General features: G+C 39.5%; 1 protein-coding gene across 1 annotated transcript; it reads left to right on the forward strand.

The window, feature by feature from the left end:
• The first annotated feature begins 14,632 nt into the window (after positions 1 to 14,632).
• Positions 14,633 to 56,215, forward strand: LOC141471283 (myosin-IIIa-like). Its single transcript, XM_074157739.1, has 6 exons — positions 14,633 to 14,800; positions 18,404 to 18,538; positions 38,964 to 39,068; positions 41,329 to 41,428; positions 54,750 to 54,826; positions 56,066 to 56,215. The coding sequence occupies exons 1-6, from the start codon at positions 14,633 to 14,635 to the stop codon at positions 56,213 to 56,215; spliced, it is 735 nt and encodes a 244-aa protein (XP_074013840.1).
• Positions 56,216 to 60,948: the final 4,733 nt, after the last annotated feature.

The following is a 60,948-nucleotide window of genomic DNA, read 5'->3' on the forward strand; positions in this document are numbered from 1 at the left end:
GAATCTTTTGCACTAGCCAAGGCTGATTGAAAAAATCATGTCAGGTAGAGAAAAGTAAAAAAAGCAAACAAGTGATTTAGAGACTGGTGGATCAGGTGGATCCCAGGGGCCACTTTCAGTACAGAAATGTGTGTGCTCTGGCTACTGATCAAGACTGATTCCCTCTCCTTTTCACTCATAGCAAATGCTCTTTATCGCTCCTGGCTGACACTTCTGTTTGCGTACTGTTTTGCCCTTTAGAGGCAAAAAAAGAAGTCACAATTGTTCAACACTGAGCGTTCTTTTATCACTTTATCTAAAAAGTCCTCTATTTGCCCCATTAATAAACATGGTTAAATAGCAGCACCTGGTATGCAATGAACTCAGAGACTGGATGTTAGATCCCGTGCAGGTATATATTACATAGGAGCCTCCAGCCTCTACATTGAAGAGCTTCTGGGTTTTTAGTTCTTAAGTATAAATAATCTTATAGAAAGATTCTGCTGGATGGGGGAGAGTGTTTAAGGGTTTTTTTTTTAGCTCAAGGTCTTTTCAACTCTCCTGTAAGTATGTAACAGAATAGCACAGACAATAACTAAATGTATGTACCAAACATCTATTTAACTTCTTGAATTATCAATACACCAATGCTGACTTAATACTTCATTAGTTCACGGTCTTATTTATATAACAAAATGTGTTCATGTTTAGTAATATTAATGCTGATTTTTGTTTAATGGATATTTTTCTTAATGCCAGGCTGCTGATTACCTTCAGGGACTATGGAGAAATACATTGTAAAGAAATACACAGTTTACATATATATTTTTGTTCACTTGGGCTGTGGATAACACAGGTCCTGCTACTCCAGGATATAATCTATATGACATGGATGTTTGAACACTGAGACACTCTGTACAACTGATTCAAAAATAATTTGGAAAAAAAGAAGTGCCAAGCGTTAAATCTCTAAGGAGATAATAGGGGAACTGCTGTATTTACATGACCCACACGGCCCATATTACCACATGACTGGTGTTTATTCCTTGGTTTAGGTTTTTAACCCCTCAATTTTCAAGCTAGCTTCATGAATCTGAGGGATCTGTTGTCTGCGCTCTTGAAAATGGCAGAACTACAACTCCAAATCTTTACCTGCACTTTTTCCAAGTTTAGCACTTCACATTACACCCAGGTACCCAGAAAGCAGCAATCCTCATCCTCACATGTCCCTCCTTCTTCTTACTTCCTCACATCACTGCACGTAAGCAAAATCCTTTAATGTTATTTTGGTGATCAGTGCGTTCCAAGAAAGGGATAAATTTACTCTCTAAGTAACTGACATTAGAAGCCATTTTGTAGAATAAATCTTCTCTGCAGTTATCACTTGGACCCTGATCTTCCCTCCTGTGATCTTTAGAATAACTATGGAAGGTTTTAAATTCCAAATTTTCCAATATGTCTTTTCCTGATATTTTATTTTTAAAAAAACCCAAACAAAACTTAGGAGCATTTTTTAAATTAAGTTTGAGACATGAGTACAAATTGGGTCTGACTTAGGACTTTCTCAGATTGAAAACAATACCTGCAAAACCCTAAAACTTTGTTACCTCTAACCTTGAGAAGTAGAAAGAGCTGTGAAATTTAAAGAAAATTATGGTGCATATGTTTGTTTGTCATTTTTTTTCGCTACTGGATATAAATCAGTAAGTGTGAGTTAAGACTATGACCATTCAAATGCACTATCTAGTGCTAGATGTGCAGCTCCTGGGTCTAATGACAGGGGCTGATACAGAGAGATATTAGTGAAGAACTTGTCAGTTTTCTAAATCGCTCCTACTTTCCACCAATTCCTGCTTTTTTATTACTATAACCCTCACCTGTGCTTATGGGCTTGTTGAGACTGTGAAGATAGTTCTGGAGTGGGAATTTTCAAAATTCTTTCAATTGTAGTTTTAATTAGACTCATCAATTACCACTGAGCTTTTAAATTATTTTCCTGTTTGTCAAATGTTCTGTATTACACATGTAGTTAAAAAAGCTGGAAAACCACATTCTGTAAATTTAAAGTGATACAAATATTTCTCCTTTAGGAACTGGGTTAGGTCACAGGGCATGAAAGAACTGTTAAATAGTCAGAACTTTTCATCTGCACTGATCTGGGTTGGATGTGAAAGGTTTTGTATCCTATTAACAATCTCCTGAGCTAACCAGCCCCTTAAATGTGATTACAAGGATCACGCATCTAAGACCTTCAAAAGGGGTTACGGAGCTCTTTTGATCAACTAAAGAAAATATCTGGCAAAGCTTGGGGTTGCCTCAGAGAAATCTATGCGTTCAATAAATAACTCATGCTTTTGGGCATGCTCGGTAATTCATTATGGTGGATGGTATTTAGGATCAAAGGAATAATAAGCTAGCTGTAGCAAACTATGTGGTGGTTTTCCTAGAGGATATTTACTCAAGTGTCGCAGGAAGTATTGTTTCTCTGTAATAAACACCAAAAGGGGAGGAGTTCCTCATATTTGCTCCAGGCTGTGCTCAGTTAAGCAGCCAGAGAGGTCAAAAAGCAGTTCCCCAGAGAGGTAAGTTCTTTAATTCTTATAGTGGTGGTCTCTCTTCTGCTAGTTAAATGTGCTTGTTTGGTTTTTTTTAAGTTATCATTTATGTATCTGCTGATCTTTTTGTGCGTCAGTTGTTATTTGCATATGTGCATAATTAGCCATCAAAAGACCTCCTTGTGGGTACAATAGTATTAAAAGCTCACTTATAAAGAAAAGACAACAGATGAAAAGAGGGAACATGTGCCTTAGGTCCCACAAGCCCTCCATAGCTGAGCTCTGCCCAACAGTAGAAGGACCTCCTTTTGTAGGGGGTCCACAGTGTCCAGAACAGCAGGATCCTGCCTTTATTTGGATGTAGTAAGGACTTCCACAATACAGGAAATACTTTATTATATAAAATATAGTCTTTATTTGGTGCCTTAATCACAAGAGCATCTTTGCCATTAGAAGACTCTAGGAACGTAAAAGTCTATTAGTTCTGAAGTAAAAGAGGTCCAATTCTACTTATGTATGCTTCTGGTCCATTATATTACAATGAAAAATAAGACTTATTCTAGTCTAGTATGATCTAATTTTGAGGATGCTATGAAAGGGTGTCTGTTCACACTGCTTTTACATTTCACACACAGTAATTTAAAAATATTTTTCAGACTTACACCCACAATATTTCTAATGAAGTAAAAACTATGTTGAAAGACAAGGAGAGAGTCTGAAACCGATGAAATTGCAATCTGTTAAAAAGACAGTGTAGTATAGATGCTGTCTCATGGCATTAAGCATAACTTAACCTCATACCAGGTACAGCTGGAGATGAGGATACTTAATTTATCTTTTAATATATATCTAGATATTGCCAATACATAACACTTGCCCTGAATAATTTCATATGTATTTTTGGGGAGAGTAAGCATATACCCACGTTCTCTCAGGAACTTTGAAATCTCATCTGGAGGGCTTCATAGAGAAAAGTAAAGTTGTGAATGTTTGGGAAAAAGAGGGACAAAAGCCAAGGCTTTTTGAGGTGGAGAAAGGAGAACATAAAGAAATGAAATAAAGGGAAAGGAGAAGGCTGCAGGACACTGAATGTCACTTAATCACCTCATATCTAAGTTTTCCAGCACGCGTGTTTATTTGACACATAGATTGTCATTAACTAAGGACTGAAACTCCTTGTTTGACCACTGCCTACCTCTACAGGCCTCAGAGGTTGGTTATGACTTTTACTGGCTTAAACTAGGATCTTTTCTGCAGCAACAGGCTGTCATTACTTACGCATCATTCAGGATCATCTAAATGAAACGGGTACTAGGTGTTGGGAGTTTCACAGACCAGTTCACCTGAATAATTAATTACTGCAGAAGACCAGAGTGTGTATAACACTTCACCCCAAATGGACTCAAGTGAGTTCATCATGGATTTTTGCCTTTTGAGGCCCCTTTGACAGAAGACGGAGTGCTCACAGGGAATTTCAGGCCTTCAGAGGTAAGGGACAGTGACTTCGGCACACAGATACCAAGAAGCAGACAAGGTGGGCAGCAGTAATTTTGTTTTCGGACAGCACTGCTAGGAGTGGAAAGAGACATATGAACCCACCGCTGCAGTTATTCTCTTTTCTGGCTCCTAAGACTGTGTCTAAGCACTTCTTAGCTCCTTGCTCCAGGCCTCGGATACACGCCAGCTCTGGGAGGAGAGGTGTGAGTACACACCATCCCTTTTGTACCTAGCTCTCCACTGAGGGGCTTTGAGACTTTTTTCTTGGCGCACTCTGGTCAAACTTCTGCAGGATGGGAGGATTACACTGTCATGTTTCTGCATGTGACCTGCCATCCAGCCAGACACACAGCCTAAAGGCAGTGGGTGCTAGGTACTCGTAAGCACAACTAAAATCAATGAGAGCTTGGCTCGGGGAGGGGGAAGCTTTCACAAATGCCTCTCATGTAGCAATTCAAGCCTAAAAAATACGGGTGTTTTTACAGCTGAGGCCCTATTCTGCTAGTGCTTCCAACCCCGATTATAAAATGGAATTATAAAACTAGGAAGCTCGTATTTGTATTTTTATAGGGTCTCAACCAGGGGAGGAGGAAAGGTTATGAAGGGACAGAGCAGCCAGCAATGAAAGGAGTTAATAAAGACTATATGGCACCTTAAACTTTCCCTCATAAATTCCTATGTGCACAATGCTGCGCACAGTCCAAAAATGTTAACAAGTTTTATACAGTAAAGAAGTGGTGCTTTGATGAAGGGAATTAAGGAGGCCCCTTGTCCTTACAAATATCTGTCTCACAGCTGTTTAGCTTTGGGGTTTGAGAATATAGAAGTTTCTATTGATTATTTTACCACAGTGAGGAATTTTATACAGCTTCTTGTCCTTGTAATTTCTTTGATATCTGGGATGAGATAAGCAGCCTTTCCCATCGCAAATATATGCACATGGAAAGCCCATCCATGAACTGCCTGGTCTCCGCTCTGCTTTCATGAACGACACAGAACATAGATAGCTCTGAAACAACTCCACTGCTGAAAGCAAAAACCAGGTCCAAATGTTATTAGCAAAATGGAAGGAGACAAACTCAACACGACAGCAGAAGTCTCCGATGGAGGCACACGCTCCCTGGTGCTGATTAAGTTCAGCTGCTTCTTGGCAGTAGATGTGGCAGGGGTTCTCCAAAGGAAACCTAAGGAGCATAAGTAAAGACTGGTTTGTGTATCACATAGGAGCTGTACTGATAAAATTCATCCATTTCCCAACTTTTGAGTACTTTGTCTTGCAACTTCACCCTGCTTTCACGCATTGTACTTATGTTGTGCTGCCGCGGTGCAGTCACCTCTCTGCAAGGGGTAATAACGTGATCTCTGTGCACGCAGCAGATCTCAATTATTTTTAGCGGACCAGGCTAAGTCTATTAGGTTTACGCAGGGCAGCGCGGCCACCGGCAGTCCCAGGGCCATGACTCGCAGCTCTCCCCTATTAAGTCCGCAGCCTCCCCGGATGCTCCCTGGCCGACACGGGTGTAATCCCCCGTTGGGTGCACCGGGCCCGGGAGGCTGTGGCCCGGCTCTGGACGTGGTCGTGCCGCCATCCCAGGTTGGTTGTGGCCCACCAGGCCCGCCTGGACGCTCAGCCACCGCCCGGTCCCCGTCGGGCGGGGAGGCCGGGCCGGGCCCCCCCGGCGCCCCTCGCCGCGTCCTGCCCGGGGCGGGCCGAGCCCTCCCGGCTTTGCCGGCGCTTGAGGGGGATTAAGCGGGGCAAACCGCTCATCCGCCGCTGACCCCGAGGCGGGACCGGGGCCGGGCCGGGCCGGGGCCGTCCGGAGGAGGAGGAGGGCGAATCCGCGGTAGGGCCGCTGGAGGTGGCGCGGCCCCAGCCCCCTCGGCGGGGCTGGCTCTGCGGGGACCGGAGGTTTCGCTGCGGGTAACCCCCGGCCCGGGAGCGGCGGGCAGGGGAGCCGGGGGGGTTGAGGGGCCGGTGACTGCCTGGGTAACTGTGTAACCCCGCGCCCCAGGGAGCCGCGCTGCCCGCCCGTCCCGCCCCGACAAGGGGCTTCGGGGCGGCCCGACCCCCCTCCTGGCGTGGCGGCCCGGCCCCCGGAGGGTGGCGCGGCGGGCAGGAGGGGCTGGGACGGTGCCTCCCGCCGCCTCCCGAGACGGAACCGTGTCGGGAGGGGCGCTCCGGGCGGCTGCGGGGCTGCGGTGCGCGGCCTGCGAGTCGGGGCTGCGACCTCGTCCCGGGGGGTGTGTGGAGGGGGCGCTGGCTCTGTCCCCTGAGCTCTCTCCTCCGCGCACCTGGGCGAATCCTGCCTATTTCTACTTCTTTTTTTTTTTTTCCCTGTGAGTTTCTGGGTACGGAAGGTGTGTAGGGTGTTCAGGAGGGATGCGTGGGCTGCTTCTTGCTTGTGGTGGAACCAGCCAGGGCGCCGAGGCCCACCCGAGGGACACGCAGCCCTGCAGCCTGGCCTCGGCACGGCAGGCGTGAAACCTCACTGTGCCCACGACGTCCCCATATACACCCGTGGCCCGTAACTTCTTACCTCCTAATGTTAACTGCCAGCAAATTTGCTTGTTGTCTGTACTGCCTTCCTTACCTTGCTATCAAATGACTGTATCACCTTAATTTCAAGCCCTGCCAAAGCTCATCGATACAGCTGCTAAATTAATTCTGAGTTGCCACTTCGCTGCTGTTAGAAGTTCTGAGAAATAGGGAGAGAGCGTGATAGCACCATATTGATTTTTACGGCCTTATAAAGTTTTACTGTGTTAAAATAGGAAAATTAAGTGATGCTTTAGCTTTGAAAGCTAAGTTCTTTGCTGATATATTGATCTAGTGTGTAGTCATTGAAAAATTATTCTCATCACTTGTAGTGCCTCTCTTCTGGGAGCCACAAAATGAGCTGGATATGATTCAGTTCATGGATTGCTAATGTCACTTCATTACTTCTGGTGGCATAAGTTCCAAATACAATTTGATAATGACACCATTCCCCTTTCCGTTATTAATCTTGTTTTCATGATTGTAATGTCCCTGCATAAATATTTTCTGTTGGATGAAAATTGCCACAAAAGTCTTTAGCTCTCCTTTGTTTTCAAAATATCAGAGCTTTTAGAATTGACTAAAATAATTAAATTTAGCAATTTGTTTCTGTGTTCCTTTCATACTCTCTTCCTATAACTAAAGGTTGGCTTCAAAAAACTGGGGTCCTGTATTGACGTCATGTGTGAGCTCTGAAGGAATGTCATCCAGTGGGCAGCTCCTATGTGTGAGATTAGATTGAATGCTTACAGCCCTTGCTGATTCTTTAACCTGTTGCTTAAAAAAAACCCCTACTCCCACGGAGTTTCCTGACAACTGTAAACCTCATGCAGTAGGACTTTTGTTGTGGGACATGGCGGAGAATGGAAGAAAACCAAGGTGGAACATAATACTGACGTAGATCTCCGAGAATGTTCAGAGAGTGAAGAGCTGGAGCCTCCCATGAGCAGGGCTGTCCAGTTCAGGCCTGCAGCAAGTCAAAATGTCAAGATCAGCTGAATAATAATCAGCAGATGAAATGTCAGTGTGGACACCCAATATGCATTTATCAATAGAAGGAGATCAGGTACCAATACCACACAGTACTGTTTCTCTACTGCATGTAGAAGTTTTACAAAGGTCAAGGAGTCCAGAGGCATCAAGTTTCTCTGAAAGCTGTCTTGCTTTGTTGGGAAACTTGTTACTGGATAACAGTTAGCAAAGAGGAAAAGTGTTTTTAGAAACAGAAGAAGCAGTTACCCAGCCCTTCAGAGAGTGAACACTAAAAAGTGCCCTCAAAAATGGATCAATTTTTTCCTTGAGCAGCCCTAAGATTAACATATATACTTTGAATTGTGCCCAGGAAATACATTGCCTGAGATTAAGATAAATGTATCACCACCCCTTGCCTCCAAGTGCTTTAAAATAATCATTTATTTCTGCATTTGCATTAGTTTAGGGTTCTGCTGTTGGGTTCAAAGTTTCCAAGGCAGTGTCATTGCATGGTTCTTGCCTTTTCTGTGCATCATCAGATAATGTCCGAGTTGCCTGCCAGCTTTCTGGCTTGCAGATTTCCTGACTGTAGCATGGAGCTGATAACTCATTTTGTCAGTTGTCAAGCTATAACTCTTTGTTTCCAGCAGTTAAGTAGGATAGGATTGATTTCACCTACCATGTCTACATCTGAAGCTGTATAACTGGGTTCTTGTTGTAGTCAATGGAAACTTAGCCAGTATAGACCTGGAGAGCCTTTTTATGCTAAGGGAGGTGCTAACTAGGTCAGGTAAATCAATTTTTGATTGCTTTGACTGACTAAAATGGGATTATAGTATCTAGTTTAGGTTCCAATAGGTGTATTGTGCACGTATCAAGTTAAGTAAATCCCAGCTCTTGTCCTTTTCTTAATCGTGTAAGCACACAACAGTGAAAGAAGTAGACTGACTTTTAGAGAATGTCCTTGATTTTTATTCTTCATCTACCATAGCTGGGGCTAAATAGGTGTTTTTTTTCCTCTGGAAAGTTTCTTGCAGATGGGAAAGACAATTGTTCAGTTCTGGAAAAACACTGGGGGTTGTATAAAGTGGAAAGAAGTAAGAAAACTGATGTACAGTCAAAGAAGGTAATTTAGGTAGACACATGGATAGTACAAAAATTATGTAATCATGCAAAATTATATTTTTGGTTGTTGTTTTACAGTGAAATTATGTTGTGTATTCAGCTATTGACAAATGAAGTAAAAAAACCAGTTGTGTTCTAAACACTTGTTTTTAACTGCCAAACTAGATAATCTGCTCACACTGATCTTATATTTGATTATAGTTCCCATTTAGATATAGGTTGTATCATCATCAAAATCAAGGCCAAATATCCTCCAGAATTAAGTGGGGGTGGTATTGGAATTTCCAGAACAAAACTCATTATTTGAATGATGGATGAGATAGTATGCTGCATAAATTCCCACTTGACTCTATTGTCTGTAACGCTCTATGGCCTTGACCATAAAGACCTCAACAGTGCGATTGTTATGTGTCTGAAGTTTTGGGTGTGACAAGTGTGCTTCATTGAACTGCCTTTGCAGCAATCAGATAGTCCGCAGGAGATAGACTGTGTTCTTCTTGAGGCTGCCCCTTCCCTCTTCAAACTAGCTAGATACTGAAAATGATAGAGAATGCCATGACCTGCCAGCATTGATGCTGAACAGGGCATCTCTGGATGGGTCTAATACATGACCTCAGGTCTGCTGTACAGGGTGTGTATGTTTGATGTCACCTAGGAAGCAAAAAAATCACACAGGGCTGGCTCATAAGAATTCTCACCCAATTTGCTCTTATAACTGCAACAGCCAGATCCCCTTCTTAGAGGAAAGAAAAACAAACCTACAAACAAACCAAAAAACCCAACCATGTTGGCTTGTTGTCTTGGAACGCCAAAACTATGTTTTCCCAGCCCAAATGCCCTTCATTTAATCAGTGTGTCACGGTCCATTTGGGTCTCTCAAATTTACAGCACAACATACTCTGTTATTTAAACTTTATTTCATGAGCTCATTAAGAAATACAACAAACACACACGACAATCAGGGTCTCAGTCCCCTTTTGCCCAGACCAGTCTATCACATGCATTCACTTAATCACCATTTGAGTCATAAGGTTTCATAATTTATAACCCGGAACTCTTGATTCACACAGTTATGAGAGAAGAAGAAAAAAACAAAACAAAACAAAACAGAAAGTGAGTACTTAACCCATCCTCCTCCATCACAGTGCAGGAAAGCCTCAGCAGTCCAGATGCTGTTTGATCCACTTCAAAAGCTTTTTGGCTAAGATGATATTTTATACCTTCCAGCTTGGAGGTTTGGTCTATACCATTTCCCTAAATTCGCAGATTCTGAGGAAACTGCTGGACAAAAGATACTGGCTACAGGAGACAGGGATTAGCAGGTGATAACGGTGCGTAATGGCCCTTTAGCTCTTTCTGAGCACCTGTCCTGCCTAATGATGCTCTGGCTTTGACCTAATGGTGCTCCTCCAAGCACATATCAGGCCTTGGCAGGAGCAGTGTTAGCCAAAATCTAAGCAGGAGTTGAGTGAACTGTCAAGGCTGAGCACACCGGGAATATTTTAAAGGGTTTTTATAGAGGTTCAGGAGTACCTTGTTAGCCCTGAAGTTTGGATCAAGTTGTAAGTTGTGGTTTTAACTTTTAATGGTGAGTGGGATGATAAATTACCCAGGTGTTTGGGCATCCAGACATATTCCAGAGACAGTCCAATTTGTTGCTGAAATATGAGGTTAAATCATGATCAGCTTTCTCAGCTGCACTGAGATGTAATAAAACATTATCCATCACACAGAACAGAACACTTGAAATCATTCTATTTAATATATTTTTAATAATAGAGGTGGAAGCTAAACAATTTATCTGCAGGGGCTTGTTCTTAAACACGGTGGAAGTGAGGAAATACAGTGTTCAATAGAACTTATTCAAGTCATGATTTTGAGGCTGTCAATCAAAAGACAAAGGATTAGGGGGAATATGTCTTTCTGGAATACCACTCAAATTATTGAACTAAGTATGACAGCTATTGGATGCATTATTGTTAAGTATGTGGTGACGTTTCTGAAGAGAAGGTGATGTGCAACTGGTGTGATTTGCACAGGAAAATGCAGGCACATGACAGTGTCTCCAGCACTCTTCACCAGTGGCCAGATAGCATCTGTAGGATCAAGTTTCCTCAGCCCTTTAACAATTCTCCTTGTACTAGTCTCTGCAGACAAGTAAGCAATTGATACTGTGAGTCAATGAATTTCATCTGCACTTTGTTAATATGTAAGAAGCTAATGAAGCCCAGGAAGCTGTCTGAAGCTTTGGGTTTTGAGGTACCTGTTTTTTCTTAGAATGTTCCGTTTGCTGTAAGTACTCTGCGTGGATGGGTGGGCCTTTGCTGTATTTTGGGATACAAGGTGTCAGAGTTCCCTGCTTGGCTCTGGCACAGGCTAAATACGTGAAGTAGGTCTTTGAAGGGGAGGAAATGAGTCTTCCTTTCTTCAACTTCTGCATATCTCCTACTGTAAGTTGCCTGGGTCAGAGGCTCTTACTGTGTATTCTTGTAATGTGGGACATAGCAGCCCCTAGGTTTTGGTGGAAAACTACATATTCTGTAGAAAAGTCTTTGTATGTGGACAGGTTCCAACGTGATTTTGACATCTCAGTTCTTAGGAAGGTGCCCATTGATAGCTCTCTACTTTTTTCTTTCTCCAAGAAAAAATCACCAGTTGTGGATTGAATATCCAGTGATACTTTAAACAAGTAGTTAACCTAAATTCTAAAAACTAAAGCTCAGATAGAGAAATTTTGACATTCCATCGTTGAATCCCTCAAAGCAAGGGTTTGGGATTATGAATCCTAATCCCTTTCATCATGCCGAATTTGGTTATTAGTTTGTGTAGTCCCAATTATAAGCTAATTACAAAGCATTTATATATATGCATAAAGTGATATTTTTTTTTTTTTAAAAAAGAACAGAATGGTTGTATTTGAGTGCTATTTTATAGGCAAAAGAAAAAGAAAGTTCTAAAAAAAATGTAACTGGTTTGTGTTCATTTTCTGGGGAAGAGATGTCTTTGCCTGGAAGTGGTGAAGCTCCCAAGGCATGGTTAAATACTGGATATGAGGTGGAAAGAGGAAGAGTCTCTTAGGAAGAGACTGCAGTCAACGTCCTGGCTGACTTGTGACTGTTGAATCACAGGGGGAGGTTTGGACAGAAGGAAAAAGCAAATTTTGAATCTGGAACGAAAATTTAAGGATTTATGTATTAGAATCATAGAATGGGTTGGGTTGGAAGGGACCTTAAGGATCATCTAGTTCCAACCCTACTGCCATGGGCAGGGACACCTCCCACTAGACCAGGTTGCCCAAAGCCCCATCCAGCCTGGCCTTGAACACCTCCAGGGATGGGGCATCCATAACTTCCCTGGGCAACCTGTTCCAGTGCCTCACCACCCTCATAGTGAAAAATTTCTTGCTAATGTCTAATCTAAATCTACCTTCTTCCAGTTTGAAGCCTTTACCCCTCGTGCTATCACTATATGACCTTGTAGGAAGTCCCTCTCCAGCTTTATTGTAGGTTCTTTCAGATACTGAAAGGCTGCAATAAGGTCTCCCCGGAGCCTTCTCTTCTCCAGGCTGAACAACCCCAACTCTCTCAGCCTGTCTTCATAGGAGAGGTGCTCCAGCCCTTTGATCATCTTCATGGCCCTCCTCTGGACCCATTCCAGCAGGTCCATGTCCTTCTTGTGCTGAGAACTCCAGAGCTGGACGCCGTACTCCAGGTGGGGTCTCACCAGAGCGGAGTAGAGGGGGAGAATCACCTCCCTTGACCTGCTGGCCACGCTTCTTTTGGTGCAGCCCAGGATATGGTTGGCTTTCTGGGCTGCCCGTGCACATTGCCAGCTCATGTTGAGCTTCTCATCCACCACCATCCCCAAGTCCTTCTCCTCAGAGCTGCTTTCAATCCATTCTCTGCCCAATCTGTATTTGTGCTTGGGATTGCCCTGATAAGGTGCAGGACCTTGCACTTGGCCTTGTTGAACTTCATGAGGTTGGCGTGGGCGCACCTCTCAAGCCTGTCCAGGTCCCTCTGGATGGCATCCCTTCCCTCCAGCGTGTAGACCGCTCCACAAAGCTTTGTGTCGTTGGCAAACTTGCTACGTCTCTTAATCTTGATCCTCTGTCTTCGCTTTGACCTTACACCTGGATTTGTGTTAAAGGAGATTTCATTGTAGCTGGTAAAATTGGGTTATTTTGTTCCCAACAGCCCTTGAAATCAAGGTACTGGGCCAGTACTGGTTGGAGTCCTTGGTACACAACAGACTGCTGCAATTTTCCTGGTGTTAAGAGCACATCTCACCACTTTGCCACATAAGCGGGTATAGAAGTTGGTAATAGACAAGTATATATTAAAAAAAAAAAAAAAAAAAAAAAAGGATGGGGGAGGAGAGAGAGAAGAAAATCCTGTCTTCTCACTCATTAGTGAGCTGATCAACCAAGAGCAGAATGATGGGAAGAATCCTGAGCCTGTGTTCCCCAGGCGAGCTTGCATTATCCAGTCTGAATACATGTGACATGCCAGTAAGCGTGTCAGATAAGTGAAAGAGCTGGTACAACACATGTTTGTATAGCAGTCCATTTCATTTTCTTCTTAGTTGGTATACGTACTGTATGTATAGTGGATATACATGTTGCATGTGTAGTGGGATATACATGGTTACATGAGTAAGCAGATGAATAAGGAAAGTATGGCCAGTATGCTGGAAGCCATGGCTGAAACCGAAATTGAAGCCATTCTCTTCATCATCGAAAAAGTGGTATGGTATCATAGTGCAGTTTCTGTCACTGGAGTAATATCACATAAAATGCTTTCTGTGTGTAGATTTGTGCTGTTGACATAAAAAAATCCAAGAATAATTAATAATTGTAATCTCTTTATAAAGTATTATATAAAAAATTTAAAATGGATATATAAAAATGACTCTCCAAACCTGGATGGTTTATTGCATATTGTGCTCAAGAAGGACTTCTGTGCTGAGTAGCGGGCTCACTTAGTTATTGCTTCCCTATTTAATAAGGGCTTGAGTCTGTCCTCTTCCCTGCCCCTTCTCTTTTTCTGTCTTGACTCTACAATTAAGAATGAGAATGTAATTTTAAAGATATTTCTACTGAGTTTCTGGCAGCTCTTAACAACAGGATTTATGTTTTGTTGTTTGTTTGTGGTGGGGTGTGTGGTGGTGGTGGGGTGGGGTGTGCTTTGTTTTTACCACTAGCTGCTGGATAGTTAGTCACTGTGAGGGCTCCTATAAGGGAATTGTATCCATCATTAACCAGGGCATAAGTGTAACCTGGTCAGTGACGGATACAATTCCATCATCGTAAAAGGTGTTTCCTTTACAGTATGTAAAACAGCTGTTAATGAATGTACATCAGTAAACATGTTTTCTATGGCTGTGAATGCTTGGCTGTCAGAAGACCATAATATTATGAAAAGATCTGCTACTTTGATCTGCTTGGCCTTATGATATCTGTATAAAAATTCTAATGGTAAGAGTAGAATTATAAAACTGACCGTTTGCTGTAAAAGTCTGAATGAACCTTATGCTATTATTTAGCATGTTTTGTGTTTGGTTGTTTTTTTTTTCCCGTTCTTGCCCAATTCTAGGTAATGGAGCCAAATTCTTTTGGATTTTATGAACTTGACTCCCATTCCCCTGCCCCTCAAAAAATCCTAGAGGACATTATAGTTTCATTGAAGTGCATGGGAAAGCTTCTACCGGCTTCACTCAAGCCTGAAATTGGTTCGAATTATTACTTGAATTTCCCTTCATTTGATAGTGTGTGCACTTCACGGACCTGTATTAAGTGCAGCATTTCTTGTTCATTATGCTTTTAGTGCACGCACGCTACATGCAAAAACCGTTCTAGTGTTTGAGACTGGAATGTGTATTTCTCTTCACATTTGTAGGAAGCCAATTGCTGTTACCCATTTGTTGAGTGAACATTGAAATCTCTTTTTCCTAGGAGCCATCATTAGAGATGCTTCCGTTGACTGGGAAAACAATAATATTTGATAGCTTTCCTGATCCTTCAGATACCTGGGAAATAGTTGAGACTATTGGCAAAGGAACGTATGGAAAAGTTTTCAAGGTGTTAAATAAGAAAAATGGCAGCAAAGCAGCAGTCAAAATTTTGGATCCTGTTCACGTAAGCTACTTAAATTACTTGATTTGTGCTTATTTAGTTGTAAGTAAATTTATGTAGTCTTTTTTTCTTTTAATCTTGGTAGATCATTTGCAAAAGAAGTGATAGTGAAATAAACTGCTTCAACCTGCTAAGTATCAGGCTGGCTATCAATGCATTTTTCATATCGTAAGTGATCTTGGAAGTGGTTGCATAAGGTAGAAGTCAGTAGTATACCTAAACTTTGATACTTTTGGTTCCCCATTGTTTATCTCCTACTTTCAGAAGCAGAGCTGATTATTTTCCTTTTCAGTACCAGGAGTCCTTGCTGCTTCTGTTTTTACTGTTGTTCCCTTTCCTTTTTTTTTAACATACTAGCCAGTAAGAAAGTTACATACTTTTAAGTGCTTTTGATGTACCTTCAAGCATCTATTTTAAGTACATGCTTTTATCTGAGTTAACGTGCTGTGAGTGGTACTTTAGAAATAAAATAGCATACCTTATTGTTATTGTTGGTTCTGCATTTTCAGAATGTGCCAAAATACGTAGCTATCACAGAGGGATCCATCTTTTCAAATGGAAAATACAAAGGCAATAGCTCCTACACACGAAGCACCAGGTGACTGGGAGGTGGAATTATTACACTGTAGAGTATGTTTTTGTTCTCAATAACTGACATTTGTTCGGTGGCAGATTAACGCTCAAAGAGTAAGGAAGAGCACACCAGTGCTCTGGTTTGTAAAGGCATACCCCATTGACTTCAGCGGTGCCGCATGTGGCTTGGGCTTTTGCTTGAGAACAGTAACTCGCAAGACATGGACAAGGAGATGTTCCTGTTTCAGGTGGCCCCCTTAGAGCTCAACTTTTGCACTCCCAGTGTAGAGTTGTGAGGAACGTGCTTCCATTGCACGACCTGTGGGCAGGAAGGGAAGAGCATGCCATGCCCTGTGCAACACTGCAGCACTGGAGCTGCACAGCCACACGGGGCTCTGTCTACCCCTGCATATCAAGCAGTGTCAAATGATGATCCCGTGGCCCGTAAGTCCATGAAATGTGTTTGTGAAAACATAGCATCTTGCATTATCTTTGCTGTGTTTCTTGTTGATCTGCTTTTTATTTCAGCATGCTTTCAACGCAACAAAAATAGGCTCATCTCAATTCAATATCACATACCTCTCCCAAAGTAAACGTGACCTGCAGCCAACTGATAAGGATCTTGATGAATTCAAATGCATCGGAAGCTCTATTTTTGACTGTGTTGCTTTCTGTAAACAAGGTTCTTGTGCTTACGATAGGCAGGATTTTCTTGCAGTTGGTGTTCCTAAATGCCTGTATGGCAGGAAATGCTTCTGCCTTCATCTATTTCACAAGTGCCGAGGAATGGTTATTAAGTGGCAGCTGGTTATGGCAGGGATTACTGAAGTCATGGGGGAAACTTTCAATGTTGTGTACACTTTGGAGGTTGTAGGAAAAGGATAAAAGATGATGACAGGAAGAAAGAAGAGATAATAAAGCTGATGCTAGAGGAAAGAGGAATAGATTAAGTAGGAGATAAGGGAGTAGAAGACAGAAGAAATGCAATGTATAAAGATGCAACATAAGAAATTGAAGACAGGAAAAAGTGTAACTGATGAAAACAGATTCCTTATTTTAATGAAAGAATGGAAGTCAGTAATGCAGTCAATGTCACACTCCAAGACCTGAATCTTTTAACTGAATATATTCTCCTTTTTGTTCTAAGGCTACTATTCTTCTTTTCCCCCTCCTATTTACAGGGTGACTGGAGTGGCTGCTGTACCTCCATGTTACTATTAAAATGGCAATACTATACTAGAAATCGGGTGAAAGCAATAAACTAGTTCTTTTTGTTTAAACTGAAAGTATTATTAATGGCTGCAGAGGGAGCCATTGCAATGAAGAAAAAGATACTTTCTGTATTTTCTTCTTTAAATTTTACATTTTTTTTCTTTGAAGATGGTTTCAGAATTGTGCCACTGGAGAGGTGTACTGAAAAAAACAAGCAGAAGAAATGTGGTTTTGTATCACTTGGTTTAACTGATATTTCCAAATTAAACTGGTGAACTACATCATCATGAGTGATGTGAGACTGAAATAAGCATTTCATATTTAATCCTTTAGAGCTCTCAGATTCTTTGTGTTGAATAACAGCTTAGCTTTTTGAAACTGAAATAGAAAAGTGAAGGTGTTGAAATGAGAATATATGAAGATGGAACTGAGAATTCTTTTAGTCTTGTCCCCAGGGCTCTAAATAAAATACCACTGTGCTGAGTTCACATGAAAATATTCCCTCTAGTGTTTCTAAAAGAGATATTCTTATGCAGATAAACATGTTAAGTTCAGCCAAATATTTCTAGTTTTCTTCCTTTGTAATATACAGAGGAAGATTTTTTTTTTACTTTTAGTAGACACAGAATGAATATTCTATTCATTTCATTCTCTCTCTTTTCATTTCTCCTTATAATAGTAAAAATCTCATAAAATCTGAGTACCCCTCAGGAGATGGAAACCTCTGTTAAATCACAGTAGGACAGTGGGCTAATTCTCTTCCAGTTTCCTCAAGGCAGCCAGGGCTATTGTGTGTTTTGTGTGTAGTTTTTTGGCTCTCAAAACTGTTTTTTCATGGTTGGTTTGTTGTTTGTTTTTTTTTTCTTTGTGGTCTGTCCTTTTGTTTTTGCCAGATGCATTTTCTTTCTTCATCCCTTCTTATCTTCCACTCTTCCCCTTTCCTTCTCTGTCACCTTCAGTGCCTTGGTTGTTTCTTCCTTCCTTGCATCTCTTTTTTTTGTTGGCTATATTCTGTGTTGTGCTTATGGGAAAATTAACTTAAAGCAAGTTACTCCTGTTTTTGAAAGAGGAAAATTTCTGCTGTTTTTCAGCTACTCCAATAAAAAAAATCTCTAAAACCCTTCCTTGTGAGAAGACTTATTCTTGTAATCTCAATATGAAAGTTTAATAGCCCAATTCCTCAAGATACTGGTGATGGGGTGATGGGCAAAGTTCTTTGAGACCAGTCAAGCTGATCTCAAGGCAAAAGGCTAGTATGAGGAACTTGAGTTGGATTTAGCATTAGGGAGATCTGTATAAGAAACAAGTGAGCAAAGTTCTCTTTGGGGCAGATGCCTTTGGTGGTGAACAAAATGAGAAGGAGTGTCATTCATCAGGAATACAAAGCACCCCTTTTCTCTGCAATGGTCACTTTTATTTGGCAGTGGTGAGGCAGGTTTTCAGCACTGAGTGGTTGCTTTTCATTGATATGAAATCCATTCGTGTGGATAGTGGAGTTCATAGGTAGCCTTCCTCTAGAATTGATTTTTCATTTCTGGTTTTTTTTGGGTGGGTGTAAATAGCAAATCCTATCAAAAATGTTTTAAATCTAGAAACAAGTATGTTAACATTTTTTTTGAGATCTAAACAATAGGAGAAAATCAGTAAACAGAACCAAGCTTTGTAGCACTGCAAATGGTACATTCATGTTCTGTTTGTTTTTTTACTTTGCATTATTTCAAACTACATTTGAATAGCCAGAAAATGCTACGTGTTGGGTTTTTAAAATGGCTGTCATTATTTACTTATTAACCACTGTGTATTTCTCATTTGTGACACTAGGATATTGATGAAGAAATTGAAGCCGAGTACAACATTTTGAAAGCTCTCTCTGATCATCCCAATGTAGTCAAATTCTATGGCATGTACTATAAGAAAGATGTGAAAAATGGAGATCAGCTTTGGCTAGTTCTCGAGGTAAATAATCCAGAAAAATAAGAGTTTTCTTCCAGTGGGCATTCCTATGTTGAGTATAAACTCAATGAATGAGATGCAAGTAATTTGTTATATGTTTTTCTTTAGAGTGGTTGCATATGAAATGATAAATGCTGTTGTTTAGTCTTTTCAGTATTCTGAATTAATGGTCTGCTCTGAATTCAGCATTCTTATTTTGATATTATACTAGTACTGCTGCTTCTTCAGAATTTGGATAGAAATTCTATTAGGAATTCATAGGATTTGCTACCTAAAATTTTTCTTTGGTGAAAGGCTTGTCGTGGGCATGTTCCTTCAGTAGCATTTGTTGAAATATGACTAGGATATGACATAACAGTTAAAGGAACTGCTAGATGATTTTTTTTCTAAATGAAATTATAAAAATTAATTAATTGAATTGGGTTTTTTGTGCAAGTAAATGCACAAATAGATAATCAAGCCAATAAAAACAGGCAGCAGGATTTCCTCAAATGGAGTCAGAGCAAAATAAGCCTGTAATTTGTGTGTTTCAGTCTTTAGTTTTGACTGATCTAGAAGCAAAGAGCTTGGTTGTTACTGTTTTCATAGATTCACTATAACCTATTCTGCAAAAAACTTTCTCCTCTCCCCAGAGGAGAGTGAAGAAGAATGACAGGAATAGTGTGCTTTTCATAACAGTAAAGGCTCTTGCTGATGTTTGATCAGTGTTAGATAAAGTTGAGATTGAAGAATTGGTTATATTTTATGATTTGTCTGCTGAGTGAATACAAATGTTCTGCCAAATATCTCAATGATACAATAGCATCTAATCCTGGAAGCAAGCTCTAAAAAATGTTTAAGTTCTAAAAGCTTTTCCAAATTCTTCTGACTTGTATTGGGAAGATGTTTTTAAGAATAGTTTGCATTGGAAATCATGATAAATGATTAGGTTAGGCTGACATCAAACGATATCAGCTCTTTGTGCAGTGAGCATCTTTGAAAATCTAGCTTCTGTTGTGGCTGCTGGGCATTAGAAACTCCATCTGTGAAACTTCTGGCCTGTACAGGATGGATGCCAAACAGCCAGGATGGAAAAGACTGTGAGGAAACAGTCAAGTGTTTATATTGTAACTTTTATATTTCACATGGATTTATTTTCTTAATGTAAGAAACACAAGCCTACATCTGTAGTATAAGTTTTATATTTACTCTTTGCGTGCCAAGTTGTACATGTGCAAGTGCTAGCATGGAGTGTGTGGAATAGTCTTGGATGCTTTCTGTCACTGCACATGTAGATCCATGAATGCAACGGATTTCAGTTGGTGTTTGTACACATAGATATGCATAAGTAGAAACATAAATTCCGGTGGTAACTTTGATGAAGCTTTCCTTTTAATGAAGGTGTCTGGGAAAGAAAACTGTCGTGGAACAGATTCCTCTGTTGAAGTGTACCTTCCTTCCAGCTTGTATGCCACTTTACATGGCCGTTGCAGTTTCTCTTTCACAGTAGCTATTTAGGTGTCCTACAGTTTATTAGAATGAAGATATTTTTATCTTCTCCATTCTGTTCGGTTGGGGTTTTTTTAACAATATATTTGTGTCTAAATTCATAGAGCTGGTGACTGGTCTGTAGTTCTGTTTCAGTTGCTTTGACTTTGGGGTGGTTTTTTTATTTATTTTATCTTAAGAAAGCATTTTCACTTCAGAACTGTTGCTTTCCCTGAAGAGGGGAATCCAGTCTTGAAAGTTAGATTTGCAGAGTTTTATATCAACCTTTATATCAAGGATGAGATCTTTCTCATCTCCTTCTCTCAAAAAAGCTATCAACTAATCCCTCAACAAATTCTTTGTAATCCTCTGAAATGAAGGTGGACCTCTTGCAGTCAGTACCTAGTCTGTAGATATATTCCCAAAGACTGGAAAGAAGAAGAGCATACACCACTGCAGTTTGCATAATCTCGAGTGGCTTCCATAGTATATGAATGCAAAATGATGTCAAGGAGGAAAAGTAGAGAATGAAGTGCAGATTATTGTGCACTGTAGTATTCTGGATTCCTGCAAAGCTGCAGCTGCCAGGAAGGGCCTACAGGGCAGTGGGGCACTGAAAGCAGAGCTTGTTGCTCTGCTCCGCTTTTGTCTTCTGTGATGAGATCTGTGGGCAGGAGATCTTGGAGGGAAAGTTTCTCAAATTCCACTAGGAATGTGTTGTGATAGATGGCAAAACTCAGCATTTAGTACTGGGCTTAGAGCCACCACTGTAGTTTACCAACAAAATTGCTCTGTGGAGTGTCTGAATCCATATATGTAGATGTTATTAGATCATTTTTTCCTAGATGAAAAAAATCCTCAGCTCTTTAAGATATGTCCCATGCAATGTATCAACAGCAAGCCCGCCCAGAAAGAAAGATTCTTGCCAGGTTTCTTTTCTCCTAGTTCATTCGTTAGCACTGGTTATATGAACTGTACTGTTCCATTCTTACACCTTTTGTAGTATAGATAGTGTGATGATTTTTGACATATCCCATAGTTTTTGGTAGCTGTTTTGTATTGCACTTGATCGTGTTTGGGTTTTGGGGAAGAGGGGCTAATCAGGTTTGAACTAGGCTAAGGTAAGTGGCTGAGGTACAGTTGTGAGGCCAAAACTGACCAAGTAGCTAAAAAGACTATTCTACAATATTGTAAAGGATTTTTGAGAGATTTTAGTCCCGAATACTTCAATTGTCATAAAATTGTCAGACCTCATAAGTTAGCACCCATTCTGAATAGTGGAAAAGACCTTGGATGGGTTTATGATGAGATTATTGCAGTCTTGGTGTGAAATATTCTGCCCCACCTTCCATCTCTGTTTTCCAGAATGAATCTATTCTTACATGATTTGATACCCATTGAACCTGTACTCTCAAATTCTTGGACAAGATAGTTGGACATTCCATTTCTAACTAAAATCGACACTTTTGTTTCCTGCTCGCTCTAAGGCATATGTCAACAGTGAGGTACTGGATGTTCACAATCCAGGTTAAAGATATCGTCCTGTGACTAGAAATCATTAAACCACACGACTATCAAGAAATATTTACCTACAATTAAATGGAATTTGGAGCTGACCTATTGGTGTGGATCATCTTGACAGTTTCTATGTCAATAGAAGCCAAAACCAGTTGCTTCAGAAGTGATCTGTTACAGAATAATCCTGATAAACGTGACAGTTCTTCCGAATCTCTTCGCTTAATAATTGCCTAATAGCATGTGCCTTCATAGAAAATCTTTTTTCCAATTGGAAATTAAATTCCTCATTTTCTAGGTATCATTTGGATTTAATTTTCTTTGTTGCATTTCTCTGTCTCTGTGCTAACGTGCAGATTGCCTAACGGATCTTGTAAAGCATTTTGAAGTTGCAGTGCTGTGAGCTGGAAATACAGTTCTGAGAGAGTAGGAGCTATTGTTCCTTAATTTTTTTCTGTTAAAATAAACAAAGACTTTTTTGATATAAAAAAGTACCAAGAGGTACGTAGTCAATCTTATACTTTGATTTAACCCTTCAGTGTAGATCTAATCAGTTAAAAAACATACATAATGATTACTTGGAAAAACAAACAACCTTTTTGCATAACGCACTTCTGTGTGTGACACTCTAGTGCAGTATTTGTGGCAGAAGTGTAAAGTTACTATGTTGTGTTCATCTTAACACATAAGGACCTAAATGAAGGAGCTGGGACTGTTTAGTATGAGGAAGAGGAGGCTGAGGGGAGACCTCATCACTCTCTACAACTACTTGACACTGCAGAGAGGTTGGTGCTGGCCTCTTCGCACAGGTAACTAATGACAGAACAAGAGGGAATGGCTTCAAGCTCCAGCAGGGTAGGTTTAGACTGAACATTAGGAAAGAATTTTTCACAGAAAGAGTGGTCGGGCATTGGAATAGGCTGCCCAGGGAGGTGATTGAGTCACCATCCCTGGATGTGTTTAAGAGACGTTTAGATGTGGTGTTGGGGGATATGATATAGGGAAGAACTTTGTAGTGTAGGGTAGATGGTTGGACTCGATGATCCCAAGGGTCTCTTCCGACCTGGATGATTCTATGATTCTATGATTCTAAATCTGAGACTAGTATAGAATACCGATTTTTAACAAATATTTTAAAACCAGAGGAAAACTACTAGTATGAGAGCTTTAAGCATAGTTAGCATTTTTTGGTAATAAAGTAACCTAACTTTCTCAGTTCAGCATTTTTCGGGAAACCACCGACACGAGTGAACACAAAACAGGAATACATCTGTACAGAATAAAAGTACTCTTGTCTCTTGGTTCAGAAACGCCTTTTTCTCTGTAGGCAGCACTCAGATAGGCCGAACATCTGCCTCTGTGTGGATGCTGTTCTAGTCACATTTATGATAAAGAATATTCCTGGAGGGAGGATTCTTGCCAGGTGTATTAAGCCTTGTCACGGTGTGTCCAGAGATGCAGGCAGAAGAAATTGGCCGATTGAGTCTGTGTTTGAAAAGGAAGCACTTGAGTAGTACACTTGGAATGAGTCAGCTTAGCAATTTCACGTCAGCAGACATCAGCATAATGACACAGCTAAGGCAGAGCATGCTATAGCCCATTTCTTTCTGCTCTGGATCTTAGTTCAGAAGGGAATAGATCCGAAAGAGCTGGAAATCAGCTGAGGGAAGATGGAGCAGAGCGGTAATGGAGCTACAGGTGAGCATGTATGTCAAGGGCAAGTGGGGAGAACAAGTGGCCCAGCCCTTGCCTGAGATCACCAGATCTCAGGATGGTGATGGCAAGGAACAACCTAGTCAAGACTGAGTGAACGTTGAAAATACCACAGCAAGGTAAATGGTAGGTCTCACACAGCTTTTACTTGCTACTGTAAGCCAGAGACCAAGAATCATAATGCAACATATTTCTGTAGTTCATTTCCTACACAGATCAGGCAGAACTTTGAGAAGTATCTTAGTCCATTTTCAAACGACGCATAGTTATACATACCATATTTGAGATGGATTTGGGTTTGAGTCACAGAAGTAAGCTAGTATATTTTATAATTCTCAATATGTTTTTATGCTTAGGGAATAGAGGGAACATCCATTATTTTTACAGTAAAAAAAGGATTTTGTTTTCAGGAGTTAAAACTGAGCTTGGTAGGGAAAAAAGTTTGGATAATCAACTTCCCACCTAAAAATACAGGTTTTTAATATAAAAGAATTTTGTAGAAACCTCTCCATTTTTGGACAGGTGTATGTCCATTTCTGGAGAGGTGGAGGGGATTGCCAGAAAGTTAGGGAAATAAATCCCTTTGTGCAGTCAAGAAGACTGTCAAAGCATTCTTTTTAGGTGTTTGGGTTCTCCTAGTGTGTACGTGAACATTTCAAGAACATTTGCAATGTCCTGGTGAGATAGACCAATGATCCATGTAGCACAGCATTCTGTCTCCTGTGGTGGCACTAGAAGATGCTATTTAGGAAGTCTGTCCAATTTTTGCAGTCCATTTCCCTCATGCTCCCCAGCAACCATGACTGTTGTATTAAGGATGTCTCAGACTATTCTAGTTAGTATCCATTTGTGGACAGAATAAATCTGATGATGATACTGTCATGCTATACAGTTTCCCTTTAGAGCATGCGATATTTTTTTTTGTCATTATTATATACTTATTACTACATATAATATTCCGCATACTAGAATATATTGTTTTCAACATTATGCAAACATTTCCAAATCAGAATATTTTTCAGTGTGTGAAAGAAATTTAGAATCCAGTTCATTTGAAAAGGAGGAGTATGTTACAATTGGCAGTGGACTGCAAGCTCTGTTTTCTGACCAGGTACTTCAAAAGTACCTTCACAAACACTATTTGAGTAGCTAGTGCAATCCATGCAGGTTATGCACAGTCCAGACTGAAATGAACCTGATTCATCTTTGTTCTTGTGTAGAACCTTTTCTTGTTCTAGTGTAATCTTCATCAGACCAACCATATGGAAGTGTAGAATAGCTTGTGTTTGGAACCTGCTTCTCTAAAGAAGTGGTATGTTAGCATTTCCCATTTCCTCAACCTTATAACGTGGGAAAATAAATGCATTAAATAAATCAGTTACTTGTATTATTCTACGTTGTTGCAGGCAAAGTGGTATACTTTCGTCTGGATGTTTCTTGATGTTAATTGAAACTGCTAACCAGACACTGGTAACTCAAAAGAATTAACAGAAAGATTGTCATCAAGTATTATTGTGATCCAGTTGGCAGCTATGTTTGCTAATTTAAAATTTGCCTGAAATTATTCAAATTTGCTACTTAATTTTGATCTCTTGAAGTTAACATAAAGAGGAAAAATTTTAAATGTACAAATATCTAAATTATCTTTTTAAATCCTTGAGATGCTTCCATTTGTGTTGCTTTTTTTTCCAGAAAGCACAAAACCATTAAACCCAGTAAACAGAGGCTGTCAGGGGTTTGAATTAAACTGGAACACAGAAAATTGTAGTGCTTCAGTTCACCTGGTCCTCTTTTCAGAAGCATAGAAAGAGTACAAACCCGTGGTGTGGATTCCATTTAGTCTGAGTGAGGATACTGTAACCCTACATGGGAAAAAAGGAATAAAGTGCCAGTATACCGAACTGCCAACCTGCTCTACCAATGTTATGGCTGACCATAGCTACTAGATTAGTTCTAGTGGCTTGCCTGGCCTGGGAAAACTTGCACATCTAGCCAAAATGCTTGTAACAGGGCAAGGACTGTGAGAGAACCTATCTGACAAAGTCTGTTGCTGTGTGATAAGCACAGGGTAGCAAACCAGTGTAGTTCCTACTCAATTACCAATTATAAGGGCAATTACAGTTCTCTGGTGAGTCACATATACTGAGTCATGTACGTAACAAGCTGAGATTCCTTGATATAAGTCCGTTCTGGTTTTGTGCAGATCCTTTGGAAGAATTGCCATTCTTGAATTCTCCCAGCGATGGAAAGCCCAGCACAATGCGTAGAGTATCAATTACTCACCCCTTTCCAATCCTAAAAGTGAGCCTTCATAGCCGGGAGCTCACATCAAAGCTTTAAGCCAAATAGAAAAAATGGATTTGGAAATGGAGAACCGAGGGGATAACAGAAGTCAGCTGTGATCTCAAGCAGCTGCAAGCATTTGTCAGCATTGCAGCACAGGAGAGTTATTAAGGAGGATTTAAAGGAGGATAGCAGTGTGGTTTTTTGTTTGTACTGGCTGCTCCTTCAAAGCAGGAAGGAAAACATGTTATGCCTACAGTTAGCAAGTGATGGATGATCAAGGATAGGAGTAGATCTGCCTAATGAAAAGTATTAGGACTGCTACAGGTCCTGGCAGTAAAAGCAACTAGCTCATAGCTGGTGTGATTGAGAAAGGGCAGCCAGTGTGAGGGTTCAAGGGAAGAGTGGCACGGACAGAGGTGGCCGGTTAGGGATAAGAACTCACCAAGGCCAAGAGAAGAAGGTGTAGCGGTAACTCCTGGGTAAAGTGAAGAATGCTGAACAACAGATCTGCACTGCTGCATCCGGCCTGGAGTGAGTCTGCTGTGCCGTGTGTCTGGTGTGTGGAGAGAGAAGTTCAGCAAATCAGATGCTTCCATATGTTTGCAAATGCTAACTGTGGTCACAAAGAGAGCTCTAGAATTCATGAAATATGTATAAATTTGCCTCACGGATTCATAAATGAACAGTGACAGCACAATTTACCTATGTGTCAAATAGAGAAAAATGAATGTAATTAATGCATAAATCTTGTGTGGCTAATAGCTTTGGATCCTCCAGTGACCTACTATACATGGAAGAGTTTCTGATCATGTTGCTTTTTTGTTGTTGCATGTAATTCTAATATATGGTGTAGTTCACTGAAGTGCATCTTTTTTTTTCTTTTTTTTTTTTTATTAAGAAGAAATCCTCTGCTCTGTTATATAAATGTCCTATCTGTGAAGTATAGTTACGCATCTAAAGAAATATCAATCTCAGCAGGTTCCGTTGCATTGGGGAAGGGAGATATTTTCTTTCAGCTGGGGAGTTGAGATACTTACAGTGTAATTCTAGGTTGCAGTGTGTTTGCTACAAAAGAGGAGCAGCCACTGTCCAAGCCAAGATCTAGGTATTGGTATTTTTAAAAAAGTGAGGCTAAAATAGCCAGAAGCATAATATGAAATTCTAGGATCAGAACAACCATAACAATGTATTATGAAATTCAGATTCCTTTTCTACCTCTGCGCACACAAAGAAAGGCAGAGATCTATTGTCCAAATATTTCTGCTGCTGTTGTGTGGCTTAACATGGGTAAGGCTTCTGCTGTTCGAGAGGTGGGAGACTGGGTGATGTAAGACATGAAAAGAGACAAGAAGCTATAAAACACCAAAAACCAACCAAAGCAGGCTGGGCACGGGAAAAAAAAAAAGCTCGGCACAAGGCCAGTAGTTCTGTCCTTGTCTCTTGCTGAGCTTTCCCACGCCATCTAAAAGTCCTGATGGCCAGCAGTAAAGCATTTTTCTCTCCATTAGCTTGATCTCTTTCCTTTCTCAGCTAATGGTGTTATCACTTTTCATGGCACCTCTCAGTGCGTGGAAGAGGGAGAGAGGAGCTGCTGTCAGTGTTGCGAAGCAGCTAATGCTTGTTCTTGATGTAGGAAGACATTTGGCTGAAAAATCTGCAGCCTCAGAGCCTGCAGCCTGCAGCAAGGCTCAGAGCCTGGGGAGATGCTGATCATGCAATCTCCTTTGGGATCATGCGTGGTGGGAGTGACTTAGACTTAAATTTTAGCAGGCAATTTCATGTCGTTGAAGCTGTTGGGACTCCAACTGTTGAACTCCACTTGAACAAAGATTTTGTCTTAAAAAAAAATAATACAGTTGGAAGGAATGGGAAGCAGTATGGGAACTGGAGTCGTTCCTATTGCTGTGATAGTTTTGGCTAGAGTGGGAAAATCCAAATTCAGTGACACCCTTTTTTTCTGCGAGGCCTCTCGGAGTAACAAGTGCTGGCTGGAGTGAGTCCCACAGGAATCTGTGGGAATGCTTAGGAGCAGGACCAACCAGTCTCATTTGGGTTTTCAAAGAGGTGAGCCTACCTGAGATAAACTAGAGACATTGCTAGATTGGTTACTTCTCTTTTACATGAAATAGAGGACCTAAAAATAATTTATTTAGGATTTTCCTTTGGCATGGTTACAGCATGCTTTTGTTAGATACAGCAGTTACTATACGCACATATGTTTCCATCTAAGAGAATAAAGACAAGTTTGTGTAGTTTAAAAAAAGCTTTGGATGGAAGTTGTTCTGTATAATATATAATAAGAGTTACAATAAGAAAGCAGATATGCACCTCTTTGATATGGAAGATTTACTGTAAAACAATAATCTTTCAGGAAATTAGCATAGTGGAAAATAACCAGTACATTTGGGTTTTATGGGGGGTGGAGGGAAGGGAGTTGTCATTTGTCTAAATATTATCAGGTATTTCCAAATGACATATATAGAAGAAAAATTAAACAATTGAAAATTGCTTTTTTGTATTTCTCAATATAGGTAATTTTTCAGTAATGTATTTGGTTATAATTGCTCCGTTCAGACCAACACTGAATATTTTGATCCATTACATGTCTGAATCACTCTTGATTTCTCCCATTTCTAATGTGTCCCTCTTTGCTTCCCAATTACAGCAATTTTTCACTCCTGAATTATATCCTGTTTTCTCAAGAGCAAAGGTGTGTGGCTACAACTATCATTCGATGCTTCGAAGTTTTATTAAATATTCGTAATTTCTCTGTGTAAAGAGTATTTCATATTACATTGTGGTTTGCACAGTCCAGATCTTTTAAACAGCTGGTGAGCATGTTATGGCCCACCTTGCTGGAGAATACTGAACATACAAAAGGACAGTTCTGAGTAACCTCTAACAGTTTTTGCTACCATGGAGTAAAGCAAGAGACCTGAGTTTTACCATTCCACGATGAAATTAAATAGCATGTGGATACTCTTAAAGAATCAATCATAGAATGGTTTGGGTTGGAGGGGATCTTAAAGATCATAGAGTTCCAACCCCCCTGCCATGGGCAGGGACATCTTCCACTCGAATAGGTTACTCAAAGCTCTATCCAGCCTGTGCCTCTCACATTCTAATATTTAACATCACTTTGCTTTCTGTACATTTTATTTTTGATCACATCTTTACTAAAGATGTGAGGTTGTTTAAAAAACAAACAAACAAACAAAAAAAACCCCAAAAATCCCCAAGCAACCAAAAAACCCCAGAAACCCCTCATTTGCTTAAATGGTTAAATCCCAGATTACCAAACCTTCTTTAGCTTTAGTTGGGGATGGCATTCATCATTGTAGGAGTGCTTGGGCTAAGGCTTGTCTCTTTTTGCTTCAGACACCTGAGGGTTAAATGCTTAAATTCAAGTGTGATAGACAATATAATTTTGTTGTGTTAGTTCTCAGTTTACACATTGGGTCCCTTTATAAAGGGAATGTCTGGAGCAAATGGGCTTGGCTGTAGGGAGAGAGGTCTCTTCATCCTTGTTGGGCAGAGAGGTCTGGAGGCTGCCGACTGTGGAAGAACAGTGCTACAGCGAGGAGCTGGGATGCACAGAGAGCAGACAGCCAGGTGCCAGTGGTGACAAAAATAAGTTTCCTGGGCTCCAGAACGGATGTCAGCATTTGTTGAAGTTCAGAAAGCTGCTGACTTTGCTGAAACCAAACCCTGGAAGGAGGGAACTGCCTTGCGCAGACGCAGTGAGCAGGGAGAGATTGGTTTACACTGCACTTTACTTTAAATTCTGTCTGATCTAGACTCTCTGAGTTAATCATTCCAGTAGTTTACTTAAAGAAGAAAAAAGACAAGGAAAAAAAGAAAAGGTATTTTGAGTTTAGCATCCTTTTGGTTGTTACAACATTCTCTTTGAGAATATCTTGGGAATGTCCTTTGGGATGTTCTTGCTGCGTTAGGGTCCCGTGACAGTCAGAGAGTCACCATAACTTCTTTTGTAGTCAGCAGAGAGAGGGAGGCGACTCCTAGAGCGGTTAAGCTGACCTGTCCTGCAATGATAGGAGTTGGCTTTTGGCTGAGTCTGTTTCAGCTTCTCTCCTTTTGTAAAAGGAGCTTTTAGACAAGCCCCATTGTTCAGATCTGTGCTTCTCCAGCCATGCTTTCAAACTCAATAGAGAAGATTTCTATTGCAGTCATTTAAATTACAGTGAATTATACTAAATTATTGTCTTCATGTAGGAACACAGACATACAATGAATTATGTGTAGTGTGGACATGGTATACTTGGAACTACTGTCTGAACCCTGAATTGTATAGAAATGATGCTACAAAAGAGGAAGGTGCTTTGAAACGTTTCCTAATTGGTGAAGAGTGAACAAAAGCAGCGTGGTTCTGAGCAGACAATAAAAGCTGTGAAGTGCTCGCTGTTGCCACAGGCTGCCCTATTTGCTTATGAGATTCTGTGTGTTTTCCAGAGCTTCAGCTAAGTTTGCAGCAGTCAGTAGAAATACTTTTGTTTGACGTTCTTGATCCCAAACTTAGGCCCTGCTCTTTCTCCCTAGCTAAGTGAATGGTTGTGCGCTCTAAATGTTATTTTTACCATTGCTCCCAGGGTATAATATAAATCAAAATCTTCTGTCTTGGTAAGCTCCCTCTTGCATTTGCTCGGAAAGTCGTGAGCTCTTTACTGACTAGTGCCTTTCAGTTTTTTAGCTAGGTTAGCTCTGATTTTACAAAATGATCCTTCCATTTATTTGATTTTTTAAAAATTACAGCTGTGTTATGCTGTTGCCAGGCTGTGAAGCTATAGTTGAAGCTCCTTCAGAATTTCTGTTGTAAATGTATTATTTGATGTTAGATCTTGGTTACTTTACAGAGCATTATTTCAAATCATAGGTTGGTACCACTTCAGCTGTATACTCCTTTTGGGAGGAGATGTGGACAGGTGATACTTTAATTTCTTCATTAGCAACTTCATGGGGATGTAAATGTATTATAACATGAAGAGTGTGAATTATGGGATGGTGAAATAGGAAGTTTGCATCAGGAAGAGCTAGCAGGGGAATTCAGCTGGGCTGTGCCCAGTAAACCTTTTGTACAGCTGTGTCACCTACTTGCTTTTTTTCAGCGTTACACGCAAAATAATATTACAAAAGTTTTAGAACAGAAAAAGTCCTCCTTTGAGGGGATTATTTCTTTTTCTTCTTGTGTATGTATAGCCTGGTGGCTTCATTCAATTGTGCTGAGTTTGAAAGAAGAAATTTAGAAAAATGTAATATTGGCATAGATGTGGCCTTTTCCATTTTGGCCGTGGTGTGAAGTAGAGGTATTTATGTCCTGACTGCGAAAGATAAGAGGCGGTGAAGGCCAGCTTGCATAAGATGGAATAGGCAAACTTTTCCCCTGGCTGTCTGTCTCGTCAGTGCATGCTTGTGACAAAAGAAATAAGAAATTAAAAGCCAAACTGGAAGTGAAGAAATCAGAAGCAACAAATAAACGCCCGTGAGGCTGTGACTAACACAGCCCTGAAGGTGCTAGATGATGTAAGAGAGCAAAATTATAAATACCACATGGTTTGTGATCACTGAAGCTAAATAAATCAGGAAAGATGTCTATTTCAGTGATACATTCCATTAACACTAAATTGAAAGCAATCAACTTTACCTAAAAGCATAGAGCATTGCTATGGTTTCTTTTGGTTATGGGTTATCTTGTACTACTGTTGTTAGGAAAAATAGGAGCCACAGTACACGTCTTTCTTCCATTTGAGGTGAAATTAAAACTACGTTGCACAGACAGGAGCTGTGTATTGAAGCAGTCAGCCCGTTGAAGAAGCTGATTTAGTTAAGTCTTCACAAGGACCTTTGAGTATTTGTAGTCGGTGTTAGGTGCTGTCATTGGAATGTGCTCTTTGGCAGTAATAGTTGTGAAGAAGTCACACTGTAGACAGAGAATGGGAGTTAATCTGGTCACAGCTGACCCTCTGTGACAGCCAGGATTGTGAGACGGACAGTGCATCAAGTTCTGTCTTGGAGACAGAAGGCAAAGAAAGTGACTCTGGAAATAGCTGTATCAGGTTGATTCTGTTCTAGTAGAGAAGACCTATTTTGAAAAGTTGAAGATGAAAAGAAATTTGAGTGAAAAAGGCCCCAAAATTGTATTCATTTTCCTGAGGAATGGAAGGGTGGTGGAGCAGCAGGGTAAGGATAATGAGTTTTAGGAGAGTATGCTTCACCCAGCTTGGGGAACTGGTAGTTAGCTATGCTTAGGAAAAAGAGTGCAAAAATGAAGGAAAGCAGGATATCTGGCAATTATTGAAAGGCATTAAACACACAATAGAAAATTAGCTGATGCAGAGAAAAGATAAAAGCACAGTAAGAGTCGAGTAAGAATGCATCAGGGTTTGCTTCTTTTAATGTTTCAGAATGCCTTCAAATAGGAGAAACAAAAATGCACAGCTAAGGTACAGGTGTTTAAGGATAAGCTCAGAAAGGCTGATGTGGAGTGGTAAAGACAAGATTACGTGACTAAAAAGAGAGAGAAACGAGATAAAAGAATGTTTAATATATGTCTTTACAAAGTGAGGAAATAGAATGACTTAGGGAAATATAGACCAGTCTGTTTAATTCTGGTACCCGCAATGATTCTAGAAAAAATTAATAAAACCAGTTTAGAAATACCCAGAGCCCAGTAACATGATAAAAGTGGTCAACTCTAGATTGGGCCAGAACAAATTATACTAATAACATTATCTTCTTTAACAAGATAACTAGTGTAGTAAGGGGAAGGCAGTAGATGTGATTGTGTATTTTGTACAGATTTGGTATGGTTCCATGTGACATTCTTGTGAGAAAAATGTGGAAATACAGAAATTTCACATAATAAAGCAGATAACCTCATTTTCATAAAACTGGACTCAAAGAATAGTGATCTGTAGTTCACTTTGGGGCTGGGGGAGCCTCGAGTGGGCATCTGCTTTTGGCCTGTTCCTGTTCATTAATAACTGCTGTGATGAAACAAAATCCACATAAAAAGTCTGGAGTGGACACCTAGTTGGATTACAGGCACGTTGGAGAATGGCATCAGATTCACAGCTGTGCTTATGAGAGGGATTTTTTGGAATCACAGGAAAAAAATTCAGTAGACGTATGCAAACTACTGCTGTCTGTAGGAAGAAGAAATAGGATATACCTAATTTGGCGATGGGACGGCAGAAAGGGATTCTCTGCAAAGTGAAGATTATTCTGTTCTGTTCAGCTTTTCCCAGCCAAGACAAGGCTTCCAAAGGAATTCTGTATGCAGTTTGGGGCAAAATGTGTCACAAAGGCCAGTGGCAAATGGCAGGCAGTCTAAACTTAGAAAACATGAATGATTTCAAAAGGTTACAGTAACTAACTTTGTACAGCCCAGAAAAGAGAAAAATGACATATCATGACATTAGTATGACAGAGATGATGCTAAATTGAGAATAGTGATCATTTATTTTCGGAGACTACTGGAGGGAAGGGCAAAAACAAAGCAGTTTTATTGGAAGCAAAGAATAGTTGGAAATGGTTGAATAGTACGAAAGATGCTCTAACCATCAGATTAGTGAAACACAGAAACTTAGAAAGATTGGAATCTCCCTCAGTGGGAATTTTGTAGGAGTAGGTTGGACAAATATCTGTAAAGGACCACCTGAAAGTACCAGATCTCTACACAGTGCAAATGCAGTGGAGTAAATTATTTCTTGAAGTCTCTTTTACTCCTATGTTTCTGTAGTTTTATGACAACAAAGCAGCAACAAATCAAAATCTTCTGTCCTTACAGCAGTGAGTACTAAAAGGAAGGTACAGTCAGTTAAGAGGCTGCCAGTGCTGTTGTACTGCCTGCTCAGTAGAACAGGTCAGATTATTGATCTATTCTAAGAACAGGAAAAAAATAGAGATTAGTGCCTGAGATGCTTTTAGCATTCTTATGTGTGATGACATTAAAGCAAGGTTGGACAATGCGACTTTTTCATAACTATCATTTGTGCATGCCCTAAGTAGTGCATATGTGATGTGCTACCCAGTCATTTATGTCTGTGCAGCCTGTAAAGCTAGGGAAGGCAGTAATTGGAGTTGCCCCGCTATTTGCATCCAAGCTACTGAAATAAGATGAAAGCACCTTGACAACTGCAGGATGCAAGCAAATGTTACCTGACAGCTTAGTACAGATGCATAAATCAGGAGCAGTTGGATGATTAAAGGCTGTAATAGCCCTAACAAAAGTGCAACACGGTTTTCTTAAAAGTGAAGGTGATACTGAATCCTTATTCATTGGGCATCAGAATTGAGAAGAGCTGAAGAGAGAGACGTGTATCAGCTGGGTGAGATGAAGAGTGAGTAAGACCTACAAAGAACACCTGCATGACTGTGATGTGATGGCAATTTTAACTGACATTTCATGTGTTAGGATCATGCTATTTTATAAATCTGTTCCTGAAGATAGCTTTGCATACTAATAGCTCAATTACAGTAGCACAGGGTTGTGGCAGATGGGTGGGTGGAGGACTTTGTTATCCCAATATGAGCCTTTGCCTTTTGAGTGCCAGAAAATCATAAGGGAGGAGCCCTTCACTACCACTGTAGAAGAGTCTTAAGCATGTCTTCTGATGCAGCTATGTGTGGCCATCAGAGCTACAGCCCTTTCAGGCAGGTTTTCACATGGATCGAGCCTTCTATCAAATTATTTTTTCCCTTGGTCTGAGTATGCAAGATTCCCTTAGTCCTTTCCCCCTGTTTCTGCTGTCTAAATATCCAAACTAGTGACTGAATATTTTAAAATCCAAATATTATGAATAATAGAAAATTATAGCTTGGAAGAGACCTTTGGAGGTTAATGGGTCCAGCCCCTTGCACAGGGTCTTTTCCATTCAAGTTTTAAATATCTCCAAGGATGGAGATAATACGGACTTGCTGGGTAATCTGTTCCAGTGCTTAACTACTCCCAATGGGAGTATGTCCAGTAGAAATCTATTGTCTTGCACCTGGGGATTGTTGCTTCTCATCCTTTGCTGTATGCCTCTAGGAAGTGTCTGTCTCCGTCTTCTCCAACCCCTTTTAGATATCCCAAAGGGTTCCGTTTACCCCCGTCCTTTTAGTTGCTTGTATTTGGAGGCAATATTTGCATTCTATTAGTGTAGGCACTGAAAATAATGCTGGTAAAAAAAATACCTGTAAATCACAAAGGAACAATAGAAGTGACTAACATTAAATTGATGAAAATTGCTCATGTACAAAGTTATCAAGATGGCATTTCTAAATAACGTCCTTGTGGGAAGATCATTAATATCTTTCCTTAATGTGTATCATAGGCTGGACATTTATAAGAGCCTCTCTCTTTAAATTAAATTTATTCAAAGCTTAAAAGAGGGTTCTATCCTTTCTTGGGAAAATGCAGCCTTTGGAGACTTCCTAAAACCAGTTCAGACTGAAGGGCTTTGTTTTTGCATGCATTTCACATACTAGATTATGTGGTATCTGAGAACCAAACTGAGAAAGTCCATTCAGTTTACATCTTCTACTATTGTGCTGCCAAACCTGAGCTGACAGACACCACCACCACTTCTCCCATACCCAGTTTTCCTTCTGGGATTACTGGTTGCTTAAAATAGGTATTATAAAACTGATATGAATCACAACAAATGTGTCTGTTGTGTGCAGGAGAGAATGCCTGTGTATGTGTGTTTTTGAGAGTGTAGGAAAGAGAATTAGAGTTATTACTCTCTTCTCCCAGAAGAGCCCATGTCTCGTGACGTGTGGGAGGACAATTGCGTTTGGGGAGTTACTTTGACCCTTAGGATAGAAAGCAGCCCTGTGGCACAGCTCAGATAGACACGTAGCTTCTACTGTATGTCTGTGTCCCGAGTTCTGTGTGCGCTTCTTGCTTTTTGCTTATAGTGCCCTTCGTCACGGTATGCTGAGGAGATTGTGCTGGATGACGTGGAGTCACGACACAGACTAATTAACTATTTGGCCATGTGATTTCACAATGCTTGTAACAAAATAATAGCTACCAGCACCTCTCTTCTCTAGATCCTTCCCTGGAAACTAGAAGGATCTTTTAAAATAAATTATCTCTGTTGTCTTCATGATTTCTTGTCATCCAAGCATTACAGTTAGCTTAACTCAAACACAGTAACATTAGGAAGAGGCTACACAGGTTTTACTGTGGACAGCAGGCTACTAAGAAACAGCAGAAACGATAATTATAAAGTCCAATATTTAGCAGCACCCCAGGAAACTTCCAGTCTGTAAGTAATGTTTATCCCATAATCTTTCATTGAAGGACTGTATGAGTTAAGGAAATGTGATTTTTTTTTTTTTAATTTTTTTTTTAATGGTTCTTTTTCCGTTTAAGTTTTTATGTCATGGACTAGATCCTGGTTAACATCCCCAAGGATAGTTTATCTCCCTCTCTACTCAGATTCCCAAGCAAGCATGGTCCAGCACTGCATCGGGCAGGAGTATCAAGTTTTCTGTAGCTTCTTCCTTTGAGAGGGAAGAGAAGAGTCGGACTCGTTATGAGAGGGACTTTTTGACTTGTTTATGATAAGCTTGCATTAAACAGACATGCAATTTGGTAGCTTGAGTCAGAAGAAAGAATCACCATTTGAACTTTAGTTATGTGCATGTTTACAGGGACATGTGGCAGCTTCACCTGCAACAAATAAGAAAGTAGAAATAGGAAATGAGACCGGATGCAACGTTTTACCCATGAGGACTTGTTTGGCCTGTAGAAAAATAGAACAAGATTAATACTAACCTGTGTCATCGTTGTCGTCATCATTCCCCTCCTCCTGCCCCACGCAACTCGGAGCGCACACATACGGTGTCTGCCATATCTCCTTTTCTAATTGTAGTTGTATTCCAATAATCCTTTTTTCTACTTATAGCTGCTTGCATTCTAATACCTAGCCCTTTTCCCTCTCTTCCTCCTGTACTGGTGGTCTCAGAAAAATACAAATTGTCAGATGTAAGTAAAAGTACAACTCTTTGAGACAGAAGTAGCAAAAGAAAAGTTACCCTGTGTGTGCAAGAACCTGTGTCTATGAGATCCTCAACTGCACTCCGCCTAAGCAGCAGCCCTGCCTTGGGAGTCGGTGGAGGATTTCCATGGTGGTGTGGGTGACTTCGTTATTTTTTCTTCAAGATGTGCTCAGCTGACCTCTTGTATACCCAGGTCCAGTTTTGGTCTAAAATAATCACAGTTTTAGTACCTTACTTTACCTGATATTTTAGATAAGTTTTTATCTGACAATGCAGATATTTATTTCATAATAGGGATTTATATCTAATGAGGGGGTAGAAAAATTTCTTAAAGCAACATGTTTGATGAAGTAAAAATTAATGTTGCTGAGGCAGGCAAATAAATTCAATCTTGGCTTCACTGTCTAAACATTGAAGAAGGTGATTTGTGAGGTATAGTTTCTTCCTTCTCCCACCTGCAAAAAGAATATATTCCTTTCTGGATTAGTTTTCTTTACCTTAAATAGAAAGACTAACAAATATCCAGGATTGTAACAAAAACAGAGGAAGATACATCTATAAGAAGCAAAATTTTAATACTAGATAATGAAGAAAAATAGTTTGAAAATATCATGTGTAATTTATTTCACAATTGGTTTGTCACTTGTCAGACAGTTTCAGTGCCCTGAAATGTAAGTGCATTAAATTAGCCTGCATTGTCATCATCCATTCGGTTTGGTTAAACATGTCAGTGATGTGGCAAAGTTAAAACATTAGAGACCCTGAAGAGATAATGTCATTGTAAAATAAAGGTAACTAGAAAAAGTCAGTGGAGAAGGCAGACCAATGTGGCTAAAGACAGTAAATTAAGTCCTGCTTGGGAATCTGACCCTGATCCAGCAAAGCACTTAATCTCATCATTTAAGCATATGGGTTCTTCCCTCTCTAAGCATGCGTATTGTCCCACTGAAGTAAGGGTGAGATTAAGTGAGTTCCAAGATAGATGCTGAGCTGTATGGCAACAATCAGAGCGGAGCCTTCACTGACCTGATGGGGGACACATCTTGCAACAAGACTTATGTATCAAATGGTTTTTGTGTAGGCGCTCATGTGGTGCAAGTTCAGTGCAACCCAGGGGTTCCAAAGGCAGTCAGAAAATTATTGTTATGTTTGGGTACAAAGGACTATAAAACGTCTTCTAATGTAAGGTGCAAGTCTTTTTGTAATTGCAGCACAGAAAAAATGTAGAGGTATAGAAGGACAGATTAAAAACGTCATATACAATAGTATCTGGTGTGTGGAGTTCTGCCATTGAAATGTTTTGTTGATAAATTATGCCCTGGATTTGAATAGACTTCAAAATCTGTAGTCAAAAGGAATTGCTGTTTTGTGCTGCATTGGTAAAATGTCTTATGTGGGTATTTATTTTCATATGAAATGCTACTGGATGATACAGTATAAAACTTACAATTTGTTTCACTGTTTTATTGGAAGCAGCTACTCCTTTACTGAGGCAATGGCTCTTCAATCAATGAGTATTGTTAGGTGCATTATGGATAGTTTAAGGGCTGAGGTACCAGTTTCATCTTTGCAGGTGTGTAACTGCTACAGTTAGTGACTAAAGTTACATTGGTGATTCTTCCTGTGGAAAAATTGTAAGTGATAAAAATGAACATATGAAATATTGCAGATCTAAACAGGACAGGACAGGGGTTTGCAGGAGTCTAACTGGACTTTAGACAGGAGAAAGGATTGTCCAGAGTAGATTGTGGCTCTGCATCTCAAACAAGAAGCTGACAGGGTTGATGCTACAAGGACTATAATTAGTCTTACACCTGTGGCCCACTTTGTTTCGGTGGGAGATGAGACCTTTCTTTCCACGTGGCTTTCATCATCTTCCATGATGCTCATCACTTGTGTATACCATCCCTCTACACTAGGAATTAAATCCTGCTTGGCAAAGAGGGCAGCTTTCCCCTTGGAAAATTTTCTTGTTGTGGGAATTTCTCTGCTGCCTGTCTTCTGATGCCTTAAATCCATTTTATGTTGTATGTAGCTTTTGTACCTGAGAATTGATGCTGTAATAATTTGCATTGCTGGTGAGTTGCACATGATGAATATAAGAAGCAATTAGTCTGCCCCACAGAACATGCCTTTACAGCAAATTTATTGCACCATGCGCTACTTCTGTTTCAGTGAAAAGCAATCATGTATATAGGAAAACAAAGAGACTGCTGTACTTGTGTTTGGGTAAGAGAAATTAAATGCAGAAAGTAGTGAAAAAAATTGGCAAAAGTGCTGTGTGTGTTGTTTGTGTAAATGGTAGACATAAGGACAAATTTGGTTTGCCAGTTTAATAGGAGCTCATTTGGCTACAAATATGAAAACTACTGAAAACTAAAACCAGGTGGCTACTCCAACACTTCCTAATTCCTTTTTATATTCCCCTAATGTTTTGCAGCTGTGCAATGGTGGATCTGTGACTGATCTTGTGAAAGGATTTCTGAAGAGAGGCGAAAGGATGAATGAACTTATAATTGCTTACATTTTACGTGAAGCTCTGATGGTAAGATAAGATCACAGTGAAAGGACAGTCAATATTCAGCTCATTTTTTTCTTTGAATGAATTAAGATCATGGCTCACTGCCTTGCGCTATAGCAGTGTTTAATGAAATCAAGGTAATGTGTAACTCAAATAGTTCTTTTTGAACAAGCAAGGTAAAGAACAATTCGTCTGTTTGTTTCATTATTAAGAGAATGAAAATTGATTTCTGACCATTGATTCCTTTCCTTAGTAAATACAATTCTGCATCAAAATCACTTTTCTTTTGAGAAATAGCAGAAATATACCCAAAATGCTGTTCAACTTCTTATGTCTGGATCCACAAATATATCCTATATTAAAATGATAACAGATCTAATGAATTCAAACACTGCTACAAGAAAATATTTTTTTTTTGCTAATCAGGATCAAGTGTTTTTATTTTTCATTTTCTTTTGACCAGAATTTGACTTTCTGCAGTAGAATTTAGGCCTTTGCAGGTTTTTTTTGAGTTTTTACTCTAAAGATGTAATAGATAACGTAGGTTTATACTGTTTCTTTTCTGCTTTTATCTTTAAGTTTCTCTTTGACATAAAGTGTGGCAATTAAACGTAAAAAAGTTCTCTGCAAGATTTTCAGTAGCATTGGATGGATAATCACAGGATCCCCAATACATCGTGCCTCTCCTAGATTTACCAATCCCTTATTCTTGTATTTTTCTGACCTTGCTGTAGACTTGAGAAACAGAGAAACCATGATTTAGCCTTTTAGTACTTATATGTGAGACAGAAGCATTGTAACAGCACAACAGAATCATCACCTTCCATAAAAAACAAGAGACAAAGAAAGTCCTTCCTGAGTACATACTGCCCCGATCAACTTAGGACAATCTGATCCATGATCAGGAAGCCCAAAATGCTCTGGACTTCTCTATGGAGGTTTTGTTTGCTGTATTGGGAGCACAGGCTGCTCATTCAGGCATTGAAGTTAGATGACCAAAAGTCATCTTTGAGAATAACAGACTAAACTGGTATCAGTCCTGACTATTGGGAAAAGTATGAAGAAATACAGGAAATATATTTCCACAAGTTATCTGGCAAAGAAATCCTCCATTAGGAGGCAGGGAAGTAAAACTGAGCATGCTTCTGGGAGAAACGCAGAGAGGCATTTGATGGCTCGTGGCTACCTGCCATCTGATTAGTGGTGAGTGCTCCTATCATATAGGCAGAAGGTATGAAAATCATAGAATCATAGAATGGTTTGGGTTGGAAGAGACCTTAAAGATCATCTAGTTCCAACTCCCCTGCCATGGGCAGGGACACCTCCCACTAGACCAGGTTGCTCAAAGCCCCATCCAGCCTGGCCTTAGACACTTCCCGGGATGGGGCATCCACAACTTCCCTGGGCAGCCTGTTCTAGTGCCTCACCACCCTCACAGTAAAGAATTTCTTCCTAATATCTAATCTAAATCTCCCCTCTTCCAATTTAAAACCATTACCCCTTGTCCTGTCACTACATTTCCTGACAAAGGATCCTTCTCCGGCTCTCCTGTAGGCTTGAACACTTCCAGGGAATGGGCATCCACAACTTCTCTGGGCAACCTGATCCAATGCGTCACCACCCTCATAGTGAAAAATTTCTTCCTGATATCTAATCTAAATCTGCCCTCTTCCAGTTTGAAGCCATTACTTCTCATCCTGTCACTACATGCCCTTGTAAAAAGGCCCTCCCCATCTCTCCTGTAGGCCCCCTTTACATACTGCAAGGTGCAATAAGGTCTCCCTTGAGCCTTGCTCTTCTCCAGGCTGAACAACCCCAACTCTCTCAGCCTGTCTTCATAGGAGAGGTGCTCCAGCCCTCTGATCATCCTCATGGCCCTCCTCTAGAACCTCTCCAACAGGTCCATGTCTGTCTTGTGCTGCGGACTCCAAAGCTGGATGCGGTACTCCAGGTGGGGTTTCCCCAGGGCAGAGTAGAGGGGGAGAATCACCTTCCTTGACCCATTTCAGCACCAATATACTGAAATCTTGTCCTGGGAAAGGATGTGACAATACTTTAACACTGGCAATGCTTGCACCTCCCAAAGTGTCAATAAAAAATATCTATTCCTTCTAGAGCACCAAGTGTTTTTCCAGTAAGAATGACAACTCTGGTTTTGGATTAAAAAAGAAAATCTGTTTTAATTTTTTTTTGTACTTTTCTGCTACCTTTTTGTTTCTGCAAATGTAATACAGAGAACAGAGCTGTTAGTAAAAAAAGTTCATGTTTACATCTCGCATTCCAGGGACTTCAGCATTTGCATGAAAACAAAACTATCCACCGTGATATTAAGGGAAATAATATCCTTTTGACCACTGAAGGAGGAGTCAAGCTTGTGGATTTTGGTATGTTATGTTTACTTATATATACAACCAGTGTTGTACATCTGAAGCATGGAAAATAAAATAGAGAAAACAAGTCAGAAAAGATGAATTATATTAACCTCTCATTAATATTTTGAGTTTTTCATTAAAAATCACTTGGATAACCAAAGTTACTTTTTAACTTGATAGAATAAAATACTTACAGACTCGGTGTTTTTACAACTTTGTTTTCCAGCCGTTTTGCTGTTTAGTTAGCATGGCTAACGAGTAGAAGTTATAATATGGTCTAAGTGCCAAATGTTTTAGGGCAACACAGTTAAGAGAAGTGGCAAAGCAAGTTAATAGGGTACAGATTAAGGTTGGTGTTTAGTTCCTCCAAGACCATGCACTTGATCAGTGAAATTAGGGGCTGACAGGCAAAAGCTTCATGTTGTATATGAAAGAAGAATGGGAGAGCTCCACCTCTGTCACATATACTCATTAGTTTGACTTGAAACAAAAAGAGATATTACTTGAAGGTATTAGAGGGGGAGATACTATATAGGTAATCCCTACTTTCCAAAGTCTAAGAAGACTGTCAGATTACTTTTGGCAAGTCTAAACCTAAGACATGGCATTAAATGGAAAGGGTCTGTTAGATCTAAAGTGATTCTTGAATGCTGTCATCTGGTTTTACTGCCAGAAGGCAAAAGCAGAGACACAGGTAAGTGGATGCAACCTGTTAGTTATCAGCCATACCACAGTGATTTGTCTTAAAAGTGTATTGACAGTTGTTTTATGTAAGGTGGGTATAAAAATTTGCAATGGGTGTTATGAATGATTATCCTCTGACAGCACACTGTCTTTTCATGTTTAAATTCAATTTATCAGTCACTACTCACAGCATAGCAGCCAATTGAAAATATCATGATTCCATTCTGCATATGGAAAATCTTAATTTTTCCTTTACCCTCCCATTTTGTTAATGAGATTTATTCAATTGATGCGTAACAATTGTTTTAACTACTCATGGAATTTTAAATCCCATTAGTGTAGTGTCTTTCTGCCAGTAGACAGTATTTATGCAACTCTCATTACTTCACACATGAAAACCCCACAACTATTAGGGTTACTAATTCTTCTTAAAATTCATGTGTTTATATTAATTATTTTATTCCTCAGATAAAATCTTCAGTTGAAAAGCCTTCAGACTTCCTAAATTATCTGCCATACACTTAACTGTATTTTCTGCTAGTCTGGAAGTTTAATGTGAGGTAAAATCAATATTTTTGCCCACAGGTTTTTAATATGTTGTGGATAATAATTTTTTAAGGTGCTGAAGGCAATTAGAGCTGTAGAGGATCAATGCTTCTGAAAATTAATTTGCTTATGCAGATGTCAAAACATACAAGCTGTAGGGATGAGGACCTGAATTCTTTATTCCCCAGTTACTGCAATCTACTGCTAAGGCTGTAATTGAAAAATAATCTGGGAAAAATAGTGATGCCAAAGCACAGATGGGAACGTGCACAAGAAACAAACATATATGCACGCACATTTAAGTGGGTTGAAGAGGGACTATAATATCTGCAGTCCTTCCTCTCAAAGGAATATAGGAGCTGCACCTTAACTTAGGAAAAGATTGAAATTTTATCTTCCTTTTTCTCCTTCTTTTTTCCCCCCAAAACCAATCTGAAGCCAATAATGAGTAGTTTCAAATGGGAAAAATTAATACAGTCTTCACAAAATCATCAAGGAGGACATACCATTCACTCTTCAGGCTGATGTTTAAGGTATTTCACTAGGATTTGGGAGATTTGTGTCTTCTACCTAAGAGGATTTAAACCCACATTAATCAGATTCCAAGACTATTTTTTAGCCAGGAATGTGAGTTGATCAAAATCTCTCATTTTGACAGTGCTACAGGCTGTTGTACATAAACATTTATTGGATCAGGGACTGAAACTCATGGCTGCCTTTTTACTGTATAAGCCTGTGAATCTGCTGGCTAAGAATGAGATGGGCACACAGGCGCAATCTCCTTTTCTCCCAGTAAATACTCAGTGAAAGCAAAAGTTTTGTTTCAGGTTGAACCACTCATTTCATGGGGCCAAATGAAACACAAAACCAATCCAAATAATCGCACAGCCCTTTCTAACATGCACACAGCTTTTTCCATTGTGGAGAGGGGAGCACAGACAGGGGTCCTTTCTTGCAGAGCAGTACTGGCTTTCCAGAAGCTTCATTTTATGACACAACTTATACACATTGCCTTATGGTTGTTTTGTCATTGGCATTTATGTCTGCGGTGACCAGAGTGTCTGAACACTGCGCAGTCTGTAGTGGATGACCTTCACAACACTCTTATGAGGAAGTAAATTACTATAATTCCCAGTTAACAGCTGGAGATGTGAAACTTTGAGAGACTGAGTTGCTTGAAGTGACACAGAAAGTGTGTGGAAAAGCTCTTCCAAAATCCAGGCTAACAGTCAGAACTGTTTGCCTTTCCTAGAGGTATTGATAGTTAAAGAGATGAGAAAGACTGTGAAAGAATACGATGGCAGAGCCTCACCCAGATTTCTTTGAAAAGTGAAATTTTTGTTTTCATGTAAAATTCCACTGTAATATTGCTTAATCACTTGAGTAATATTCTCGTATCTAAGAAACACGCAATCTCAGTTGATAAATTAATGATTAAATAAAGTAAATGAGTTTATAACATCTCCACACCACTGCTTCTGGAGCTCAATTGCTTGTCAAGGAGCTGCCAGACAGAAGTTTTAATTTAAAGTGTCCAAGCCACAAGGAGTTTGAAATACTGTTACTAGGGAAGCATCCTCTCTCCTCACATCTGTTCGGTATGATAATTTAGATCAGCAGAGATAAACAAAATCTTTCTTTTTTACTACAGATAATGCATAGCAGCCAAGGGGATCTACCCTAAGCACATCCCGTGATCACAGATTCATGATCACAGATTCAGTCCCTGAATTCATTAAACTTCTAGATACATTAAAAGTCCATGTTTTACTTGTAAGAGAAAAAGGTTGACTGAAGGCAGTTTCGCTACCTGAACATTTGTGGAAATTAACTGTTAAACTGTTCTGGTAGAAAACCTTTGGCAAAGGATGTTACACCTGAGAATCCCAGAAAATACAATCCAAGCAAGGAGCATCCTCTGCTGCATCTATACAAATAATAAATAGCCGCATTATATTAAAGTGTAGCTGCTATGTTTTCAGTATAGGATAGAGATTTGCTAGAAAAATATGCATTTATGATAAAGTAAATTCCCTGCAGCACTTTAAAGGGCGACAGCAACCAAGGTGTGAGCCAAATTCCCTTTTTATAAATCTTAATTATATTCACAGTTGCTGATTAGTGTTCTGGGAAGGAAATCTTTTACATCTGTTTCTCAGATTCCTGGTTGTATGCAGTGGATTGATGTTAAAGAACCAGATTTCAAAAGAAATTTTAGGCGCTAAAGGTGAAGAAAAGCACCTAATAAAATTTTAAAAACTCCTAGTATGTAAATCCAAATTAATTTAATGCTGAATACCTTTTGAAAGTCTTGTGACAAATTTATCCGCAGCCTTTACTGCCTAAATATCTTTCAGTGTCTGACCTTGTTTCATCAGTTAAAATATTGGCCTGAAGTCACTTGCACACATAGCACACCTCATCTGTAATAAAAATTCATATAGTCATCTGCATCTTACAATGTGTAACCAATTTCCTAGGGAGCTGAGCATATAACATCTGCTTATGCTGACAAATACTTGCTTCTTTGAATAGTCCCTCTCAATTCAATTTCTTTTCTTGAAATCAGGATACTGCACAGGGACTTTGATGTATTAAATAATGTTAGTCTAAGACACAATTCCCATTTAGAAATTCTGAGGTATCAAATAATGTGTTGTTCCAAAATGGGAGAAAAGGAACTTAGCTCCATTATTATTATTTTAACTTTGGCTGAAAAAGACCAAGTGACATTTCATTTTGAAAGATTTGACGTGTTTCTGAAATCCCCTGCTATTGCAGTGAGTCTGGGAGCTAGAAAGCCAGAGCTTTTCAAGCTTGTATGTTATTGAAAGAAGAGGATCCTAGAGGACACAGCTCCCTGTCAGCAAACTAGACAGGTTGCTGACGTGTGGGTAGTCATGGAGGAAAGAACCATTTTTCCACTAAAAGTTTTGAAACATCTACAGTCACATGGCAAGTGATTCTTTTAGCTAAAAAGAGGACAGTGTAAAGCTGATGGAAAATTCCTCTTCAGCTATGTTTTTGAGGGTTGACCTTGTAGGTTGATAGTCTTGAAAAAGAGCACAGGTAGCTCATACTTCTATGGGACTGCTGAAGCCTGCTGTCACAGACTAGAAATATCTCAGGATGAACAGCTATTGCCTTGGAAATGTCCAGAAAAAATGTAAGTATAAATTGTACTCCCCCACTTAGACAAAAGCAGAGTTCTCTAGCAGCACTGTTCCTTGCTGGAGGCCATGTCCTGCTATGCATCAAATGAAAACATGTTTTCATACCACGTGTAGTTAGACTGTTGATGTTATTACCATGAAAGGTCATTGGGGAAAAAAAAAAAAGTCAGACATTTGGATGGATATTAGAAATATTCAAGTTCCCATAATTAAAATGAAATGTTGGAGGACTCATTAAATCTTTGGAATTCAAGCTATTTCTGACTACAAGAGATCTCATGGTTCCCCCAAGTTTACCTAGTACTGTCACTGTGGGAAAGGGGATATTGAAAAGGATTGGCACTGTCCATTTTCAGTTTCTTCTTAGGCATTTCATTAAGGGTATCTAAGACTCTCCATCATTAGAGTCTTTGGATAAGCAATACATAGGAAAGATCTAAGGGTGTTCTATAGATAAAGCAGGTTCCAGTGGAAGACATGGAAAGAAGGTAATGCAATCTCACTGCTGCTCACAGATGGTAGAAAATTATAAGCTGTTCTGCATGCACTTAATAGAATAGTGACTTCAAGGGTTCCTTTAGTACTGTGGATAAAGAGATTACATAATTAAAACATGTATTATAACATTAATAGAGTATATGGTGAGGATAAGGTAATTTTTGTATGTAAAACTTGCTTAGTTTGCATTTTTCTGCTATTGTTTCAAATGCTAGAAGTGTTGGATTTATAAGTTGCATGTGAATATTGTCTTGGCATTCCAAATGCAGTTTCAGGTAACATACTTTGCGTGTAGCTAGCACAGTTTTGTCATGGATGTATAGTAGCCTGAGTCAACTAGAGATTTAACCTGAGTATGACTCATTGGGGAAAAAATGGATTGGGGGAGGGAATGAATACTGTGTTGCTTTATTTAGACATACTGAAACTTGACATTACTTTGTTTAATACCTGAACTACTTCTTCCATGTAGTTTGGAAACTGCAGGTAGACAGAGGTCAGCTTTCGTGTTTGGGATGTAATAGGGTAATTGTTTTGTTGTGGAGAGAATGATTTTCTTTTAAAGCTATTTGAAGTTGTCCAGAGTTAAGAGCCAAGGAAATCTGAATGCTGGCATTTCTGGATGGCCGCCTTATTATTGAATATTGCAACTTGGTGAAACAAGCCAATTGCAAGACACTCTTTTTGGTAGTATATTTTTATATTAACCCTATTTTTACTTTAAAATGCATACTGAAATAAAATTTCGTTTAGGCAATACTAAATGAAAGCATTAAGTTAATTTCATAATCCAATTGAGTTCATAAAATAAATTTCTTGGGGATTTTTCCCTGGAAAGAATAGTGTAGTAATTTTGCCAACATTCTGTTGTGACTCAGTAGTGGTGTGCTACTTCTTCCTTACAAATTATGGAATGTTAGTAATGCTTTATCATTACTACTGGTCAGCAATAATTGATCAGTGTGAGCTAGAATGCATAGGTGGTTTTGTTATGTTTTATTGCATGATATTCATGCCTATTGAGATACAGAAATGCGGGCCAAAATATTTGAAATTCTGTGACTGTACTATACAGGTTGAGTTTTTGAAGTGTAGATGAGCCAGCAGCTGCTATAATAACAGAGCAAGAGCAGTAAAATCAGTTACACTGATATCCAAAATAATAGGGACAATCTCTAAGTAATTCAGGAGTCCATGGTAAGGCTCCATCTTAATAGTTCCATCTGCTTAATTGTCACCTCTCCTGTTTTTATGATGCGTGAGGGAGCTTTCTGCTGGTCTTGCGGGGAAAGCATCTGAAATCTTGGGTCAGAGGTTGGGGAGGGAATCACAACACTGAGCTTCATCCTTGCATCGTGACACCTCACCAACTCTTGTGTTCCCTTGCTGTGACACAGTGCTATGGCCTCTCCCTACCATGGACAGGCTTGATAGATGCGGTCTGTTGGTGGATCACGGATGAGTCTAGCAAGCCTTGTGTGGGACATGGCATTGCAGAGGCAGAGAAGGCTCACAGGACTGTGCTGCAAAAGCATGCAGTCCAGGTCAGGCTGCAATGGGTTGGGAGTCTAGAGCCACCTTGTGCTCAGTGGATAGGCTGAGAAGCCAACTGTGAGTGATGCAAGTTTGAGTGTTGGGGCGTTTTGGGGGAGGACGTTTTAATCTCTGTCCCTTTAAATATATATCGTGGTTCCCAGCCTCACACGTCCTGCTGACATTGAAGAGGAGCTCAGCATGACCTTGAGTAGTTTTCCAAACGTTTGTAGATTACTTATTCTGGAGTAGTCAGAATATCCTATTGCATCCCTTTCTTCTTGCCCTGCATTAGCTATAAATGCTGTCTGAATCATTCTGCAAAAATGAAACAATTAATTAAAATAATTTGATTTGAAAGTATTCAAAACTAAAATAATTTTCTTTCTGCCCTTAGCTTACTTTAAGCAATGAATCATAGCAAGACTTGTATTTGCCTTAGTCATTCTAGCATGCATCCATAATAAAGCTGTCTGCTTCACTGATTCAGATCAAAATCAGACTATTATTGTGTTGTCATTTCTGCATACCATATAGCCTGACATTCACATGTTGCTTTTAAAAAGCATGTACTAGGGAACTATGGCAGAAGCCAGTAAAAGTAAAAGACTTCGAAGAAAGCTTTCTTCGTGAGCAGCTTGTCAAACTGCTTTGAAGCCAATCAAAGTAATAATTCCAAATTTTTCAAACCAGTGTTAGCAAGGATAAGATGGATTGCATTGACCTGAGCTGTGGAGCATTTTCATTGTCGAATGTTTAATTCTTTGTTGAAGGCTTAGTCCTTAAAAACTTATTTTATGGGCCATGTCTGAATGAAAACCTTTGTGCTGTTCTCTAACAACAAAAAGAAATCATGTGGCCAAATGCTGTATCCAGGATAAGCCGTTCACTTGGTCTTTCAAATATTTTCTTCTACTAATTCACATAAAGATGTCACTGATGGCTTAAACATTAAAGAAGCTTGACACAGAAACCTTGTGTCATATGCCAGAGACACAAGAAGTGAGAAAATAGCCCTTTCTGGCCAGCAAAGGCTTCCTCTTGGTTTTCTCATAGGTCACAAAATAGTCATCTCTTGAGGTTATTAGAAACCCTTTGTCTTACCCGTGCACACTAAAACCCATTCATTTTTACCTGAAAGTTGAACCCAATGATTCATTTGTATGGAAGCATTCCAGTCTTTAGGTATTTTAAATATTCTGTCCCATCAGCATAGATGTTGCCAGTAACCCAGATAATCTAAACAGGAAAACCATGTCATATAACAAGAAGAATAATCTCCAGGGTTTTCCCAGTCATACAGGCAAAAAAATCCTTTTTGGGTCTCAAAAGTGGCAGTCAGTTTGAAATCTAATATGTAAGGAAGGCAGGATCTAAGAAGGAGGACTTTCCTCGCCAGCATACTGCACCAGATTGTGTATAGCTGCACAAATCCCTGAGGCTCCAGAGAAGACTAGCTCTCCTATCTAAATACATCTGGCCAATTGTGCATCAGGAAAATAAACCTTCCTGTGCATCCCTTTCAGGAAACCAGCTGAAGCCCTGAAGCATGAGATTTGATTAGAATCATTGGCCTCATGCCGCAGTGAACCGTCGGGAGCGTGTGGAGGGCGGCCCGTGGTCACCTGCTCTGCTGGGGGCCATGGAGAAAGGGATGCAGTCAGAATCGTAGATGAAGGGAAGGTAGAGTACACTGCCACACCGTCCTGCCCAATCTCCTCTAATACGAAAGTTCTCAGATTTCTTGAAGAAAGAAGCTGAATTAAATCTTTTGTTTAAAAAAGATTATATATCTCATGGATGTAGTGAAAGTTCTGCTTTTTTTTAGGTCACTATTTGCTCTTTTATTATCAGTATGTACCCTATAATGATTCTGTATCTGATATAGAAATTCCATTTTTTTTCCTTATATGCCTAAAAATGCCTTTTTTTGGTCTTTAATTCTCATAGTGAGTTTACAGTGAAAGCCACTCTTACTTAATTTCCATTTATATCACCTTATATTTTATAATACAGATTAGCTTTTTTATCCCACTTTTACTCCATGCCTCTTGATTTTGCAGTAAAGACCAGGGATTTTTCATCTCCCAGGAAGTTCATATACAAGGTCTTTTGGATACTAAGCTATTGATCTTTCTAGACTTGTAAAGGGCCATTTGGATATGCCCTATTTCAGTTAAAGATTTGCATCCGTGGTGTGTGTTTTCCTGAGTGTTTGGGAAACCCTAGTTTTCATCATTAAAACAGTATATGCATTAAAATAATACATAAAGATGGGGGATGTGGTGACAAAGGACACGGAAAAGGCTATGGCACTCAATGTCTTCTTTACCACAGTGTTTACTTATAAGACTAGCCTTCAGGAACCCCAAATCCCTGAGACCAGTGGTAAAGTCTGAAGCAAGGAAAGCTTACCCTCGGTAGAGGAGGATTAAGTTAGGGAGCATTTAAATTAATTGGACATGCACAAGTCCATGGGACCTGATGGGATGTACCCAAGAGTGCTGAAGGAGTTGGCCAATGTCATTGCAAGGCCACTGTTGATAGTCTTTGAAAGGTCTTGGAGATTGGAGGAGGTTCCTGATGACTGGAAGAAAGCTATTGTCACTCCTATCTGCAAGAAGGAAGACTCAGGGAACTGCAGGCTGGTCAACCGCACTTTGATCCCTGGGAAGATGATGGAGCGTATAATCCTGGAAGTAATTTCCAAACATAGGAAGGACCGAAAGGTGGTTGGAAGTAAGCAGCATGGATTTATGGAAAGGAAGTTATGCTTCATTATAACCTAACATAGCACCTTTCAATATAAAATGCTGATGAAAATTCTAATTTTTTGGCTCCTCATTTCAACTTGGTTTCTTATTTCTTTATTTCCATCTTATTGGTCAGAACCCAGTTTAAGTTGTAGATTTAATTTGACTGGTTATCACTGAGCAGAAGTTCTCAAGCATGCTTTTCTCTCAAGAGCTCACCCAAGGGATCAATATTGCCTCTGTGCGCTTGTCATTTAGGAGTTTGCTTTTGGTGTCAGTTGGTAGTCTCTAAGGAATTCTGACTATTGACATTGTTTCAAAAAGGTTCTGAAACCTGGTGTGTTGTCACGTCTGCCATTTGGACTACCAGAATTTCTTTGTTTTAATCTCCTTTCCCTGTTGTTGTTCATCATTATGGAGTATGAAGGAATTTTGTGCATTATTTTTTTAGCATTTCAGCTGATCTTGTCAAGAATGGCAGCGACTTTTCAAAGTGAAGCTTAGGGTGCTAAAGCAAAGCCTTAAACCATTAGGACCTATTGCCTCCAGATCTAGTAAAAAGGTGGGGTTGAGTGATTTATGAGGGACTGCCCTCACACCATTGGACAGAGAGGCAAGGAAGGCAAGGCCACTTTTTTCAGCAAACAGCATGGAACAGGAATGCCAAAACACATCTGCCAGCGGGCTTAAGGGGAACGCAGTGTAGGATGCTGCTGCTGTTTTACATCTGTCTCTCTAGGAGATTAAAAAAATGTTGGGAAATAATTCAAAGCACTTCAGCCTGTTTAGATCTGCAAGGTTAAGAGTGTGAGAAGTTTTTGGTCCAGATACTAGCTTGAGGAATGATCCAAGTTGCAGAAGGTGACCAAAGAAGGTCACAAAGAGGATGCTTTGGTAGGGAAGTGGGCACTGAAGGCACAAATTAAGAGGGGTTATGGAAGAGGTAGCCAGAGGCAGTGTGATAACTACAGTGTGAGCCCTTTGGGTAGGGTCTGTGTTTTTATATATGAATACGGTTGCTAGTGTGTTGGGAATGCAGTCTCCTTGCCAAATGTGAATTTAGTAGAATTTGGTAGGGCTCTCCATTCCCCCATTAGCGTCAACCAGTAAAATGTGCATACTTCTGTCACAGGACACAATCATAAAACGATGTTGTACAGCCTCCCAATTTAGATGAGAACAGTGTCTGCTGACATTGAGCGCTACTATGAGACAAATCTTTCCTAATAATAGGGAGCTCATTTCTGCACTGTTTTTTTGGTGGTTTTTTGTGGTTTGTTTTTTTTTATTGAGTGCTATGGTCATAAGTAGGTGGCTTTACTTTCAGTGTTATTCCAGTATGTCTGGTTTTGCAATGAAAAGCTTGAATAACACGCATGGTGTATGTCTGCTAATTTCCAGTTTTTATTAGTCAACTAATGCCTGAGTAAAGAAAAAAATAAAAGAAGAAAAAAAGCCTTTTTTAACTATATGCACAATGATTTCTTTTGGGTGTGGTGTGCATTGATACTGTTAATGCACTTATTAAGCTCTTCACTTTCTTAAGATTTACAATTTGTATGTAATAAACCACCATTTTATGACATATTTTTAGATTTTCTTAGGAGAATATTTGACTCGTGCACCAAATCACTAGTGAAGGAGGAGGAGCAAGATGTTTTTGTTAAAAAATATACAAGTTAAAAAAAGCTGGCCTGCTATATGCTTGACTGGTTACTGAAATGCTGGAAGAAATGTTACTAAGTGTGGAATTACATCATCTTTCCTTTATACACAGAAAAAGCCCAAGGAAATATCATTTGTCATAAGACCTACACTCCATAATCTGAAATGCCACTTTACTGCTAAGAGCAAAAGGATAAGAAAACAAACAAACAAAAAGCACATAAAAAAACCCAAGAGCCTAAAGAAAGTAGTAGTGAACAATTCAAATTAAATCAGCTTTTTACTGAAGTAAAAAAAGGAAGAGGAAAAAAAATCCTTCAGTGTATTTAATAATTACAGTTCAAAGAAAAAAAAAAACAGTGCATAGAGAAGACTGTGCACATTAATGATCTGTTTATAGTTTGTTCCTTATCTCTACAGAAAGTTATGATTATTTATAAAATCTGACATTGGGAATCATAAAAATTTAGTTAGTGCCTGTCTTTGCCTGCATATCTGAATCCCTTTTCCTCATCCAAGACTGCAAAAAACCGCTTAGCACAGGGGACTCCCACAACACGTAGAAAGGGAGAGGGAAGAGTAGCCTCCTCTCCCTCCAAAACCGAGCATCACGTAATGATGTCCATTTGCATCACTGCAACAGTGACAGACATGTGGTGATGTGTGCTTACTCCTTGCTTTCTGAATGACATGTTTTGCTGGGGGCTTGGAACAGCCACAGACTCCATGAGCCGGAAGCTGGACCTCAGACAACTCCTTGAGGCAGCAAAAACAAAGCCCCTGCTTAGCTGAGCCGAAGCAGGATGGATCGACTTTGTGCTAAGACTCACATTGTCCTGCTTTCTCTGGTGCAAACACCGTATATGGGACTTTCTGCAGGCACGGAGAGAGGAAGAGATTCAAGTTTCTCAAGCCTGGGGTAGACTAGAGGGAGGCAGCCACGAAAGCAAGGGTTGTGTTTGTCTCAGAGGAACAGGCGGGATCTTTCTTGCTGCTTTATTTTCAGCAGTTATATACATTTCTGTGATGGACAAATGCAGATATTTTGTGAATCAGAGCTGAGTACATAGCTTTAGATTAAAAAAAAAAAATAAACAGATTGAGCCTTGTATGGTTTCTTGACCTCCACTGAAAAAAAAAAAAAAACCTAGTCAAATTCTATGTAGACAGTCAAATTCTGTGTAGTTAGTATTTCCACTGGGCAGTTAATGTGAATTGCTCCTGTTATGAACCATGCGCAGGGTTTTCAAGAAGATAAGGTGAAGCCTGTTCAAACAACTCGGTACAGAGTTGAAACTGGCCAGTGGTGCTCACTGGAGCTTCGTATATTTCAGAGTGAAACTGAAGCTTTTTGCTTTTTTAAAGAAAAAGCAAATGTATGTATGAAGGCAAAATAAATGAGCTTCAGTGTCAATCAGACTGAGGTTGGAACAAGAGTAGAACACAGCACCTTTCTTGCCATCCATGATATCAGCACTTCAGAATATGCCTCTGGTGGACCTCACAGTTGGCTGTGACTCACAAACCCATAACAGTTCAGGACTTGCTATCAGAGGGGCTGGTTTTTTCCATGTGTGGACCTCACAGTTGATTGTGACTCATAAATCCAGAATAGTTCAGGACATGCTATCGGAGGGGCTGTTTTTCTCCATGTATTGTACTTCCTCCTTTGCAGACATTACAGGTATTTCCAACCAATACACCCTTATTTTGTAAGGCAGGAAATCAGTGGCAGGCTGGTCAGAAGTGTGCTGCAACCCACTTAAGTTCCTAATATTTCAGTGTGTTTTAATTTCAAACCATAAGGAATCCTTAGATTTCAGAGTTCACTTTCCAGCTCTTGGCCTCAAATAGTTAATTCCTTAAACTACAGCTCGTGTTACAAAGCTGATTTGCAGGCATTTGATGTTGCTTTGAGAATATGCTTTGAGCATGGAGAGACTTCTGGTTTTGTAAGAATTTTTGTGGTTTCACTGTTTTGTTGTTTCTTTTTTATGGCAGAATGGCTAAGAGATGGGGATAAGTATCTTTTATAGTGTTCAACCTGAAATATATAAATAATGAAACAGAGGTCTAGTGTCAGTACTGAGCATTAAAAGAAAAAAAGAAACTGTGGAAAGTACAGTACTTTTTTTCCCCCCCCTTGAAGTGCTTTACTGCTCTTCAGGTAGTACAGGATATAGAAAAACTGTAATTAGCCAGTCAAAATATATGGAGTCAGATTACTAATGAAACGCTCATTTAGGACTAAATCCTGGTCCTGGTGAAGACACTGGAAACAACGGACGTGCAGAACCTCAGCTGAAGTGCTGAGTACCTTTGAGGGCTGGTTCTCTCTTTCCAGAGAACGGGAAAGATATATTTGAGCTTCGCCTGCAGAGGAGGTCATAGCATGACAAGGCAGGGATGGCGCCGTTCAGAAGGACTGTCTTGGATGGAAATAGCAGTTGCTCTGATTACAGCTTCCCTTCGTTCTTCCAGGTGTGTCTGCTCAGCTGACCAGCACTCGTCTCCGTCGGAACACCTCCGTGGGCACCCCGTTCTGGATGGCTCCAGAGGTTAGATTCATGTTTCAAAACATTTTGTCGGTGGTTTTCAAGCTGCAGCATTCTGCATTTCTGCTCCTTATCTTTCTTCCTGACCACTGGACCTTTTACCAAATGAAATAACAGTGTCCTTTAAAAAAGTGTTTTAAACCTTTGTTCTTACATGTTTGCAAGGATTAAGTTAAAATGGGGTTTATTTTTGAAATTACAAGGTTAGAGCCGGAGAGCAAGACATTGAAATGTTTATTAAAATATTACAGAGGTGAGAGTACTATACTGTTGATCATTTCCAGCTTTCCAAGCTCTGAAACTATGGCTATCTCATCTCCCCACAGGTGGAAGGAGCCCAGGGTGGTGCTGCGATATATTATAGGTTTTCTTTTTCGATTTCTACACCTGGAAAGTTTTTACTACTGTATATCCATAGCTGACAGTAGGAAATGGAAGAGGTTATTATGAATAAGTAAGATGTAGCATGTATCTTTGGAGATTTTTCCAGCCTGAAATTGAACCATATAAGTGTACATTTTAAGACAAGGCAGGAAAAATATTTTGTTATAAATAAGCCTATGTACTTACACTATTTGCGTGCACACAAACACAGTCATATACATCTGTTTATAGCACATGAATGAAACTGCTCTGTTTATACATGAGTATTTTTATAAACATACTCTGTTTATACACATTGGTCTAGCCATGTAGCTAATGGGATACACATTGGCTTAGACCTGTAGCTAATGAGAGAAAAAATTCTAGATTCATCCGGCATTGTGGATGAGCTGAAACGTGTATGAAATTAAATATATTTGCTGTAATCCAGTGGCAAACACATTGTCAAGAAATTACCTTGATCTTGAAATTGGCTGATTTGGTAGAATAAGGACCCAGTAGGAGATAGTGAATTCAACTTCTGCTTTCCTGCCTGTTTCACTTCATAGAGCAGTATAGGTCCATTAGTGATTTTGCAGGAATAATCCATAGGAAAGAGGTTCAGGGTTGCTGAGTTTCCTGCTACTTCTGTCAGCATGGGATGCAGTTTACCACCTTCAGCTGACAAAGCCAAGGATTTGCACCCTTTTGTCAGATCAGGGAACATCTGGTCAGAGAACCTGGTGCTAAATGCTTTCTAAATGTGTGCAAGTCTGTTTATTTCAGCCAGTATCTCCATTCTGTAAGAGATTTTCCCAACTGTGGGTGTACTCTTAAGTTAGACCACCCGATGACCATCCCGGTCTTTTATTCCAACAGGTGATTGCTTGTGAGCAGCAGCTTGATAGCTCTTATGATGCCAGATGTGATGCATGGTCACTGGGTATTACTGCAATAGAGTTGGGAGATGGAGATCCACCCCTTGCTGATTTGCACCCTATGAGGGCACTCTTCAAAATACCAAGGTAATAATCTGATGTGTTTATTTCTTGCAAGGTTAGACTGAACTTTTTCCTTAACTGTTACTTTCTTCAAGCTTTGACTGCATAAGTATGTGGAGTTTCTTCATATTATTTATACTAGGAGGAGGTTAGAAAGGCTTTGTCCAGCTGTATTTTCTGCAGGCTCTGCTTCAACCATGTGCTCACATTGAGAAGTTCAGAGCTGACTGTGGCTACATTTGAGAAAAAGCCATAAGGCCACCTTGTGAGTGGGCTGCTCCTGATATACACGAGCACAGGCCTTAGCTGAGTCCCATATGTTCTGTTACAAAGAATGACTTACGATAGAAATACAGAGTCTGAGTATGCCACTGTGGAGAACAGGCCCTATACCTGTCCTCAAGAGTTATCTCATGTCCTTTGAAGCAAAGTATTCTTCTACCACTCACATACATTTAGGCTGCCACTTTTCATTTGCTTGTGCTGCTCCTGGCAGTTCCAGTGTTGCTGTCCTTGGGCAGTGCAAATAGCAACTTCTTTTGTGTTTTCTTTGAAGCTGGAGATAAAAGTACCCGAAGTGCCACTTACAGTGTTTCAAAGAGCATCAATCACAAAGTATGTAGGGGATGATCATACAGCAGTTTGTGGATTTCACTCTAACAGCTGGAGCAGTACCACAACAGTTGAGACCACATAGTATACATGAGTGTTTCAAGTCCTTTTCAGCCAAGTCACCCAAATAAAGTTAAATTACCTTCACTTTTAAGAAATCTTGGCTGCCTTGGCACTGAAGCAGAGCATGAATGCCCTTCTTACCTTAACTTGCAATGGGAAAAGCAGTTTCAAACTGCTGTGGTCAGTCATTTCAGCTGAGCCTTCAAAAAACATCTGGCTTTTACCCTTAGAAATACTGGGCAACTTTCTGCTCTAGAGCAAGTATAAGATCAATACCCTTTCATTCCATTAAGTAAAACGTGAAAGTGGTAAACATCAAGTAGCAATTAAAGAAAAGCAGTTATCACAATTGATTGAAAATAGACAGAAACGTCACCTCGTCTATAGATCATTCTTTTTGTCTTCATGACTGTACTCGGTGAATATGGCACCTCTGTTTGAATGGAAGATGACTGTTAAAACAATTTGAACCAAATTAACACCTAGAATAAACAGCTTTAACAACAGAAAAGAAAGTAGTAGTATATATTTATAATAGATCTGTATTTTGTCCTTCACTTCTGATTATCTTCTGATGAATGAGAAATAGTTAATAAAGACCTAGTTCCTTCTGACACTTTGTTCAGCAGGGTGATTAATTCAGTCCTTCTGGGAAAACTTAAAGTAGAAATTATTTTTAAAAATTCTCTTAAACTATATTGTTTCAGCCTTGAAAAGCGAAACTTGCCATTACAAATGAATAGTGATTAATGGGTTGTTAGTTTCATTTCAGTTTATTGATTTGATTTAAAAAATTATAGTGATTCTTAGCTATGCTTGGTAGATCATCTCCATGCTATTTCTTCTTGTAAGTTATGTAAAGCAGGAGAACCAGTGAGGTATTGTATCATCTACCTGTGCTTTTTTTACCAGTGGAAATCAATATCTTTTTTCAGTGGCCTGCTAAGACTCATTACTCAGCCTGTTTTTGTCAAGTGAGTAGCTTATTAACTTATCATCACACTGACCTTTGCAGGAATCCTCCTCCAACACTACAGCAGCCTGAACTGTGGTCACCTGAATTCAATGACTTTATTAACAAGTGAGTAACAACTGAGACCACTGTGGCTGAATATGGAACATGTGTAAATGTTATGTGTAAAATACCTTTGTATTCTCTGTGGAAATCTGTTGCTACTAGTACTTTTCCTTAAAAACCTACAAACAACATTTGTAAATCCAGTTTGACTTCCAAGTGATGCTCCAGATTTAAAACACAAAGTAACAAAATTTTAACACACTTGATGTTTCTGCTTTTCTTAATTTAAAGACTATTTTGTTTTAAAATGCAGTAACTTAACTTCTTGGATTCATTAATTCTGTGAAGTCTTAACAATTTTCAGTACAGAGCTGTTGTGATTAAGATGGATATATTTATTACGGAGGTATGAATGAACTACAGACGAGCATTTCAAAACTTCACAGCGATCCCTCTCGATGATCATATGCTTTTTCTGCCAGCACAGGTGCTTGACTAAAGATTATGAGAAGCGTCCGACAGTATCTACTCTTTTGCAGCATGATTTTATTAAGCAAATTGAAGGAAAAGAAAACGTGCTACAAAGGCAACTCATGGAATTTATTGATGTTCATCAACAAATGGGAGTCACCGAAAAGGCAAGGTAAAAGTGGCTAAAAAGTAGACCAGTTGCAACAATTGTGATACTTTCACTGTTTCGGAATAGCTAGCGCTCAGAGAAAGATTCATCTCTCATAACTTCACCTGGCCAAAAAGTAGAGAGCTTAATCTTTGGGGTCCCCTGTAGAGCCAATGAAAAGAGAGGGGCATAATGATTCACGCCCCTTTCTTCTGTGTCTCAAGATGTAGATTAGGATCCCATCTTTCAGAAAGCTAAGGTTCGGTGAAATTAATGTTTGGTATTTTCTTATATTTGCATCATCAGCTAATGTTCTAGTTTAAGCAAGTTTGCTAAAAGTAACTAGTCAGGTTCCTGCAAGAATTTGATGCTACTGACTGGAAGAAGTGGTAGATCTTGTTTTGCAAACTTCAAATCTTATGTCTTACTGAATAGATACTTTCTTTATTCTGCTAATAGTTAGGAATATCAGTTCTATATAAATCAATTAGCACCTGATGACGTTTATTTAAAACAACTGAAAATGGCTTGGCTCAATTTTGCAATTTAAAAAAAAACCCACCACCTGGTACACTGAGGTACTGTATCAGGTGTGAAACATAGTACAAGATTAGTATTGATGTATTATTACTGGTGCCACTTCTCCTGTGCTTCAAGGTAAAGGATGACAATTCTTTTTTTTTTTTACATGGAACATAAAATTTAAAAGACATTTTGGCATTATCATCTGTATAGGAAAAGCTTACTAAAATCTTCCACATTTCCTTTCACACATATTTATAGTAACATACAGAAGTCTTCAGTTCTGATCTTGGAGAATTTTTTGTTTACTCTGTCCTTTGAAGATAATAATAAAAAGGCATATTTCTAAATAATTTGTGATTTTCAAGTTTTTGTAGGCTTTGTCTAAGTGGATGTGGGATTAGTAGTAGTTTTTCTTTTCTGGCATTTCAGTAAAAATCTACGCAGTTGGCTTATATTTAAGCCTCAGACTGGATTTATACGTTTTATATGGTGCAGACTTGACATTTGCTTAATCCAGAAAGATTCGGGAATTGAAATAGGCTTATGGGATGTCAGTGCTGAGCACTAAAACAGCAACATATTCCAGACTTTAAAAAGTATTTATTTATAAAACGCAGGGGAACGATATGTGGTAAAATAAGTCCAAAACACTAAATTATATGAATTTAAATCCTGTTAACACTTGTGACGCTACTCCTTTCAAAGCCTAAACAATTTCTGAAAATGAAGCTTCTAAGTCAATTAAGTATCATGAGCTTTTTTTACTCCTTTAATAGCATGTTTGTTTTCTATCAAATCCTATTCTTTTTTTCAAAATCCTTTAATTTTTTTCACGTAAATGCTGCATAAAGCAAATGACATGAACTTTCTTTTCCTATACAATAGAAACATAAAGAAAGTGGATCAATTTGCATGCGCATAGAACAGTCAAATGGCACAGGAACAGGATGATCTGTTGGCTCTTTCTTCATCCTGTTTAGACTGTGTTTTATTAACCAGAGTTTAAGGGAATGTATTACTATGTGATGAAGTTCCCTATGCTTTTACAGTTGATCAACTGTAATTTCTACATAAATGTTCCCAAAGGAAGATGTAATTTTTTCTCTGAAAATAAAAATAATTTGTCTGAATCTCTGCCAAAAAATTACTTATTTAATTAAGGGTGTAATTTAAATGGTATGGTTAAACTAGTAGCTTGGTGTGTATTGTCCATATTTCAGTTCAGCAGTTTAAAATACTAACAAGTAGGCTGATACTAGTTTAAATCTCATTTGCATTGATTTAACCAAGTCTTTTTGTACCTGAGATCAGTTAAGGTAGTAGGAAAGACTGCAAGTAAAAGTCACATTTCACAGTCACTTTACGTATAATCACTTCAGCTTTAACACATTTATTGACTACATTTGTTGGAAGATTGTCTTTTGTAGTAGTGAATGTATAAAAAATTAGCCTTCTCCTAGAAACAGTAAGAATACCCATCTTAATATTTACTGCTATCTCTGTACAAGTAAGAAAAGCAGAGATTATTTTCCAGTAGCTGAAATTGTAGTAAAGTATGTACATCATTTCACTGTAGAAGAAATTAGAATTCCAGGTCTGTAAAGGACGTTACTACAGAATGGCATTTGTTTTTCTTCTGTTGAATGATAAAAAGATCTTTGAATTCAGTAGTCATACTTTTTAAGAAGTCTTTAAATACTAATCGTATGTATCTTCTGACCTTCAGTCTGCATAGAGCAAATGGTGTCAACAGAAGTCTGTACGGAAGTACCGTGTAAATCTGATTGAGATTAAAGACATAGGCTGTGTAGTAACAAGTCACCTGTAAGAGTCTCATCTTAAAATCTCCTGGCTTTCTTTTCTTCATTGTCCTGTTCTAGGACTGTTTTTACACTGATGTGTTAGGGCTCTACTGTGAAATTCC

This window comes from Numenius arquata, chromosome 12, assembly GCF_964106895.1.
Source record: "Numenius arquata chromosome 12, bNumArq3.hap1.1, whole genome shotgun sequence".
Classification (NCBI taxonomy): domain Eukaryota; kingdom Metazoa; phylum Chordata; class Aves; order Charadriiformes; family Scolopacidae; genus Numenius; species Numenius arquata.

What these genes read in the sequence shown, in the direction of transcription:
- LOC141471283 (XM_074157739.1), top strand. Translation starts at nt 14,633, where the DNA reads ATGCTTCCGTTGACTGGGAAAACAATAATATTTGATAGCTTTCCTGAT. An exon ending in AAATTTTGGATCCTGTTCAC is followed by an intron (nt 14,801 to 18,403) that starts GTAAGCTACTTA and finishes TTGTGACACTAG; the next exon opens with GATATTGATGAAGAAATTGA. An exon ending in TTTTACGTGAAGCTCTGATG is followed by an intron (nt 39,069 to 41,328) that starts GTAAGATAAGAT and finishes CTCGCATTCCAG; the next exon opens with GGACTTCAGCATTTGCATGA.